This window comes from Telopea speciosissima, chromosome 1, assembly GCF_018873765.1.
Source record: "Telopea speciosissima isolate NSW1024214 ecotype Mountain lineage chromosome 1, Tspe_v1, whole genome shotgun sequence".
Classification (NCBI taxonomy): domain Eukaryota; kingdom Viridiplantae; phylum Streptophyta; class Magnoliopsida; order Proteales; family Proteaceae; genus Telopea; species Telopea speciosissima.
Window position 1 is genome coordinate 87224561 of NC_057916.1, and position 72089 is coordinate 87296649.

Consider the following 72089-nt stretch of genomic DNA (forward strand, 5'->3'; position numbering starts at 1 on the left):
TCAGCCTTATTCTGAAAATCGGAGATGTTACCTCTTTTGCCGGTTATAGACCAATAGCCCTTTGTAACCTATTTTATAAAATCATTACAAAAATTTTATCTAATAGGCTACAAGGGGTTGTTGGGAAGGTGGTCAGTGGCGCCCAGTCTGCTTTTATCAAAGGGCGATCCATTGTGGATAATATTCTTGTGTGTCATGATGTGGTGAGAGGCATTGATCAGAAAGGGACAACTCCAACGGCGGTGCTGAAAATTGACCTACATAAAGCCTATGATTCCCTAAGCAGGAAATTCCTCTTTGAGATCATGGAAAGGATGGGCTTCTCCCACAAATTCATCAATTGGGTGAAGGCTTGTGTTGACACCCCCTGCTACTTGATACTTCTTAATGGGAGCCCTACACGTTATTTTAAAGGAAGAAGAGGGATAAGACAGGGAGATCCCCTTTCCCCTTACTTTTTCACTATTGCCATGGAAGGCTTCTCTGCCTTGGTGAGGAAGTTGGAAGTTGAAGGCCGAATTAGTCTCCTCCCTAGATGCAAAAGCTCCCATCTTTCTCACCTCATTCTTGCAGATGATTTGATGATATTTGTGAAGGCTGCCTCAGATTCAATTTCAGCTTGTTTGGGGGCTCTAGATGAATTTCACACCTATTCTGGGTTGAAACTCAATAGAGCTAAGTCCTCTATTATCTTAGGGGGCCTTACCAAAATGGCTAGATTGCAACTTTTGGAATTAACGAATTTTGTGGATACTAAATTACCCATACGGTACCTTGGTGTCCCCCTAATTTCTCTCAAGCTTTCTTTGGTAGACTGTTCCGCTATCCTTGATCTGGTGAGGTGAAGAGTTGATGGTTGGAAAGCTCATTTTTTATCCTTTGCTAGCCGGTTGCAACTTCTCAGTTATATCCTTCAAGGATGCTACATTTATTGGTCGGGAATCTTTACCCTTCCTAGTGGAGTCAAACAGAAGCTGGAATCCATCTTTTCAAACTTCCTTTGGATCGGGCCTTCTCTGGAACGTAAGGTACACTATGTTTATTGGGATAATATTTGCAAACCTAAGGATGAAGGGGGGTTAGAAATCTGAAGAATCTCTAATATGAATATTGTAGGTATCCTTAAGCAAATTTGGTGGATCGCATCTAAAAAGGACACCCTTTGGATTAGATGGCTTAATACCTGTTATTTAAAGAATGGTTCCATTTGGACTGCTAAAACCCCCCAAAACTGCTCTTGGGTTTGGTGCAAGGTGCTAAAGTATAGAGATTTGGTTGAACCCCACATCCACCATATTATTGGGTTTGGTCAATTAACTAGACTCTGGCTTGATAAATGGCACCCCCAAGGGGTTTTGATCAAAAAATTTGGGGACTGGTCTCGGATATAATTAGCGAAGGTGATTGGCTTCCTAGATTCTTTGGTTCCTTCGACTTGATCAGTGCCTGGGGAGATCTCCCCGATGTTCTTCTTTTGAATGGTGGGGATGACCTCATTTTTTGGAAGAAAATTCCTAATGGATTATTTACCTACTGAACAGTCAGCTCGAGCAAAGAATAATTAATCCTTGCATGTGATGGCACTTTGATTCCTTCACAGATAAGGTGGCTTGTGGATGGATTTTGCAAGACAAAAGCTCTTTGTGGAAGCTGGAGGCAGGATCATCTACAGAGGGAGTGAGCATAGAGCAGATGCAAGCGCTTATCAGAGATGGCTTAATGTACTGCAAGAACTTGGGAATTACAAAGATAAGAGAGATCAGTGGGACTCTTCACTGTTCTAGTTGATATTATTTCTCCCCAAGTCTTTCCACATTTGTTTCATCATGCAAATCATCAGTCCCAAATGGGAAACAAAGAAGTGCTTCCTAGTCCTTGGGGAAATGGCCTTACAAAATTTGGTCTTCTGAACCTCCCCTTTGGTTACAGTCCAACTATATATCCAAATAGGAAAGAGTCATGCTTACTACTTTCTGAGTCAGTCCCAGCTATATTTTGTCTCAATCAAGTGTAAGTTGTTCTGTACTTCACTGCACTGCACTGACAGTCATGTCTACGTAAGCTCTTCTTTTAGCATTAGAGGAAGAAAAAAATGTAATGAATCTATCAGCCAAAATCGAATTTGCACAAATAAGAATCAAGGCAGTTTATGGTCAGGCAATGGTAAAGTGAATTAGTATTTGACAGTTCAGAATATGATCCTATTTTTCAATTATTATTTGTGTTGAAAATAGGCAATAAAGTAACAAGGCAAAGCCCAAATGACCACTAGAAAATAACCCATCTACATGGTGATAGTTTCTTAGCATTAGTGACCATAGCTTCCCACTACCCAAACCAGAAGAGAATTATACAATAAAATATACAGGCTTTATTTTTCATATTCATGCGTTTTCAAGATAAAGTTTGTTTCGCATTGCCAGCTTTGATGCTCTCAAGGGGAGTGTTCCGCCTTAGAGGGAAGCACCTGCGTGAGCAGGTGTGGACGAAGTGGAAGGGAGAATGTCGGCTTGAGTAACGTTCAGATTATCTGGTCCCTCCAACCATTCCTTTAGTTTGACTTCTCTTATAGCTCTGAAATGATCATACTTTTCCATAACTGATGATAAATCATGACCTGCCAAGCTTCCAGTAACCATTGCAGCTTTATCAAGCTGCTCATCTACAATCCGACTAGACAGTGGCAGCTCGTCAGTTTCTTGACCTAGCTAGATCAAAATAGCCTGGTTACCTACAAACAAAGCAAAAGAATCAAGAAAGAATACAAGTTTCTCACCATCAGGTCCTCTTTGCTGTTTGGAATTAAGTTCGGGCCATCTAAGACCCATAGCTCTCTGCTTTGCCAACTTCAATACTGCAGAGAGATAATTGCCATGACTCCCTTCATCTTGCTGAACACCTAATGCATTACGATCATAAGAAACTGCACCCCAAGAGCTACTTTTACCAATCTCAAAACCTGATTTTTGGTTATGGATTAACCTGATTCACAAACCATAGTTTCAGATTGGCAACTTCATAGCATTCAGAAAGTCACTTTTAAGAAATTTTACTTGGAAAACAAAAGGAGGTGAGTGGATACATCAGTATTAGTAGCCGACATTTAAAAATTTCTAGCATTTTGGCATAGATCAGATGCACTGAAAACCAGCTCCAATGCACCGGTAAAGAGGACAAGGCCAAAGATGATGGGTTGAAGTGATGTGAAAGTTAATTGTTATCAATATGGGTATCTATGGAATTTGTTTTCTTTGTAAGGTTAGTTTTGTCTATGGTGTATGGTGATACTATTTGTGGGAGTAGTATTGTAATATTTTTATGACTTAAACTCTTGCTAATTAAAGGCCATACTACTACTGTGAGGTGTTCTATTCATTCTTTCTCACGGTACTTTTGTTTTCTCCTTATTCCTCCTCCTTCTCATGCATTGGTACTGATCTAACCTTGATTAATACTGTCACATGGTATCAGAGCAAGGTTGATCATTACTTTGCAACCGCATTCCCTTTGAAGGGTTCTTCAGTTTTTTTTTCTTTCCCTGGTGGGCAGCAACCTATGCTGCACCTTTCTTCTTAAACCCTAGTGAAGCTTCATGAAGGAATAGGGTTTTACATGATGCTGATCGATTGAAGTAACTTCAAACAGTTCCATTTACTGCTTGTGGAGACTGTGGTACCCTGTTTTTGGGTACTTTTTCTGCACCTATTAATGTTAAATATCTCGCCATCCAGCCATTGATTGCAAGTAAGATTTTGGAGTTATAATCCAGTAGCTGGACCTATCTTTCTGTACCCAGTGCATGAGGCTCCCGCCACTGCAGGGTTTGGGGAGGGTCATAATGTACGCAGCCTTACCCCTGCATAGCGGAGAGGCTGTTTCCAGAGAGTCAAACCCTTGGTCACAATCCTTGACCAGAATTTGGCCCTAATCAGATCTGTGAACGAGCAGTTCTTGATTGTTTAAATTCTGGATTTTTTTGTGTTACCTTTTCTGAAGTTGCTTCTACAGTAACCCTGTCCAACCTGACCAATTGATTGATGTCATACTTTGGGGTTTTTATTCATTAAGCACACAAGACACCTTTCTTCACAGATGAACTGCTCATTCTAGTGGAAACCAAGGTCTCCAAAAGACATAGCTGATCGGTTTGCTAAGCAAGGGGCTGGGATAAATCAATGGTGATCAAGGATCTACTTTAACTGTGGCAGTATAGTTCAGTTCATGTCAAGTCTTTCTATTTTGTGCTTTATGTATGTTGTCTATGTCCAGAGGCCTAAGGTCTCTGGGTTGTGGTTGTACATTATCTTTCTAATGCAGTGCTAATCCCAAACCAGATAATTCCGATCGAAGATTATCTTACGATTTTACAACAGCATCAAAGATAAGGACTAACAACAAGAAGAGAAAGTTGAGTAACTCAACCAAAACAAATCTGATATGCATAAAATTGTGGTTGATTGCTCTAATCAGACAGCATAAAATGTCTGCAAAAAATTTAACAGATTTAGAATAATGAAACAAACCTAATGGAGATGGGAAACCTAGAAAGCTACAGAATCAATGGACAGATCCAGAGCAGAAAGCATAAGAACAGAAAAGAAGAAGTGAAATGAAAGATCGCACCAGTAAAAAGCAGACTAGAAGAAGAAAGGAAATCAGTTATGGGATGCTAATCCTGTAGGCATTGCTCGACAGCACCAAAACTCGGGGAAAAAAAAACTCAAATTTCTTTACTTAAAACATCCTTAATTGATGGAGGGTGTACAACAGATATAAAGACCATCCGAAATTCTTAAAAGACTCCCAATCATTCTCAGACACTCAATTAAGTAAATAACCTCAAAACATAACTATTAAAAGTTATCAAGAATCCTAATCTATCTCAAACATAGTACTATATCTCGCGATATATCGGTATCTCGGGCCTACCGAGATATCCGAAATATCCGAGATATCGCGAAATATGACCGAAATATTGCATTTTTTCTGCAATATTTCGGGGGTCTATCTCGGGGGGTTTTTGGCCATATCTAGGCCTGAAACTTCATGGACAGCCTTATTTAAGCTTAATAAACACATTTAAACCATAAAATTGTAAAAATGTGAATTCAAATTGGTGTTTTGGGCTTGCACCCTTGATTGACATACGGTCGCCGGCCCTAATGTATAAATAGTTAAATACACATAGATTAGGCAGTTAATATTTAATAATAGTATTTAACTTCATCACATATCAAGTTAAAGCCAATACACATTGATGAGTGCCATGATTCTCATAAACTCCATAATATTCAATAACTCGCTTAAAGCCTTAAAGGCAATACACTAAGTGTCAAAGTTAGTAAGTCACAAGACTCGCAACTCACAAGTCACAACTCACAAGTTCATAGATCAATGAAATCACAACTTAAGTTACAAATTACAAGTGCTAAACTGCTAATAGTAGTTGCTGTGGCTCCCCTGGATCAATCCCACTCATGCCTCGCTGGAGTCGACGTCCATTGCTCTCTGTTTGAAGGACATATGTGGACCACGGTATAGAATCGGAGAAGAAACGAGTGTAGTCATCCACAAGTGTCACGTAAATGGAATCATCAACATATCGTAGGTAACCTATCCTAGGATATAAACTAGGGTTACCAATCGATCCAGTCGTGAAGAAGATGATCCACCTGTGATATGATGTTGGCGCGCGCAAGAGGCGATGGCATTGGCTGCATGTATGGCTGGTGAGGTTGGTAGTTAGGTCCGCTAGGGTATGCAAAGATGTTATTTACAAAAAGATGATCCAGAGATGTCCCGGGACTGACGTAGTCATAGTCCCCTACCCCACTAAACTGCCCATATGATGATGATCCATATCTATATCCATCGTAAGGTTGTGATGCACCATAATCCGATGCCAATGGAGTGGTATGTGAGAAAATTAAAATAATTATTTAAGAGCAGAAAAATAAATCCGACACCGTGAAGCCGTAGATCGGCCATTGGTGTCTAACATATATTTAATTCATTACCATCTAAGTCATGTTACCCCTAATTATTTCCTATTTTAATTGTAGGAAAATGAATTTTTAAAACCAGAAAAAAAAAAAAAACATATGGAAAAAAATTTCGACACTTTGTGAGGCTATAGATCGGCCTCGGTGTCTAACATATATTAATATCATCACCATCCAACAAAATTTGTACATAGTCTTTTCAAAAAATAGTTTTAGAGGAATAGAATTTACCTTAAATAGTGGAAAAAAGCTTGGATGATGAGCTTAGATGACCCTCCGATGAGTTTACCGCGAAAATCCGACAACAATGTGCTTCAACAATGGCTAGAGTGTTGGATGAGAGCTTGGAAGAGTGGAAGAATAGGCAAAAGACTGAAATTCCTTAGCAAATGCAGCTCTCGTCGAAATATGGACCGAAATTTGCGAAATATTGTATTAAAGCCCCCTTCACGTGACACTTTAAGCCAAAATACCATATTTTGTCGATATCTCACGAGATATCGAGATATTGTCGATATCTCACGAGATATCGTCGATATCTCACGATATCTCACGAGATATCGACGAAATATGGTATTTTTTCATTTCGACCTGATTTCGCATCTCGGTAAGCTCGAGATATACGAAATTAAGCGATATTTCGGCGAAATATCGCGAGATTTTGAACCATGATCTCAAACACGTATAACTTAAGCCCATTACAATGAAAACCAAAAAATTGAAAGGCTCAACTTATAATATAACTACCCAAAGGTCAATTTCAGCCCATTAGACCAGCCCCTTGTGGGCCTCCATACAGGGTTAATGTCTAATGCAAGTGCATCACCTATATTAATAAAGTTTATGTTATTTATTAAGAAAAAGGAAGCATCATTTGCGTAAAATGATGTCAGAGGAAATTTTCAAGAATGCATCATACTATAATTATTTTCTTAATTAGATGTCTTTACTCCATAGACTTCCTCATTTTTTTCATTGAACATTGTCCCACTACATGTAACTTTCTAATGAAAGAGTATTTAAAAAAAAAAAAAAAGTTCTACAACTATCACTTACAAATAAATACTGTTTTATAACAGTATAAAAAATCTTCCCACCATGCTTATCAGTTAAAAGAGAGGCCACTGTAATGCATAACTAAAGATGGATAAGCAACTTCTCAAGAGAGCAATGCAATTACACAAATCATGATGAGCAGATCTCACATAAAGTTCACAAGTTGGGAATACCCTCTTTGTGGTTGTACTGATGACATAATAAGTACAGATTTTTTAATGTCTTTAATCATCTCATCAGTGAGAGGCAGACCGCATTCTTTCATCGACTTCAACATGGTAAGAGAGTCCTCCAAATCATCAGTGTGAAGGGTTGTTTCATGACACTTCTCCCCAACTTTATCCTACAAACATATAACCAAATAATCATCACATATCCACCTTTTGCAACCAGTGTACAGCTACTTTCTGTGATAGATAACCTTCACCTTCAGCACAGCAGTCAATTATAATCAGGCTCAAGGTTTAAAATGTTGGTAAAATTTTAAGTTATAGGCTTACAGCCATAGTTAATTTTTTTTTTGGTAAATAAATATATTACCGAACCCCAGGAGGGGGCAGGGAGCAAAGGAGGGGGGGGGAATACAAGGGGAAACAAAAGAAAGGGGGAAAGGAGAGAGAGGGGGGGGGGGGGAAGAGCAATCAACCCGACCTACGCAGAGGAGGGAGACTGCAAAAGAGACGAATCAAGACCCCAGGATACAACAATATGCCTGTTCCTTGGGGTATCCAAAAAATGCCTATGATAAATGCAATTGAGCTTGGAGGATATGTCAAAGGAGATGGCTTTCCAAATCAGATCAAAAGATCGAGAGTTGGAAGTCCATCTCCTGAGGTTCCTTTCCATCCAGATATGATTAATAGCGGCGCCAAACACAAGCTTCCCAATAGTGTCACAGATAGAGGTCCCAGAGAAAGTCATGCCCAGCCATAGCCATTCTCGCTCAAAGACAGGGATCCTCCTGCTACGAGGCCAGATCGAGGAAAGGGCTTTTTTCCAGATGGGGGAGGTGAAAGGGCAAGCAAAGAAGAGGTGGGGGATGTCTTCATGGCCACTCCAACAAAGGGTACAAGAAGGGGAGACAGGGATATTGCGGTGTATGAGGAAAGCTTGGGTGGGCAGGCAAGATCTAAGGGTTCTCTAGATAGTGAAGCTATGGTGAGAGATATGACCTTTGAACCAAATTAACTTGTGCCAGGGGACGATGGGGCTAGGGTCTCGAACAAAATTTCAGGCTGAGCTGGAGATGAAGAGGCCGTTGGGGGAAGGGAGCTTTAACCTTATCCGCATGAGGGGGGGAAGGAGGGATGACCAGATTTGGGAGAGGATGGCGGGATTGAGAGAAGGGGGAGGGGTCTAAGAGCCTAGAGAAATAAGGGAGGAGAGTGGGGAGGCTTTTGGGAGACCAGAGGAATAGATCGATCTAGGACCGAAGGTATTGAAGAGGACCCCTAAAGGGTGCCAAGGGTCAAGCCAGAGGGAGGTGGTGAAGCCATCAGCAATGGAGGTTGAGATACCACGGAGGGAGAGGACAGAGTAAGAGAATCTTACGCCATATCCAAGAGGAGTCAAATGGGATAGAGACTGACCAAATGGACTCCGCCTTGAGGAGGTGGGAGTAAACACAATTGACCCAGATGGAGTCCTGGCGAGAGGAGATTTTCCAAATAAGTTTGAAAATGCCCGCAATATTGGAGTCGCGAATGCGACGAATGCTAAGACCTCCCTCAGATTTGGGGAGACAGATGGACTTCCAACTGGTAGGGTGGAGGAATTTAGAGGTGTCAGTCCCTTTCCAGAGGAAAACGCAGAAGGTGCAGTCCATAGCCTTTATGGTGGCTTTTGGGATGCTGAAGATACCACTCCAATAGATGTAGGAAGCTTGAAGGACCGAACGAATGCACTCAAGTCTGCCAGCATAGGATTGGAGTTTGGCATTCCAAAGCTGAAGACACTTACGGATATTATCAAGCATGGGATTGCAGTGATGGCTAGACAGCCTGGCAGGAATTAAGGGGAAACCAAGATATTTAACAGGGAAAGAACCAATAGAGAAGCCAGTCAGACGCAGGAGGGTCTCTTTGTCAGAGTCAGGAATGCCAGAGAGAAAGATTTTGGATATGAAGATATTGATACGGAGACCTGAGAGAGATTCAAAGAGGCGGAGGGAGTCCATGATGGTGGAGATAGAGGAGGAGGAGGCCTTTGAGAAAATCATCAGGTCATTTACACAGGCCAGATGGGTGAGATTGATGTGCTTGCATTTTGGAATAGGGGAAATGAGATGAATGTCAGTTTTGGATTGGAGGCTCCTAGAGAGGACCTCCAAAGCCAGGGAGAAAAGAAAAGGGGAGAGAGGGCAGCCTTGGCGGATGCCAACTTTAGAATGAAAAAAGCCAGCGGGGGAGCCATTGACAAGAACAGAGAAGGTGGGGGAAGAGATACAGGCATAAGTCCAATGACCAAAAGCGGGGGGGAAGCCCATTTGGGAAAGCACATCATAAATGAAGTCCCAGCGGAGGGAGTCGAAAGCTTTATGAAGGTCTATTTTCATAAGGGCCGCAGGAGAGTGAGATTTGCGATCAAAACCCCACACAATCTCAGAGCAGAGAATAATGTTGTCCGTTATGCTTCTGCCAGAGATAAAGGCGGGTTGGTTGGCGCTGACCAGGGATGGAATGACCACCTAGATTCTATTGGCGAGGATCTTGGCAATGAACTTGTAGAGAAGATTGCAGAGGGATATGGATAAAGAGGTCGCTCCATCTTTTTTAGGGATGAGGCAGATGAAAGTCTGATTGACCTGAGCAAGTTGGTTGGGCTTGAAGAAGAAGCTGCGAAAGGCTTTGAAAAGGTCACCTTTGATTGAATCCCAACAGCTAAGAAAGAAACCCATGCTGAAACCGTCAGGGCCATGGGCTTTGTTGGATTTATGGGAGAGAATAGCCTTAGAGATTTCCCCATCAAAGGGGATGGCAAGGAGCTAATCAGCTAAGAGAGGAGGGATGAACTTATAAATAAGGCCAGAGGGAAGGGGGAGGGGGAGGGGGTGGGGGAGAGGGGGGATTGAAGAGAGAAGAGAAAAAGGAGATGGTTTCTGACTTAATATCAGGGATAGAGGAGAGAGGAGTCCCATCAAGAGCATGTAGTAAGGTGATGGAGTTGGAGTTCTGCCTAGTTCTTAAGGAACGATGGAAGTAAGCGGAATTGGAGTCTCTGAGATCCAACCACTTAATGCGGGATTTTTTGTGCAAGAAACTTTCCTCGAGGGAGGAGAGAGAGGAGAGTTCTTCGGAGAGCCTTTTCTCCTCAATGGCAAGATCAGGGTTGAGGGAGTCTGACTGAAGCCTGGATTGGACAAGGGAAAGGTCGGAACGACAGGAAGAAAGGCACGAAGGGATGTTGCCAAAAGTGGATAGATTCCAACTTTCAAGGGCGAACTTGGTGTAGCGAAGTTTCCTAGCTAAGGCTATGAGAGGGAAGGAGGGGGAGGAGACAGGGATGCGCCAAGCTTTCAGGATGGTGGGAAGGTAGAGGGGATGGGAGGTCCACATGTCAAAGAATTTGAAAGGTTTGGTACCAATAGAGGAATAGGGATGAATAATGAAGTGGCAGGGACAGTGGTTAGACAGACCTTGGAGAAGGAAAGAGGCATGGGAATGGGGAAAAGAGGAGAGCTAAGCTTCGTTGGTGAGGAATCTATCAAGTTTGCAACCAATGCGATCAGTTCCCACTCGGCGATTGTGCCAAGTGAGGGGGGAACCTGACCATCTGAGATCCTCAATACCAAGATCCTCAATGCAGTCGTTAAAGAAGTTGACAGAAGAAGGATCAATGGGTCTACCCCCAATTTTCTCCGACTGGGACCTCACAACATTGAAATCACCACCCACTCCCCAAGGGAGGGAATCCATCCCAGATTTGAGGAGAGAGAGAGAGAGAGAGATCAGTCCAAAGGGACACACGATTGGCAGCCTGGTTGCAAGCATAGATCATAAAAATAAAGGAGGCGGGGGAGTTAGGAATGGAGAAACGGAGATGGAGAAGTTGGGAAGAGGAGTAAGAGATGGTAATGTGAATTTTAGAGGGGTTCCAGAGGATCCAGATACGACCATTAGTTTGTAGTTGGACAGAAGAGACTAAACAGGGGCGATGGAAGCAGCAATACGGGCCGCATTCTCATGAAGAACACGAGTTTCAAGGAGCGCAGAAAGAGGAGTGGGTAGACTTAATGAAGGATCTAATATCCTGATGCTTAGCCAAGGAGTTAAGACCCCTGACATTCTAAATAAACCCAGCCGACATGGGAAACTAGAGGGAGAGGGGTATGGATTACCAAGGGGGGTACTCCTGTACCATCTACGGGAGTAGGGAATGGCCGAGCTGCTAACAAATGGCCAACGAGGGGGGAGGGTCAGAACCGCACCATGAAGAAATGGGTGGAACTCAGCAGATAAGGTAGGGCAACCAAGAGGGGAGGGGGAGGGGGGATGGGGACACAGGGGAATCAAAGGGGAGAACAGGGGGTAGGCAAGAGGGAAGGGAGAAGAGGGACAGAAGTGGATCGGGTCAGGGTGGGAGTGGTAATGACTATAGGAGGGTTGGGGTAGTGTTTTTGGTAAAGATGGACTGGGGGTTGAAAGAGGGGTAGGTTGTAAGTGAAGAAGGATTGGATTTGGGCAGGGGAATGGGCCAAGTTTGGACGTGGGTAAGGCTGAAGAGAGGGCCCGGCAAAGGGAGAGGGGTTAATAGACAGGGAATGAGGAGAAGAGGTTTGGTGGGCTAAGTGAGAAGGCCCCAAGGGTGGGTGAGTATGAAGGGGTTTGAAGCGTGAATGAGTCCACGTGGTAAGAGGGGGGTAAAATGGGAAGGGGAGAGGATAAAAGGGATTGGGGGGGGAGAAAAATCTGAAATAAGAAAAGGGGAAGCAAACCTTCTCACAGGAAGCGATGTCTTAGCACGGGAATGGCAAAAGCTAGCCAGACTAGCCTGGACGTCGACGGTGACTACGACTGGAGGAGCTAGTAAGCTGAGCAACCTGCAAATCGACACAACAGGGGATGGGGAAGGCGAATCAGGTCTTCCAAGCACAGAGCAAACGACGTCGGTCGTTTGTAAGGGCATTAGCTGAGCCTGTTCAGAGGCTTCAGGCAAATCTGTACTATCATTAAAAGGATCTTCCAACAGATGATTGCTTCGGCCAATAGGGTCTTCGAGGCTTAAAAGGTGTTGCTCAGATGTCAGTGGAGCTGACGGAGAGGAAGTCAGAGCAACAGGGGCTACGTTGTCCAAGGGAACAGAGTTCGAGGTCTCAATCGTGCACGGAGGAGGGCTAGCGGCGAAACGATCTCCACGGCGGCAACTGTGATGGTGGAGACGATTGTGATGGCAGCGAGCAGTGGATCTTCCTCGTCAAGGGGAAGTAGATGGACCAGAAAGAACTGATGAAGACCTGGTGCGGGATTCTTTTCTGGTAATAGACCTCGTTCCAGGAGCAACGAGAGAGGGGGGATCTTGAACCAGCGTAGGAGGAGCCATAGTCGTTGAAGGAGATACTGCAATCGAGGGCTGTGCGAGGCCAACCGAAGAAGCCAGAGAAGCTCCAATAGCAGCAAAGGACAGAGGAGCAGAGGCAGCACAAGCCTTAGAGTAGTGTCTGAAGGTTTTACAATGATTGCAGTAAGGGGGGATCCACTCAAACTTGACAGGTTGTACAAAGCTGAAACCATCATCCTCTGAAATGGTAATGGAAGAGGGAGGAGGATCCTCAGCAGAGACATCAACGCAGATACGAGCAAAGGAGAGACAATCCATCTTGAGAGTTCTAGCGTCAGTGTGCAATGGGTAACCGATGACCGAGCCTATGCGGCTAAGGCATTCTTGAGTCCAATAATGTAGAGGTAGGCCAAGGAGGGTGATCCACAAGGGAATAGTGCTGAGGTCGATCTTGTGGAGCAAGAGATGAGGGGACCATTGGCGGAGGAAGATTGGTTTGGGGCCAACCATCCAGGGAACACCATCAAGGGCTCGGGCTTTGGCCTCATCAGAGAAAAATCTGAAGATAAACACTCCGTTATCGAGAAGGAAAGCGTCCAGTGAACCAAAAGATTTCTATTGCTTGGAGAGTGAAGCTTTAACGATGATGAACAAGGGTCTAGGACCAAGGAAATGACCCACCAAACAAGACTGCCATTTAGAGATTTCAAGAGATAAGAGGGAGTTGGGGCAGTGCGCGAAGGGTAAACTATTCTCAGAGGGTGGTTTGACATAGTGGAGATTGGTGTCGGAGTGGGGCGAAGGAGATTGCTGTGGAAAGAGAGAGGACCATGGTTTAGGTCCAACGGAGGTGGGGAGGGTGGAGGGTGGAGGTGGAGGAGGGGGAAGGGTGGAGGTGTTGGCGATGTTGGCGGTGGAAGTGGAGGATGACGGATTGATAATGGTGGAGGAGCGGGAGAAGGGTGTGGTGAAGGTGGGAACAAGGGAGGTTACCGGAGGTAAGGAAGGAGGAGGAGGGGGGTGGGGGGGGAGTATCCATCTTTGGTTCAGCAATAGTTAACTTGTCTTAGTGAAAAGAAATGATCCTAATCCCAGCTTGGCTTTGCGCTTCGGGGCGAGACCTCTTTGGAGTGAAATTCCCGACTTTGAAATGCTTTTTTAGGGGCTGCTGGACTTGGGCCCTGCCTTAGCTCTACTTTGACTCAGATGTTTATGGATTGGGACCTGTTTCCCTTTGAAGCTCTTGCTTCTGTTTCTATGCCTACCATTTATGGAAAAATTGACTATCTATGCCAGCAGCCCAGCTCCGACTAATACCAACACATCTCCTTCGAGCTATTCTCTAGTCACGTCTGGGAATGCCCTTCTTTTTCGATAATTCGTGAGTTCGAAGTAGAATCCGAAATAATAGCTAATTGTTTGCACAGAAGACGAGGGTGGGCCTCAACACAACAGTAGGGTTGCTCCATGGCAATCTGGTGGTTGCAGGTTCGAATTGGGAAAAAGCATCTCCGCGAAGCGGGGGTAAGGCTGCGTACATATCTGCCCCTCCCCAGACCTTGTAGCGGTGGAAACCTCATGCATTGGGTACGCCCTTTTTTTTTGTACAGAAGATCAGAAGAAGAAATGAAATAAGCCATAGAGAGAGGTCTCTGCACTTTGTTATGCATGCTATAAATTCGGTAATGCTGATGGCATTTACTTTTGACTTGTAAGCCCCAAAAAATAGAACAATGGTAAGAGTACCCTTTACAAAAAAGTGTTTTTCTTTTTCAGACCCTGAAGCTCCAGGACCACAGGCATCCCAAGAAATTTTACGTGAAAGTAATGAAGCAACAATTACAAGGGAAGACAACCGCCATACCCCCCTAAAATACAACACTCCACTCCAAGGAAAACCCACCCATGATATAGATCGAAATATGAAGAAAATCGACCAAATACTGTTCACGTGAACAGTGCCACAGTCCATATTTGCCTTGTGTGAGGATGCTTTTTAGAATATCTTGTGGGCCCATCAAGTGAAGAAAGATCCTATCTTTTTTTTGGATGAATAAAAATTTAATTACAAAGAAAAAGAGGGAATATACAAGCCCAAGGGCAGCAAGCTGAAACTAGGGGCTAGTTAGGGTGCAAAATGGATGTAGTGAGGCCCCAGGAGACAACAATGAGCTTGTTCCTTGGGGAATCCTTCACATCACAGAGGGGGAGGGATCTAGCTTTAGATGAAACATAAAAAAAGATGGCCTTCCAAATCATGTCGAAAGAGCGGGAGTTGGATGTCCATCTTCTAAGTTGCGCTCCATCCAAATGTGAGAGATAGTGGCACAAAAGGCAATCTTGCCAACCGAGTCGCAGATCGACTTCCCTCCGAATGTCATGTCAATCCAAATCCATTCCCTACTGAGAGGAAGAGGAGTGCGACGACCGGGCCAACAATGGCGGAGAACACAGGTCCAAATGGAGGCAGCAAAGGGGCCAGAAAAGAAAAGGTGATCGACATCTTCAGTCCCATTCCAACAGAGACAGCAGTTGGGAGGGACCTGAATATGTCGATAAATAAGGAAGGCTTGTGTAGGAAGGCAGCTAGCAAGGGCGTGCCAAGCAGGTGAAGCTATGACGAGGTATGTGACCACGGAACCAAACAACTCTATACCAAGGACAAGGGGTCCCTCTGTGTCTAACCAAATCCCAAGCGGAGTGAGAGCTGAATCTGCCCGATTGGGAGGGGAGCCATAAGATGGTGTCACCTCTACCTCGATGCCCTGGGGGGATGGGGGGAAGGGATCTCCAAAGGTCAGCGAGAGGGGGAGGGGAGGTGGGAGGGGACCAAGAGCCTCTGGAGATGATAGCAGCAACATGGGCAAATCTGTCCAATCCGGAGGAGTAGATATCTCTGGGGCTCACAATAGAAGAGAGTACACCAGAAGGGTGCCACTTGTCCAGCCAAAGAAAGGTGGACGTACCATCATCTATTGAGCACGAAATGGCGTCCCTGGCTAAATGTCTCATCTGCAGAATTTTGCGCCAAACCTAGGAGGAGTCAGCCCTCGGACTAACGGTCCAGATGGAATCTCTACGGAGGGGCCCAGCATACAACCAAGAAGTCCAGATGGAGGTTTTGTTGGTGAGGATCTTCCAAATAAGTTTGATGGACCCAACAATGTTGACATCTTTTATTCTCCTTAGCCCCAGGCCTCCTTCAGATTTGGGAACACAGAGGGAGGCCCAGCTCAAAGGATGAAGGAATCTAGCAGAGTCCACACCTTTCCAAAGGAAGGCACACATAATAGATTCAGTTGCCTTGATGGTAGCCTTTGGGAGGCCAAAAACTCCACTCCAATAAATGTAGCAAGACTGGAGCACCGATCTGATAAGCTCGAGGCGACCTACATAAGATAAAAGCTTGGCTTTCCAAAGCTGCAACCTCTTGCGAAGAAGATCCAGGATGGGGGAGCAATGGTGGGCTGAAAGCCTGGCAGGGATGAGGGGGAGGCCTAGGTAGCGGATAGGGAGGGTGCCAATGGTAAAACCGGTGAGGGAGGAGAGGGAGGCTTTGGTGGTGTCCGAGACTCCGGCCAGGAAAATCTGGGACTTTAAAAGGTTAATGCGAAGACCTGAGAGGCCCTGAAAAAGGTTGAGGGAGGACATGATGGAAGCAATGGAGAGAGGGTCAGCCTTAGAGAAGATCATGAGATCATTAGCGAAGGCAAGGTGGGTCAGGTTGGTAGGCTTACACTTAGGGATAGGGGAGATGAGGTGGAGGTCAGTTTTGGACTGGATACTTCGAGAGAGAACCTCAAGGGACAGGCAAAAGAGAAAAGGAGAGGGGCAACCTTGGCGAATACCAACTGAGGAGGGGAAAAAACCAGCAGGACTACCATTCAGGAGAACAGAGAAGCGAGGAGTGGAGATGCAGGAGTGGATCCAGTTGACAAAAATGGGGGGGAAGGACATCCTGAGAAGGACTTGGGAGATGAAATCCCAACGGATGGAGTCAAAAGCCTTGTGGATGTCGATCTTTAAGAGAGCGGCAGGAGAGTGGGACTTGCGGTCAAAGCCTCGGACAATTTCCTGGTAGAGGATGATGTTGTCCGAGATGCTTCTCCCAGCAATGAAGGCAGATTGGTTCGGGCTAACAAGGGAATCAATGACAAGGCTTAGCCGGTTGGCAAGGATTTTAGCAATGAAGTTGTAGAGGAGATCACAAAGGGAGATGGGTCTGAAGTCAGACATGGAAGAAGCTCCAGAGGATTTAGGGATGAGACAAAGGAAGGTATGGTTGATATTTTAGATCTGCTGAGGGTTGAAGAAGAAGCTCTTAATGGCACTGATAAGCTCAACACCGATGATGTCCCAGCAAGTGGTGAAAAATCCCATGCTGAATCCATCGGGGCCAGGAGCTTTACTAGCTTTGTGGAAGCGAACAGCGGAGGTGATCTCAGAGTTGGAGGGGATGGAGCTGAGGGAGTTGAGGAGGTGGGGGGGGGGATGAATTTGTTGATAAGGTCTGCAGGGAGGGGGGAATGGGAGGAGGGGGTGCAAAAGATATCAGTGAAGTAGCTCACAGCTTCGGCTTTGATGGCATCCACAGAGGAGAGGACAGTGCCATTAGAGGAAGTAAGAGAGAGGATGGAGTTGGAGTTGGAGCGGGCTTTGAGAGAGCGGTGGAAGAAGGCGGTGTTAGAGTCGCCGAGGTCAAGCCATTTGATTCTGGATTTCTGTTTAAGGAAGCTTTCCTCAAGGGAGATAGAAGAGGAAAGGTCAGAAGCAGCAAGGATCTCCTCTTCTGCAAGGGAGGAGTTGAGGGGGTCAGCCTGAAGGCGGAGCTGGATGGGGGAGAGGGTGTCTCGACAAGACGAGACATGAGAAGAAATGTTGCCGAAAGTGGAGGAATTCCAGACTTTGAGAGCCACCTTGACATTCTTGAGCTTTTTGGAGAAGGCAAGAAGAGGGGAGGAGAAGGAATGCACAGGGATGTTCCAAGCCATTTGGACAATGTCCAAAAAACCCTTTGGGAGCACCACATGTCAAAGTACTTGAAAGGTTTGGGGCCAAAAGAGAAAGATCCTATCTTAATGCTGCCAAAGTTTAGTTTTTAGGTAGGTTCTAATTTTAGTTAGTTTCAATTTTTGTTCCTTGTTGTTTAGAAGGCTGGATCCTATAAAGCCTTAGTGATTTCTATTTTTCATTAGTTTCCATTTTTCGTACTTTCTATTTTATTTTAGGAATTTTCAATTTTCTTACTTTCTATTTTGTAAGCTTGCCTAAGCTATAAAATTGGCACCCATGGTAAGAAAGAACCACCAATTGATTAATGAAATTTACAAACAATGCTTGCCTCCAATTCCGAGAAAGAATTTGCCTTTCAACAGCTGAGATAGCTGTGGGTGAGAGACCCAAGGCTGAGATAGCCTACCCCCCCCCCCCCACTCCTATCCCTATCCCCCTTTCTATCTATCCTTCTATTTACTTTTTTCTTTTTGTTGTTCTTCCAATCGACCCCTACTGTTGCTGCCATCTTGGGACTGCAATAAACTGCTGCTGGAGAACTCTTTGAAGATTTGAATCAATCCACAATCATCACCAAGTACTGCTGCTGCTGTTTACACAATCAAGTAAAGGACTGCTGCACCTGCGATCTCAGTTCTGCACAGAATCTGCTGCAAACTTCAGACTTCAATAACTTCACAACCAGCAATTAGAATTGAATGATATTTGGAGCAGAAACCACGCATGCCTAGGCCTTCACTCAATCCTACTTTGGAGCCATTCCTGCTGCTGGTTTGGTCCTTGTTCACTAAGTTACTAATTCTGATTTAGGTTCTATTTTGGTGTCCTGCTGCAACTATTATCGATCCTACTGTAGAATGTTCGTAGTTGAACACCTTCTACATTAACCCAATTCAATCATTTGAAACTGACGCAGATAGGTCACTTAGAGGGCTTATTTTAGTGGAAAAGTTGTTAGAATTTATGTAATAAGGGTATTTTAGGAACTAGTCTTTTGACTAGTTGCCTTAGAATCTATTTTCTCCTTTTTCTATATCTTTTTTACCTTTTACCTCCCCAGGGAGGTGGACGTAATATTTCTCTTGTTATCAATGAAGTGATATAGCTGAGTGGAGAATACTCTCCAACACAACACATTACAACCGAACCTTCTTCTCTTCTATTCTCTTGTCTTCTTCTTCTCCTTCCCTCTTCCTCCTTCAACTTCCTCTCCTTCTCTTACTTACATTCATAACCTAAAATCCAACTTAGTATCAGAGCTCTCAGGTTTGAGAGTTGTATTCATCTTCTTGCTTCTATTTTTTTCCTCTCTTTGGAATCCCTTGTACCCTAGGATTCCAAAGAGGAGGCTTCTATGTGAAACACTTGCTGAAGAAGTATGAAATAGGCTCTATACAACCTATTTAGATGTTTGAAGTTGATCCTTGAGCTTTGTTGAAGCTCTCTTGAAGATTTGAAGCTCACCAACCTGCTCCTAGGGTTACCGCCAGCTCCCTATTGCAGGCTCTGTTTCTCTCTCTCTCTCTCTCTCAGCGTGTGTTTGGACTTGGGTCTGGACCACTAGAATCGCCCAAGCGTGCTTGTTATGCCCCATATGTTCCTTTTGGTTGATTGAAGAAGCCTTTTGAACATTGCTCATTTTCGTGCGGTCTGCCAAGGTAAAACTGATACTGTGTTACAACCGCACCCAAAACCTTAATGTAATATTGTACTGTTGTGCCACGTAGGCGAAGCAGCAGCATACGCCGGGGAATTATTTGCAATGGCCGTCTAGCCAACTCATTAGATCATCGACCGCAACACCGGACTTCCGGTTGAAGAAAGGTTCCTTAACTGAGATTGGGGGAGGTTCGTGGACGGTGATTTCCTTGATTTCCCTCCTAGCACATGTCCCAAGAGCGAAGAGGATCACAAGGAGAACCCAGTGGCCACGTGCATCAACAAGTGGTGCCTCTGTGCCGTGTGCATCGAAAAGAGACGGCTGTTCGGGATTCGGGAACTGAGCTTAGATGAAAGGTGAGCAAATACCTTGAACATAGCCCCCCAACACTCACAGGGTTGGACCCTCCTCGAAGCTCTTGATGTGTGGGTCAAAGCCCACAACAATTCTTGGCTCATCCAGCCTTGACAGCAGGAACGGAACCACTGCTGGTGATTCCGTTCGAGCTGTCAAGGGTATTATGGTAATTTGGTACGTGGGACCCACAGCCTCGCACTCCGGACTTAGGATCCTTATCCCCAAGTGTAGTAGGCCCCACCCTTGGCCTTCTCCTACCTATTAGGCCACATAGGTGGGCCCACAAGGCTCAACTTAGGTAAATGAGTGTCTTGACTTAGGGGTAAACCAACAAGGCCTTAGGGCCACTTGGCTTAGTAATAAGAGCCAGCCTTTATGGCTCATTCATTCCACACCAACCAAAAACGTGGGAGCTAGGGCTGGAGCATTGAAGGAAGCTTGAGAAGAGGAAGAAGGGGCAAGATCAAAGATTGATTGGTGGTGGCTGCCCTAATCCCTATAATGATTGAGGTAAGCCCTCATTCCACCCTCCTCTCTCTCCCTTTCAATCTATTTTGGTATGGGTTTCACACTTTCACCTATGGTTCCACTTGGAACCCAAGGTTATGAACTAATGTTCTATGGTACTCTACAATTGGGTTCCACACCCATCTAAGCCTAAAGGAACCCTATTCATCAAGCTAATGTTGACCAAAGGTTTGCCAAACCCTAAAACCCTAAATGGGGTCAAATGGAAGCCATGTATAGTGAACCCTAGGATCAGGGATGGCTGGGTTCATGGTGACCCTATGAGGGCTTAGGACACCCCCTCTTAGCCTTTGGACCAATGGATCCCAAGGAAAAAGGCTGGGAGAAGAAAGCTCCTGGAATGACTGTTTTCCCGTGCGCAGAACCAGGCATCGGGCCTCCGCCCGTAGTTCCGTCCCATTTAAAATGAACATCGATTAGGTGGAACAACGGACGGAACCACCCTGGTTGCTTCCGTCCGATGTTCCAAACCCCTCGGGGATGTCTCAGGACACTGGTGGAACAACGGACGAAACCATGACTGAGATTCCGCCCGATGTTCCGTCGCATGTATTTTGACCCAGGGCCTAGATGGAACCAGTGGCACTACCTCTGTCCCTGCTTCCGTCCCTGCTGTCTTCTGTATTAAGTTACAATAATTCTTGGGGCTCCTCATGGGACCCACCTACACCTTCTAACACATTACTTCATGCATCCCTAGGCAATCAAAGTAGCGCAGGAGAGCATGCACCGGTGCAACCCTTAACAACCACACCAAGCGATACAACAACGACAAGTGAGTGGGTTTGGGTCTTATTGGGTTTGCCTATATGCATCTATTCATATATATAAACATAATGCTAATCTCGTCATCATAACCACGCTTGCATTATTGCATATATTGTTATTGGATACTTGTGATATGGATTATGATGTGGACTGTGTTTGGTTTCGGTGCCAGGAAGTGCCGGTACCGGGATCCCGGATTATCTGAACTGATGACATGCACGATATTTTGCCTGTATGCGTCGTGTTGTGCTGGTACCCGGGTGTTAGATGAATGGGACGTTGATACACCCGGATTACCTCTCGACACGATGAACTCATGTAGTATAACTATGGTTAGGATCAGTCCCCTATGCTATGACCCTTACCAACAGGGGTTTAGGTGTTGGATAACCAGAGCGTCGGATTCTGTGGAGAGGTAGAGAGGCTAGTCATTGTAGCAATGGTTATCGGGGTCTGCCTCTGGGTGGTGATGACTGCGGCCGACACGGGTTCCCGTGTGGTAATTGAGGTTGCATCTGTAGCATCGAAAGGAAGGGACCATATTGTATTCCCGAATTATCATTGTAGCACTTACCTACCGACTTAGCATTGTGTGTTAGGTGGAAAATGAATTAATAACATCATTCATCATGGACTATTTGTGCCTTGTGTGTATGTGCATTCCCATCCCCTCACTGACTCAGTGGAGCTAACCCCCGTGTACACAACCTTTTTAGATGCTGATACAGGTACTAACTGTCTTGCGGGTCTCGAGGTAGAGCCCTCAGGGTATGATGCTATTGGATCCGAGGATCCGGAGTATGAGGTCAAGGAGCACGGAGACGGATGTCCGTGTGATGATTGCTCTTATGGAGCACAGTGACTGCTTGGGACTTGGTCCCCTCTTTTGATTCTTTTGGGGCTTGTAAGCCTTTGTACAAACATTTTCATGTTATACTATTATTTTGTATAGTTATGTCATTGTCAGTCTAAACACTGTGTTATTATACTGTATCACATAGAGGTTGAATATGATGTAACTATTAATCTTAACGCTTCCACATTGATGCTTACTCTTGGAAATGTAATTATTTTACCTTCTGCTGCACTCTGATATGGATGTGACATTTATGTTAGTTTAAGACTGTGGATTGGGACACTGTATCTATGATCCTGGTAGTGTTGGGCTGACGTGTGTCATCCCAGTCACCCCTTTTATTACTATTATATTCTTTATTGGAATGAGGGCGTGACATACTGTCTCTTTCATTTTTTATGCATTTGAAATGAAATGTGTGATTTCCTTGGTTGAGAAATGGTTACGGACAGCTTTGTTTGGAGTTTTTGAGTTTGTTTAAGTTGGTGTTGCTCCTTGGAGAGTGTTAAGGTGGAGTATATCAAAGTTTGTATTTATTTTTTCCTTGGCTGGGACTATTTCTTGTGTTGGATTTCATATTTGGGTTGAGTGTGTACTCCCCACTTGGTTTGGATACCTTGGTTTATGGTCAAGTTGTTTTCTACAATATGGTTGATTCAGATGTCTCCGGGCTTGGTTCGGCTGATTCACAACCTACTCTGGCAGCCCCTCAGTTTGTTTTTGAGAACCCACATCCACAGATCTCCATTATGAAGCTCGATAAAACCAACTATTTGGACTGGTCTCATTCCGTGAAGCTTTCCCTTATGAGCAAAGGGAAACTCGGGTATATTATAGGTGCTATTACAGCCCCAGAGCCTGGCTCTCCTGCCTATAAGAAATGGGAGACCGAAAATTCCACAATCATGACTTGGCTGATTTTCTCCATGAAGCCGGAGATTGGGAGAAAGTTTATGCGAAAGGAAATTGCCAAGGCAATTTGGGATAGTGTCTCCCAGACCTTTGACAGGTTGGGTGACTCTGTCAAGGTCTACCAGCTTCTCCAAATAATTATTACAATGAGGCTGGGTGATAGGACCATTTCTGAATATTATAATACCTTTGTTGGTCTTTGGAAGGAGTATGACCACTACAGGGACCTTCAATTGACCAACCTAGAGGATGAAGCGAAGGTGTATCGCACTCTTGAGAAGGAGCGTGTCCTCATTTTACTTGGTGGCCTGAACCCTGATTATGAACCAATCAGGATCCAAATTTTAGGCCGGTCCCACTTCCCACTCTTGATGAGGTCTGTAGCTACTTACAAAGTGAGGAGACTAGGCGTGTTCCCATGGAACCAGCATCATCTCTTGAGAGGTCTGCTCTCACTTCTAGTTCTCACAGAGATGCCCGAGGAGGTGGTAGAGGCCAAGGGCCTAACCGTGGGGAAGACAAAGACAGAATTCGATGTGATTATTGTGGCCGATCTGGACATACTAAGGATAGGTGCTGGACTCTTCATGGCCATCCTCCTGGTACACGAGGTGGTGCTATTGGTACCTGTGGTAGTCGTAAAGGGGGAGCTCGAGCACACTCTGTGATGACTGAGGCAGATGCTAGGGAGTACCTACCTAGCACACAGGATGATTCAACCTTGGCGGATGCAGTGTTTCGTAGGGTCATGTTAAATCTAAGAATGGCCAGGTCTCCACATCAGCTTCTACCGCAGCCCAGTCTTGGGTTATTGGTTCTGGTGCTAATGACCACATGACTGGTACGTCTCATTATTATGATTCCTACACCATTTGTTCTGGTAAGGATAAGGTTAGGGTAGCTAATGGCTCCCTTTCCTCCATTTCTGGTAAGGGCAGCATTCATGTTACATCATCCATTTCTCTTGCTTCTGTCCTTTACGCCCCTAACCTTACTGCTAATCTTTTATTTGCGAGTCATTTGCCTAAATCCCTGAACTGTTGTCACTTTTTTTTCCTTCTCATTGTCTATTTCAGGATTTGGTGACGAAGAGGATTATTGACAGTGGACATGAGGAAAAAGGCCTTTACCTTTTTGAACATTTTTTGCCAAAAGCTCGGTCCTATGTGTTGGACTTAATGATAGTAGTTCTGTGGATTATGTTATATTATGGCACTGTCATCTTCGACATCCATCTTTTGTTGTTATGAGGAAACAATTACCTCATTTATTTTCTTCTTTTGCTTCTTCTCATGTTTTTCAATGTGAACCATGTATGTTTGTCAAACATTGTCGGTCATCATATCCATATCATGGCAATAGATCTACTGATCCTTTCATATTGTGCATACAGATGTTCGTGGACCCTCTCCTACTGCCTCTTTATTTGGCTATCGTTACTTCTTTTTTTGTCGATAAATAAATATATTACCAAAACGGGGAGAAGAGGGGGGGAATATACAAGGGGAAAGCTGAAGGGGGGTTGGAGAAAAGGCCCAAACCAAACTAAGAATGGGAATGAGGCCGTAAAAGAGCACTATCTAATCCCCAGGAAACAACAACATGCATGTTTTCTGAGGGAATCACAAAAGGGCTTTTTGGGGAGAACAAACAACTTAGAGGAAACATCGAAAGAGATGGCTTTCCAAATCTGATCAAAGGATCGGGAATTAGAGGTCCATCTACTAAAGTTCCTCTCCATCCAGATGTGGTATAGGGTTGTGCCAAACACCAGCTTATCGACAGTGTCGCAGGTAGAACATCCATGGAAGGTCATATCCATCCAGAGCCATTCTCTAGCAAAGGGGAGAGGTCTCCTACAGCGAGGCCAAATAGAAGAAAGGGCTTTCTGCCAGATAGTAGAGGAGAAAGGGCAAGCGAAGAAGGGGTGGTCAGTGTCTTCAGTACCATTCCGACAGAAGATGCAAGAAGGGGAGACAGGGATTCTACGGTGAAGGAGGAAGGCTTGGGTGGGGAGGCAAAGGCTGCGGGTTCTCCAGGCTAAGAAGCTGTGGCGAGGGGTGTGACCTTTGAACCAGACTAGCTTGTGCCAAAGAACAGGAGGGGCTTGGGTTCTAATAAAGTTCTAAGCAGATCTAAAGCTAAAGAGACTGTTGGGGGAGGGGAGCCAAATAACCATGTCCGAGCGAGAGAGGGGATGAGGGGGAAGGGGGGGGAAGGGCCAGATCAGGGATAGAGGGGGGAGGGGGGGACCAGGAACCATGAGAGATAATGGATGAGAGGGGAGCGGTCTTGGGGATGCCGGAGGAGTAGATTGATCTAGCCCCAAAGAAGTTGTAGAGGATCCCATTAGGGTGCCAGGGGTCCAGCCAAAGAGAGATGGAGGATCCATCAGCAATATGGGAGGAGGTGGCTCTAAGAGCCAAAGGGCGGAGGAGGAGGATCTTGCGCCAAATCCAGGAACAATCAAAAGGGGTGGGGACGGTCCAAATTGAGTCTCTTGAGGAGATGGGAATAGACCCAATGAACCCAAATGGAATCATGTTTGGAGGAAATCTTCCAAATAAGCTTAAGAATTCCAGCCGTATTGGAGTCGCGGATACGGCGGATGCCAAGGCCTCCTTCAGATTTGGGGAGGCAGATGGACTTCCAGCTAATTAGATGGAGGAATTTGGATGTTTCTTTCTCTATCCATAAGAAAGCACAAAAAAGGTTCTCCATGAATTTGATGGTGGATTTAGGGAGGCCAAAGATACCACACCAATAAATGTAGGAAGATTGGAGGACCGATCTAATGCATTCAAGCCTACCCGCATAGGAGAGAAGTCTGGCCTTCCAAAGTTGGAGGCGCTTGCGGATATTGTCAAGCATGGGGGTGCAGTAGTGACTGGAGAGCCTAGCAGGGATGAGGAGGAGGCCTAGGTATTTCACTGGGAGGGAGCCCAAGGAAAAACCCGTTAGGCGCAGAAGGAGGTCTTTATCGGAATTCGAGATTCGAGATTCCAGAGAGAAAGAGCTTGGATTTGAGGAGGTTGATTCGGAGGCTAGATAGACTCTCGAAGAGACGAAGGGAAGACATGATGACAGAAATAGAAGAGGGGGAGGCCTTGGAAAAAAATCATTAAGTCATCCGCAGAGGCCAAATAGGTTAGGTTGAGATGTTTGCACTTGGGAATGGAGGAGATGAGGTGGAGATCAGTTTTGGCTTGGATGCTCCTCGAGAGGACTTCCAAGGCCAAAGAGAAGAGAAAGGGAGAGAGGGGGCAGCCTTGACGGATCCCCACAAGAGAGTGAAAGAAACCCGCAGGAGAGCCATTGACAATGACAAAGAAGGAGGGGGAGGAGATGTAGGCATAGATCCACCTAATGAAAGCTGGAGGGAAGCCCATTTGGGCAAGCACATCGCAGATGAAGTCCCATCTGAGGGAGTCAAAAGCTTTGTGGAGGTCAATCTTCATGAGGGCCGCCGGCGCATGGGATTTTCGATCAAATCCGCGTACAATTTCGGAGCAGAGAATGATATTGTCTGCAATGCTCCTACCAGAGATGAAAGCAGATTAGTTAGGGCTAACTAAGGATGGGATGACAAGTTGGATTCTGATAGCCAAGATCTTTGCAATGAACTTGTAGAGAAGGTTGTAAAGAGAGAGAGGCCGAAAATCAGACAGAGATGAGGTTCCATCTTTTTTAGGTATGAGGCAAAGGAAAGTCTGATTGACCTGGGCGAGATGGCTGGGGTTAAAGAAGAAGCAGCGGACGGCTTTGAAAAAGGTCCTCTGTGAAATGATCCCAGCAGGAGAGGAAAAACCCCATGCTGAATCCATCAGGGCCAGGGGCCTTATTGGATTTATGGGAGAGGATGGCCTTGGAGATCTCATCGTCCGAAGGGATGGAAAAGAGAGAGTTAACTAAGCAGGAGGGAACAAATTTGTTAATCAAACCAGGGGGGAGGGGGGAGGGGGTTAAACAAAGAGGTGAAAAAGGAGACAGCCTCAGACTTGATGTCAAGGACAGAGGAAAGTTGCGATCCATCGCGAGCAGTGAGAGAAGTGATGGAATTGGAGCTCAATCTAGCTTTTAAAAATCGGTGAAAGAAAGCCACGTTTGAGTCTCCAAGCTCCAGCCATTTGACGTGGGATTTTTGGTGGAGAAAACTTTCCTCAGAAGAGGCCAGAGAAGAGAGCTCTTTTGAGAGCTTTTTCTCCTCAGCAGTGAGCAAGGGATTGAGCGGATCCGATTAAAGGCGGGATTGTACACTAGCCAGGTCAGATCAGCAAGAGGAGACCCGGGAGGGGATATTGCCAAACGTTGAATAGTTCCAGGATTTGAGGGCAGATTTGGTAAGACAGAGCTTTTTGGCGAAAGCAATGAGAGGGAGGGAGGGACAGGAACCGGGAGAGTTCCAAGCATTGATGATGGTTGAGAGGTAGAGGGGATGAGTCCACAAGTCGAAAAACTTAAAAGGCTTTGGGCCAAAGGAAGAGTATTGGTGAATAAGGAGATGACAAGGGCTGTGGTCGCACAGACCTTGAGGGAGGAAGTTGGCAAGGGAATAAGGGAAGGAGGAGAGCCAAACATCGTTGATAAGGAAACGGTCGAGCTTACAAGCAATTTGGTCCCCCCCCTCTGCGGTTGGACCAAGTCAGGGGGACCCCGGACCATCTAAGATCGGCAAAACCAATTTCCTCGATGCAATCATTGAAAGCACTGACTGAGTGGGAATCAAGGGTGCGACTTCCAATTTTCTCAGATTGGAATCTGACGACATTAAAGTCACCCCCAATACCCCACGGAAGGGAGTTCGATCTGGCTTTAAGGAGAACCAAATCATCCAAAAGGGACGAGCGGTCGGAAGCCCGGTTGAAAGCATAAACCACAGTGAGGAAGAAGGAGAGGGAGGAGTTAGGGATGGAGCAAGAGAAATGGATAAACTGAGGGGAAGAGTGAGAGATGGAGATGTGGATCTTGGAGGGGTCCCAAAGAATCCAAATGCGACCATTAGGAGAATGGTTGTAGTTGGAGACAAAGGACCAGGAGGGGGCTATGGAAGAGGCAATGCGAGGGGCATTAGCTTGGAGAACACAAGTTTCAAGAAGGGCACAGAAGGAGAACTGAGAAGACTTAATAAGGGCTTTAATCTCATGATGCTTGGCCAAGGAATTAAGGCCTCTGACATTCCAAAAGAATCCAACAGACATGGAAAACTAAAGGAAGGGGGGCACCGAAGTCCTAGGAGGGACACTTCTATACCTCCTGTGAAAGTACGCAAGGGTAGGGCGATGACGGAGGCATCCAAGGAGCTGACCAACACACAAAGGGAAGGCCAAGGGGGGGAGGGGGAGATCTGACCAGAATTAGGGGGGAGGGAGCTCGCAATGGACAAGTGGCAGGGGAGGGGGTGGAGAGGTCAACGGGTAGGTTAAGGTTAAGGTTGTGGGGAGAGAGACGGGATGGGAGTTGGGACTCAGTGCTGGTTAAGGTGGAAGAGGGTCGATTATGGGTAAGGTTGGGGTAAAGGTGTTTTGGGGGGTAAAATGGGTAAATTATAAGTGAAAAAGGAGGAGGCCGGCTTGGGTAAAGGTTGGGCCAGGATAGTAGGGGTATGGTTTAGAGGAGTAGCGTGGTCAAGGTGAGTTGTGGGGCCAGGGTTAGGATGGGACCCGAGGTTAAATGGAGGATTAGGTAGGAGAGGGGGTAGGTGAGATTTGGGGAAATGGGAAGGGGAGGCGTGACTTTCAGAAAAAGAGGGCCTTACTTCTATCAGGCTTCGCGTTGTCTTGAGGCTCCCAGCTAGAGAGGAGCAACTGGGGGTAAGACAAGATTGGACATTTTTAGGGTCTACGACAAAGGAAGCCGGGGTTGGTAGAGCTCTAATCATCGGAGTATCCCGGCATGGAGAGGGCATCTCGCAAGCGTCGGGTATAGCAGCGAAGTACTCAGAACTGCGACAAGTCGAACTAATCAGCCGAGAATCAAGTTCTGCCTACAGATAGCTTGACCGAAGGCTGGGAGCAATCGATTCTGAAGATCTTGGAGCAGCTGGAGAAGCCAGCCCATGGGGACCAAGGATCGAGGCTTCATCGCGTACCGAGAAAAAAGGAGCATCGCAGGTTGTCGCGTGAAGGATCAAGCACAGTATCGAAACCTCCTGCGCAGTGGTGATTCGAGAGATGGGAGCTCGTTGGCGGTGGCGGCGACGATGGCGAAGGTGTACCTTTGCTCTTCCTCCGGAAGGGGTTACGGAAAGACTAGAAGGTGGAGGAGGAGCAGGGTAACAAGCGGCAGGGGCGACCTGGGAGGTGTAGCAGCGAGGGTCTTGATGATGAAGGAGCTTGAACAAGAAAGCTTGAATCGAAGGCCGAGAGCACTTGCGGGCTTCACATCGAGAGAAGATCGAGCACTTGGAGGTGGGTTAGCGAAGGCCTGCGATTGAAGTAGCTTGAACCATTGAGACATGAACTAAAGGGGTCATAGCACTTGCGAGGGCTTTGCACGGAGCAATCGCAAGAGTAGTGTCCAAACACTTTGCAGTGGAGGCAGTGAGGAGGGAGCCAATCAAACTTGATAGGCTGTTCAAAACTAAACCCATCTTCTTCTACAATAGTGATGGAGGAAAGCGGTGGGCTAGCTGCAGAGACATCAACACAGATTCTTGCGAAAGAGACTATCCATTTTGAGGGTGCGCATGTCAGAGTAGAGGAGGTTGCCCAAGATAGAGCCAATTCTACTGAGGTATGCTTGACTCCAGTACAGAAATGGTAGACCAGGCAGGGCAATCCACAAGGGAATGGAGCTAAGGTCGACCTTGTGGAGCTGAATATAGCGGTCCCATTGGCGGAGGAAGATAGGCATTGAACCAACGGACCACGGAGCGTCGTCCAGAGCTCGAGCTTTTGATTCGTCAAAGAAGAATCTGAAAACAAAGACACCATTGTCGAGAAGGAAGATATCAATGGAGCCTTGAGCTTTCCACTGTTTGGAGAGAGAGGCCTTAGCAGTGTTGAAAGAAGGCTGAGAGCCAAGGAAGTGTCCCACGAGGCAAGATTGCCATTTGGAAATTTTAGGGGTGAGCAGGTTACGAGGACAAAGAGCAAAGGAAGCACCATCTTCCACAGAGGGCTTGACACAATGCAGGGTGAGTCCAGAGCTCGAGGTTGAAGGTGATTGAGAGATTATGGATGACCAGGTTTTAGGAGTACTGGTGGCAGGGGGGATTGTAGTGCTGGAGATGGTGGTGGTGGAGGCGGAATCAATGGTAGGGGGTGACGGCGAGGGGTTGGCAGAGGTAAGAGAGGAAGGTGCGATAATGGTGGAGGGGGTGGTGATGGCCGAAGGGGGAGGAGATGGTGGGGAGCTCATGTCTGCATCCTCCTGCTAAAATGGAGATTCTCTTCAACCAAATGATGTTATGTTTATTAGTGTGGCTATTGTTACTTTGTTTCATTTGTTGATGATTTTTCTCGTACTAATTGGACTCTTCTTATGAAACATAAAAGTGATGTATGTTATGCATTTAAAAATTTTTATCAGATGATTCTTACTCAGTTTGATACTCGGACTAAAAATTTTCATTTTGATAAAAGGGGGGGGGGGGGATACATGTTTAGTGGCCTCCAAACCTTCTTTGCCCATAATGGTATTATCCATCAACTAGTGTGTGTTGACACAGCCCCAACAAAATGGGGTTGCTGAGAGGAAAAATCGCCATTTGTCATGCATGTTCATAAACCGCATGCCTACCAAACTCCTTGGTTCCAAATCTCCCTTAGAGACCGTATCTCCACAGATTTATGCTTTCTCCCTTCCTCCCAAAGTCTTTGGATGTGTTTGTTATGTACATGTTAATAAGCCCTCTCGCACTAAACTTGATCCCAAAGCTCTTCAGAGTCTCCTTCTTAGATATTCTTCTACTACCAAAGGCTACAAGTGTTATCACCCTTCTTCTCGTCGGTGTCTCCTCTCCAAAGATCTCATCTTCCTTGAATCTGTCCCCTTCTTTGCCCCTTCTCAACATCCTCTTCAGGGGGAGAAATGTGGGAATAAACAGGCTGTTGATATTCCCTTTCTTTCTCCTCTACCTATCTCTCCTTTTATGATTGACATTGGAAAACACAGAGCTGTGGATGTGGTTGATACTGATGATCAATCAGGTGTGGATGATAGCAATGAAAAAGAAGTGGTTGTGTACAAAAAGAGGTGAATGCTTGAAGGGAAAGAAGACCTGCAAAGAGACCTCTTTGGATCCACATCCTGAGACCCATTCTCCTTAGTCAAGTGACATCCCTTCCCTTCATTCTGATTTAGACCTTCCTATTGCTGTTAGAAAAGGAAAAACAGCTTGTACTAATCCTATAGCCCAGTTTGTTTCCTATGATGCTCTTTCTCCTACAGGTCTTGCCTTTAATGTTGCTCTCTCTTCTATTTCTATTCCCAAGAATGTCACTGAGGCTATGTCTGACCCAAAATGGAGACAAGCTATATCAGAGGAGATGATGGCACTTGAGAAGAATGGTACTTGGCAATTGGTGGATCTTCCCAGGGGACGAGTCCTAGTTGGATGCAGATGGCTCTACACAATCAAGTATCAATCTGAAGGTATAGTTTAAAGATACAAGGCAAGGTTGGTGGCCAAGGGGTACAATCAGGTCTATGGAATTGTTATCAGGGGACATTTGCTCATGTAGCTAAGCATCACTCTATAAGAGTTCAATTATCATTGGCAGCCAATAAAGATTGACCATTATATCAGTTGGATGTGAAGAATGCCTTCCTTCAAGGCGACTTGGAAGAGAAAGTGTACATGCAAACTCCTCTAGGCTTCAAAATACCTTCAGCTAAGGGGAAAGTGTGTCGCCTCAAGAAGGCAGTATATGGTCTCAAACAAACACCAAAGGCATAGTTTGAACGATTCCGACAGGCTATTATGAAGAATGGATATTCCCAAAGTCAAGCTGACCACACTTTCTTTACCAAGGGGGGTAATGGTACCATCACAGCCCTAATTGTCTATGTTGATGATATTGTAGTCACTAGGGATGACAAAGCTGAGATAAATAGGCTGAAGACCTACTTGGCTAAACAGTTTGAAATCAAAGATCTAGGTCCCTTAAAGTATTTCTTCGGAACTGAAGTATCAAGGTCCAAGCGAGGAATCAACATATGTCAACAAAAGTTTGTTCTTGATTTATTGACAGAGACAAGGATGTTAGGCTACAAACCAGCAAATTCTCCTATTAAGCAGAATCACAAACTAGGAGAAGACTGTAGTCCCTCTCTTGTTGATGCGGGAAAGTACCAGAGGCTAGTGGGGCAGCTTATTTATCTTTCTAGGACACGCTCAGATATATCTTATGCAGTGGGAGTGGTGAGCCAATTTATGCATTCGCCCAAGAGTGGGATGTTGTGTATCGCATTCTTAGATATTTGAAGTCTTCTCCAGGGAAAGGACTGATGTATGCCAGGCACAATCACTTGAGAGTGAAAGGTTTCACTGATGCCGATTGGGCTAGACCCATCACAGACAGGAGATCTACCTCCGGTTACTTGACATTTGTGGGAGGTAACTTAGTTACATGGAGAAGCAAAAAACAGCCTATTGTAGCTAGATCTAGTGTAAAGGCAGAATTTAGGGCTATGGATCATGGAGTGTGTGCACTCATATGGTTGAAAAGATGGGTTCAGGAATTGGGGTTTGACACTAAAGGTCCTATAAGGCTCTACTATGATAACAAGGCAGCTATCAACATTGCTCACAATCCAGTGCAACATAACCAAGGTTCTAAGACTCGGGTCTCGGTGGCATCTCGGCCAAGCCTGAAACCGAATCGAGCCGAGATCTCGGCGAGTTGGTGCAATTTTTATTTTTTTTTTACTCGGACCCCCAACTCGGTGGGTTTTACACATATTTTGGGTCTGAAACTTGGTATCCAGCCTATTTCAGGCCATGTAAACACAATGGCATGCCCAGATTTGCCAAAAAACAAGTCCAAATATGAGTTTTACTATGGACCATAGGTTGGTAGGCGACAAGTTGTACTAAAAGTCTAAAACAACCTACTCTACATATAATTTAATAAAACTTAGCAAATTTAGCAATCAAAACATTCTAATTAGTACATATCAAATTATCAACCAAAACATTCAAATAAGAAGTACATTACATCAATGTTCACTGAATTTGTTACATAAAATATGATCGAGTAATAAAGTCACCCCCGCATTGATCCACAAAAAATTCCCATGTCATAGAATTGCTATAATGTTGCACATAGTGTGACACAGCTGCCATATAAGTCTTCTGATCAACATATACCAATCTCCTTAGCTTAGGGTACATGGGAGGCTGTTGGTATGAAGTGTAATATCCACTACTACTGTCATATTGAGTTTGAGGCATATATGGCTGGTTTGGGACTGGGAATATGTACCCAAAACCTGACCTAAAGCTTTGCTCTGTCATACTCAACACTGACGCCCATACCGACCATAGGCACTATAATCGAACCGGTGCTCTCCTGGCCATAGTCATAGCCATGATGATGCTGAGATGATTGCCATGACTGATGCTCACTAGTAGTATCTATACTCATGCTTCCGAAACTTGCAAGCATGGTGTTCATACTGCTATCATCATCTTGAGCATCTGACTGATGTGAGTGTTGGCGACCCTTCTTTCTTTTGTATGTTTTAGGGTGGCAACCATGGTCTTGATCTTAAGTGGCATGCGTAAACTGAGACTCACCTGTGAAACACACAGGGTCCCCCTGCGTTCCCACCTCATGCTAGTACTGCTCGCGCATCCCCTCATGACGATCATTATAATAACCGCCACTCGGCATGCCACAACCACCACCACCACCATCACCATCACCACTGTCATCACCACTACCATCATCATCATCAGCAGGACTTCCTACAGCAGGCTCAAAAGGTTTCAGTGACTCTGCATGTGCACGCCCCTCTTGCGATGACATATAATCCTCAACATCAGTGCCGGTTACAAACGCAATGGTAGGGTCGGGCCTACCCCCAAGCTGATCCATATCAGGTGTACCACGATCCCTCACCCACTGGAATAGGGGATCCTCATCGTCATCAGAGTCCTCTTGGAAAATGTTGGACCAATTCAATGGGTTCTTTATCATTAGCCTCAATTCCTTCACTTATGTGCCTCATCCTTAATCTCATATCAGAGCGCACATACACAAGTCGCTCCACTGCTCGCTACCCAACCTGTTCGCCTCTTTAAATGTATCAATGAGAATGTACTCCATTGCGTTCACATCCAGAGGATGAACAAGTTTGTGAGAGCACTCTCCCTGCTACCTTCCTCAGGTTGGGTGAACTTGTACCATAAAGCACCCACCAGTCGGTTGCATTACATATATAGAATAGTAAGAATATGTACATTTTAAAGAGATAAAATTATAATTCATAAATGTAAATATGTAATATCATACCACCTACCAGGGTCTGACTTTTGTCTACCCTCCACTGCAGCTTTTCGACCGAAACTTGCTGAGGCCTCTCTAAAGTATTTGATCTATTTTCAATTTGAGAAATTAGAATTTCCTAATTAGTAATTACATTCATAAACTAACAACCAAAGTACCAAAGTCCCATACTCTCACCTCATCATTGCAAGCAAATTGTGTCTTTGGATTGAGCTCTAACTTCGCAATAACAGTTTGAACTGCCTCTAACAATTCTATGTCTAGCCCAAGATCATGGGAGTAGTGATACTTTGGATTCAAATAGTATGCTGGTAAAGTAGACACCACAAATATGATTTGTTAGTGACTTTACTGACTTAATGCCTTTGGGTTTTGAATATGTAAATGTAAAAAAGTTATAACATTTAAAGTGTAAAGTATGTTGAACTCACCAGCTTTATGCAACGGATGACTCAAGTGCTTCTCCCACCGCTCATCAATGATGTTAGTGTAGGACTTTACACTTCGAGGTATAGCAGCTCTAACCATTTCCTTCATTTTTTGGATGGCAGCATAAATGTGGGCCAAGGTAGGCTTCTTCTCTGTATCAACCATCCTCAGTACTGCCACCACTGGCTCTAATATGGCAACCACTTTCCCCAAGTCCTTCCAAAATCCATCACTTGCAATGGTCTGTTGTGCTGCCTTTGCATCTTCTGACTTAGAACCTTGCCAACCAAACCATTTATTACTTGCAAACATAGACCTCAGACCTATCGCCTTAGTCTGAAAGCTCTTCAATGCAATGTAATTGGTAGCAAATCGAGTGACACCAGGCCTCACTAAACCTCCATTGCATTTCTCCCTTAACAAGGCTAAAGCATAAGAATGGTTGTACACAAAAGTTGTCACTTGTCTTGCCCTATTTACCACATCCGCCACCAAAGTCTTTTTCCCCATGTCCTTCAGCATTAAATCAATAGAATGGGCTGCACATGGGGTCCAAAAGAGCTGGATCCTCTTACTCTTCTTACTCATCAACTTCTCTCCAGCCTTTTTAAAGTTGGAACCGTTATCCATCACAATTTGGATAACATTCCTTGGTCCTACCTCCTCCACCACTTGCTTCAACTCCTCATACAAGTATGATGCATCCTTTACATTATTTGATGCAACGATGGACTTCAAGAATACAGTCTTTCCATTGCAACTCACCATGAAATTTATGATGGATAGTCTAGTAGGTCCAGTCCATCCATCAGCCATAAGAGTAACCCCATATGTCTCCCACATTGGCTTCAAACCATCAATGTAATCTTTCAACTCCTGTACCTCCTGAGGCAAATATACATTGTATAATTCATATGGTGAAGGTCCCTTCCATCCTACACTAGCCCTCCCTGCAGTATCAAGGAATGCATTATAGGATGTTCCTTGTGCTACATTGGCTGGAATGCCATGGTAAAGCATGAACTTGCTGAAGGCTTTTCGTGCTTCCTCTTGTTTACCACCAAATATTTGCGGGATGGTTGGCTGGTAGGCATCTTGTTGCCTAAAAATGTGGGATCCTACTAAAAAATGGGCTCTAGAGCTTGTACTCGTGGTCGGGTTTGGGGTCGTGGTATATTTCTTATCCCAGTGCTTTTCCTCCTCTCATCTTCGATCGTGCACTGAGCCAGATCCACCAGCTCCTCTTGCTTGCTCATATGTTCTTATATTCTCAAAATAAAAACTTTGTCTACTCTCGCCAAAGTCTACGGTAAATTCTCCATTAGACTCTGATTGAAACTCACCAGGTGGAGGCCCAATGTCAGTATCATCTCCGCCACGGACCTCTACACCAGTCCTCTCTAGTACTGGCTCATCAAACTCTTGTTGCATTCTTTCCCTCTCAGCTTTTTTTAATCTTCCTCCTTTCAAGTGTTGTGCCATTGCCACTTTCACTTGGACAGGAACATTTGGGCATGAGACAACATCCTCGCTCGTGCACTGACATAAGTGTTGCTTTAACCTAGTGGCTCCTCCAGATAGCATCTTCCCACAATAATTGCATTTGGACTTCTTTTTTGCTGCGGACATGGGGACTCCATGTTGCCAAGCTATATCAGACATTGTGTACAAAATGTCTTATATTGTACACTGTTACATAAAAAAACATGTATTAATAAGCATGGATCACTTAAAGTAAGGTATTCAAGACTTAAAGTATGTTATTCATAACTCTTAAACGTAATGTCAAGCAACTAGAACTATGAAATAACTATCTCTTATTTATCCCCTAACCCTAGTATTTATTTCTTAATTAAAAATAATATTTTGAATTTTTTTTAAAATATTTATACCTTAAAGTATAAGAAAAATATAATGTAATGACGTATTTGACACCATTTCAAGTTGAATATTATGTATATATGTTGTACATAATTTTTCATAAGCAACAAGTATTTTTCCTTAATATTTTATATATTTTTTAAATTTTTATAATATATTTATTAAATCTGAAAAATAAAATAATTTTTTTAATGAGTCAAAATAAAAAATTAATCCATGGGGCTGTAGAGCATCCCAAGTTGTTTAACATATATCAAATTCATTTTCAAACAATCACTATTCATCCTATTTTTTTTCATTTTCTTTTTTCAAATAAATCATTTATTTTTTCAGAAATTATAATAAAAAATTTAATAACTGAAAAATAAATCCGACTCCATCAAGTGATAGATCGGGCAAAGATGTTTAACATATATCAAAACCACATGAATCTAACAAGTATTACACAAATTTTTTTGAAAAAAATAGATTTGGGAAAAATTAGAAAATACCATTGAAATCCTACAAATAGATGATGATTTGGAGTTGAATCTTCACTTTACCACTTGAATCTCACTTCAAACATCATAATCCACCAAAGATTTGAGAGAAATAGGAAGAAATTTGAGAGAGAGAGCTCTTGGAGTTTTTTTCTCTAAACTTTAGAGAGCTTTGGACAGAACTCGAGATTTCCGAGTTCTGTCCATTGCTCTCTTCTAAAAAAATGGGCATATGGGTCATGAAAACTGGGTAAAAAACCATATAACCCGATACCGAGATCTCAAGATCTCGGCGAGATATTGAAATTTTACAACTAAAAAAAAACAGAGAAATGTGTATCGAGACTTGGCCGAGATCTCGAGATCTCGCCAAGAAATTGTAGTTTTAGGAACCGTAGGTCATCTCGACTCGCTATCTCACGAAACCAAGAAACTCGGCGGGATCTCGCGAGTTCTCAAACCATGAACATAACAGAACAAAGCACATTAAAGTGGATCGACACTTCATCAAGGAGAAGATAGACTCTGGCTGCATTTGTATCCCTTTCGTGAAGACTGGTGATCAACTGGCGGACATCTTTACCAAAGAGCTTACCTCTCTTCAGTTTGGTACCCCTCTTATGCAAGCTAGGAATGCATGACATTTATCCTTAAGCTTGAGGGGTATTGAGAGTATCTCGCCCTTCCTTTCTTGGCCTCTCTCCACCGTCACATGTGATATAGAATTATCACATGTGATATGGATTTGCATGATCGAAGATTGTATCCCATCATAATGTAAACTCTATATTTTCTTATTCTCTTACCTAGTTTAGATTGACTAGGTCTCTCAAGATTGTACATTGTATATATACTCCTCTTGGAGAATTCATAATTTAAGGAAATACAATACAATTTAATATGGTATCTAGAGCCGGTTAGCACTCCACTGAGTCTCTCCCTCTCTTTTTTTCTTTCTCTTCTTTCTCTCTCTCTCATTCATTCTTTCTTGTTTACAAATTATTTTCTTGGTCAACCATGGGTGATGAAAATACTGATCTTGCCGCCATCTCCACTGCTGCAACAGTCACACCGCCCCTGCTATCTCTCCCATCTCATCTCCATCTCTTTCCTTTAATCACACTCATCACTACATCCCATTAAACTTACATCAAAGAATTTTCTTTTTTAGCAGACGCAAATTTAACCCTTTCTTGATGGCCAAAATCCTTTTGGTCACCTTAATGGCACAACACCCTGTCCCACTGACCCTGCCTCTGCTGCTCTTTGGCGTCGTCAAGACTCACTGATTCAAAGCCTTTTAATCGCATCTCTCACTGAAAAAGTTTTTCCCTTGGTGCTTGGGAAACACCAGTCGTGATATCTGGCTATCTCTCTCCACGGCATTCTCCTCCCCTTCTGAGAGCCATCTTATGTCCCTTACAATGACTCTTCAGGATCTTCAACAAAAACCGAAGGAATCTGTTTCTCAATTCTTGCAGCACACTAAATCCATTGCTGCTGAACTAGGTGTTGCTGGCCAACCTCTTCGTCCAAGCGCGTTCAATCTCCACATTTACAGGGGCTTGAAACCAGAATTTCATGTGGTGTCCTCTCTTCTAACAAGGATTGATTCCATCTCCTATGATGATCTACATGCTATGTTACTAAGTCATGAATTTCTTCATGGCAGTACTTTACACAAGCTTGCTCTTACTGACTCTACTACAGCTACTGTCTCCCCTACTGCTACTGCCCAACGCTCCTCTTCCACTTCACCCGCCGATTCTCTTCCCTCTAACCGTGGTGGTCGGGGCCGTGGCGGACATGATCTTGGTGGTCATCCTGGCCAGAATTATGGCTGCTTTTGGTGTGCTATCTGCCGTCGCACAAACCATTCTGCTGACTGATGCTTTCTTCGCTTTCAAAGTGGTTACCCTACCAACTCTTATACCCAATTCCCCACTACTGCACCCTCCCCCACGATTCATTATACCTACCCGATGCTTGCCCCTACCTATGGTCATCCCAACCCTCCATTACTACCCACACCTCACCCCTCTACTGCCCTCCCCAGACACCGGCGCAACTCACCATGTCACTCTTGATATCCAATCTCTTTCACAGTATGATGAGTACACTGGTCCGGATCAGCTTCATGCTGGCAATGGTAAGGGCTTACCAATTTCTCATATAGGTTATTCCATTCTACCTTGTCTTTCTTCCTGTTCTTTTCATTTAAATATTGTGCTTCATGTCCCGTCTATTTCTAACGTCTTCTTTCTGTTCAAAAATTTTCCCGTGATAATAATGTTTTCTTTAAATATCACCCCTCTCATTTTTTTGTGAAGGATCAGGCAACTAGATCAAAACTCCTGTCCGGTCTGAGTGAAGGGGGACTCTATGAACTTTCTTCTTCATCTCCCCCATCCGTTAATGCAGTTGTTCGTACGTCCCTCGATGTTTGGCATCGTCGTCTAGGCTACCCACATGAGCGTCTTCTCCGTCATATGCTTAAATTAAATTCTCTTCCTTGTTTATCGTCCCGTCTTAGTAATATTTGTCCTGCTTGTCAGTTTGGCAAGCACATCGTCTCTCTTTACCTGAGACTCATAGCAGAAGTCAATTTCCTTTGGATCTTATTCACAGTGATGTATGGGGACCTTCTCCCACCCCGTCTTTGTCCAGTCATCGTTATTATGTAATCTTCGTTGATGATAATACAAAATTTATTTGGTTTTATCCTATGGTGCGAAAATCCGATGCGTTTACTATTTTTCCCAATTTTCATGTGCGTGTAGAATGATTTTTTAGTTGTAAAATTAAATTCATTCAGACTGATTGGGTGGCAAATTTCACTCTCTTCCCCAATATTTTACAAAAATTGGAATTTCCCATCGCCTGTCTGCTCTTCATACCCATGAACAGCAGGGAGCCATCGAACGTCGTCATCGACACATCGTTGACACTGGGCTCTACCTCCTTGCTCATGGGTTTGTTCCTCGTATTTAATGGCACTTTGCCTTTGAGACAGCCGTATACTTAATTAATCGAATGCCCTCTTCTGTCTCTCTAGGCGTTTCCCTTTTTCAGCTTGTTTACCATATGCTGCCTAACTCTTCTTTTCTCAAGGTTTTTGGTTGTTTCTGTTTTCCTTACCTGCATCCCTACAATAAGCATAAGATGAATTTTCGCTCATCGCGGTGAGCTTTTCTAGGCTACAACCCATCTCACACTGGTGTTAAATTGTATGGTGTGTACCGTGGGGGTATATGGGTACTTTTCTATGTTTTTTTTCTTTTTAGGCATAGTAAGGGTACTTGTGTAATTTGCCTCTTTGAGGCTTCTACAGAAGCTTGGGTTGTCTAATAAAGAACTCAAGCATTTCAGCTCTAAACTATTTCTCTCATCTTCCAACATGGTATCAGAGCAGAACTTCTGATTTACAAAGTAATTTTTTCAGTTTTTTTGTTTTTCTCTTCTTCCCTTTCCTCCACGATTTGATTCTACCCCCTCCACCATTCTTGGTTCTTCTCACTCCTTCTGGGCAGCAACTATGAGGTCATCTACTACAGATTTGGATGCTGCCCTCAATCCTACCTCATTGAAGATTGAAGACTACATGTGTGACCTAATTCTGCAGGCAGGTTTCCTCCATCTTTGGAGATCGAGTTTTCCTATACTTGAAGATCGATTTCTGGTTTTTTTGGAGATTGGTTCCTGCTCTTATTGGTACACACCCCTTCCTGTTTAAAGGCTGCAGCTTTGGATCAAGTTCAAGTCAGATTCAGCCCTGCGATTTCTCCAAAAACAGGTTTTGACCTAATTTTTTGACAAAATTAGGGCTTTTTATTGGCTTGCCAGAAAGAGCTAAATTTTAGAGGACTTCTTCCCCACCACTAGAGGGAAACTCGGTTCCAGTTTCAGCTCATTCTGATGGCTGAAAGTGTTGCAACTTCAAAACCAGATTCAGAAAATTTTTCTGTGTTGCTGCTGATTCTGAAGACTTTTTCTGATCATCATGACTGGCTCAGACCTTACTTCTGCTTCCTCTAGAACTGATGGTCAACCTAGGAGTGATTATCTCCCTTATGCTGCTGCGATTAAGCTCAACAGTACCAACTACTTGATGTGGTCCAGATCTACCTACTTGACTATAGCAGGTCGAGATCTTACTGGACATATCATTGGTACTACTGAGAAACCTACTGCGGAAGGTCCTACTAAGAACAGATGGATTGCAAATGACTCCATGGTGATGTCCTTCTTACTCAACTCTATGCAGTCTGATCTCTCTAGTGGGTACTTGTTACTTAATAGTTAATACTGCTGCCCAGATCTGGGCTGGTGCAAAGGAGACATATGATCAGGTTTGGAATGATGCCTAATTATATGAGCTTCGTAAGAAGGTCCATGACACCATCCAGAAGGAATTATTTCTCTCTCAATACTAGGCTGTCCTTCGAAGCTTATGGCAGAAACTTGATCATTATACCAACTACCAGCCTACCACTGCAGCAGACATTGCTTCATACCGCAAACATGTGGACAAGATTTGAATGTATGATTTCCTTGCTGGTTTCAATGTCAAGTATGATCAGATTCGGGTTCAAGTTTTGAGCAGATCTCCGTTTCCTTCCTTGGAGCAGTCGTATGCATTGGTCCATAAAGAGGAGAGTCGCCGAGCTGCTATGTTGCACACTCCTACTATTGATCAATCAGCCCTCCAAGTTGGGGCCAGCCCTAACCCCACTACTGATAGTTTCTCTCATTTGGGTGCCTCTTCGAAAGAGGTTGTTCGATGTGAGCATTACAACAAGCCATTTCATGCAAAGGCTACTTGCTGGAAGCTCCATAGGAAGCCTGCTGACTTTGAAGCTAAATGTGCAGCCAAGGGTAAACCCAAGACCAAGGCTCATCACACAGAGACAGTTGCCACTTCACCTCCTACCGAATTGGGTCTTTCTCCGGAGGAGCTCCAGGCCTTCTGTCGCATGCTGAGGGCCTCATCTGCTTCCGCTGCATCCTCCACTGCCTCTACACCGGTCTCTTCAGGTTCCCATTTTGCTCAGTCAGGTATTCCTTTCAGTGGTAATTGTGCATCGGCTGTTTCCACTCCGTGGATCATTGACTCCGGTGCCATTGACCAAATGACAAGTTCCTCCAACTTATTTCACAAATATAAACCCTCATCTGGAAAAGACAAAGTTCGAGTAGCAGATGGATCTCTCTCCTCTGTATCTGGGAAGGGTTCCATACGCTGCTCTCCTTCTCTTACATTGTCTTATGTACTACATATTCCTTATTTTACTACTAATCTTCTCTCCATTAGTAGTTTGACTCGAGATTTGAATTGTAAAGTAACCTTTTTCCCTGACCATTGTATTTTCCAGGATCTGGAGCATGGGAGGACACGATTGGATGGGGTAGGGTGCATGGTCGTCTCTACTTGCTTGAGGGCGCTTCTACATCAACAACCTTGCTTTCTCAGCTTCATTTAGCTTCTTCTGTTACTTTGTATCAATGGCATTGCCGCTTAGGCCATCCCCCCTTGGGATCTTGTCCTTTTTATTCCTTAAACTTGTTAAAGAATGTAATCAAACTGAGTTTTTTTGTGAGGCATATGTTATGGCCAAACAAACTCGGTCTACCTAATCTCCAGTTAATCAAAGAAGCAGTGTCATTTTTCATTTGGTTCATATTAATGTGTGGGGTCCCTCTCATCGAACTTCCATTTCTGGTCACCGTTGGTTTGTTGCTTTCATAAATTGCCATTCTCGTATCACTTGGGTTTATATGATACAACATAAGAGTGAAGTAATTCATTGTTTCCAACTATTTCATAAAATGGTTCAAACCCAGTATCAAGCTACCATTAAAATTCTTAGGAGTGATAATGGCATTGAATACACTGAGGGCCAGTTTAAGAAATATCTAGCTGATCATGGAATCATTCATCAAACCAGCTGTACTAACACTCCTGCCCAAAATGGGGTGGCCAAAAGAAAGAACCGCCATCTTTTGGAAGTCGCCCGTGCACTCATGTTTGCTCGTCATGTTCCTTCCCAATACTAGAGTAATGTTGTCCTCACAGCTTTTTATCTAATAAACTGAATGCCTACTCGGGTTTTGAGTACTAGCTCTCCTATTGAGGTTTTCGAGGGGTCCTTCTCTTTTGTTGTCCCTCCCCGCACTTTTGGTTGTGTGTGTAATGTCCGTGACACACATTCCCCTAACAAATTCGAACCTCGTGGTCTACGGTGTATATTCCTTGGGTATTCTCTCACACAGAAGGGTTATAAGTGTTACTTTCCTCCTGCTCGTCGTACTGTGGTGAGTATGGATGTTGTCTTTCATGAGTCAGTTCCCTATAATTCCTCACCAACTCTTCAAGAGGTGTAATAGCGAAGATGTGGCTGTCCAGGAACCTCTTCTCCCTATTTGTGTTCCTTCACCCTTGTCTGTCACTGACATTTCAACACAAGGGGAGCCTACTTCTCAGGTACAAAAGCTGAGGCTGATTGATGTTCCCAACCTCAAAGTCTTTCACAGAAAGCAGTCAAAGAAAAATCAAGGTGAGATCTCCACCACAACAGCACCTGAACCTGTTCAATTGGGATCCCCTCAGCCAGATCGAGCTCCACTGGTAATCTCTCTTCTCCTCAACCTTCCCTTGATCTTGATTTACCTATTGCCCACTGTAAGGGAATTAGGTCTTGCACTCAGCACCCATATCTCATGTTGTCTCTAATGATGCATTATCTACTTCCTATCGTACCTTTGTTTCTTCCCTCTCCTCTATTTGTATTCCACACAATTGGCAGGAGGCTCTTGCAGATGCAAAGTGGAAAGCAGCCATAGTAGAAGAAATGAAGGCTTTAAAAAAAAATAAAGCATGGGATATTATAGCTCTTCCTCCAGGAAAGAAACCAGTTGAGTGCAAGTGGGTGTTTGTGGTCATACAGAAAGTTGATGGCAGCATTGACAGATATAAGGCAAGACTTGTGGCTAAAGGGTTCACTCAAACCTATAGGATTGATTACCAGGAAACCTTTGCCCCAGTTGCCAAGCTAAATACAATGAGAGTTCTATTGTCTTGTGCAGTGAATCTAGGGTGGGATCTATAGCAACTTGATGTAAAAAATGCTTTCCTTCATGGAGAGCTTGATGAAGAGGAGTACAAGGAAGTTCCTCCTAGGTTCTCATCTGACACAACCAGTGGCAAAGTATATAAGTTGAAGCGTGCTCTACATGATCTCAAACAGTCCCCTAGAGCTTGCTTTGGCAAATTTCATAAGGCTATGACCTCTATGGGCTTCAAAGAGAGTAATGATGATCATACTTTGTTCATCAAGCACCATGGCAACAAGGTTACAATTCTTATTGTATATGTTGATGATATAGTTTTGATTGGGAATGACAAGGAAGAAATGAATCATCTCAAGGAGTTTCTAGGACGTGAGTTTGAGATCAAGGATCCAAGACAGCTAAGGTATTTTCTCGGGATTGAAGCTGCCAAATCATCAAAAGGCATATATCTTTCCCAGAGAAAATACATCCTGGATCTTCTATCAGAGACAGGGTTGCTGGGTTGTCAGCCTAGTGAAATCCCTTTAGAGGCTAACACCAAGCTGAAGTAATATGATGGAGAACCAGTTGACAAAGGTCGTTATCAGAGGTTGGTAGGTAAGCTGATCTACCTATCTCACACACGACCAGACATTGCCTTTGCTGTGAGCCTGGTAAGCCAGTTCATGCATGATCCCTATTCCACTCATATGGAGGCTATTCTTAGCATTGGAATTCTCCTATCTCCACAAGATCACTTTCGAGTTGAAGCCTATACAGATTCTGATTGGGCTGGCTCCTCTGATTGCAAGTCTGTGGCAGGGTATTGTACTTTTGTTGGTGGCATCCTAGTCATATGACGCAGCAAGAAGGAAAATGTGGTGCCTAGATCAAGCGTCGAGGCTGAATTTTGTGCAATGGCCCAAGGTATTTGTGAGTTGTTATGGTTTCGGAGGCTGCTTCAAGATATTGGTGTCCCTATTCTCTTCCCATGATGCTATACTATAACAACAAGGCTGCAACAGCATAGCCCACAACCCAGTCCAGCATTATCGTAATAAACATGTAGAGATTGACCGATATTTTATCAAAGAAAAGCTTGAGAGTGGCCTTGTTTGTATTCCCTCTGTGAAGTCTGAAGATCAGCTCGCTGATGTGTTCTTTTGTATCCAAGTTGGCCTTGATAGATATCTATGCTCCAACTTGATGGGGAGTGTTGACTTGTATGGTGTGTACCGTGGGGGTATATGGGTACTTTTCTATGTATTTTTTCTTTTTCTTCATAGTAAGGGTACTTGTGTAATTTGCCTCTTTAGGGCTTCTATTATAAATAGAAGCTTGGGTTGTTTAATAGAGAACTTAAGCATTTCAGCTCTAAATTATTTCTCTCATCTTTCAACAATTGGTTATCGCTGCCTTGACCTATCCACTCACAGATTTATTGTTGTTTGTCATGTTCGATTTGATGAGGATTCTTTTCCTCTCTCCACCTCCATTTTGGGACCACCACCCTCGCTATGCCTTCCCTGCCTATACCATGGACTTCTGCTCCTCTTAGTCCGCCTTCACCATCACCGCCAGCTCCCTACGGTCTGCCCTTACCTGCCTCTCTGGAATACTCGCCTGCCCCAAATCCCTCACCCATGTCACCTGTCCCCTCACCCTCACCCTTGCCGATTACCTCTCCTCTTAGGGTCTCCCCTACCCCCACACCCTCCTATGTTTCTAGTTCTCCACTACGTACCCGCTCTTTGGCCGAACTCTATGCTCCTACTCCTAGCATTACCATAACGACCCAAGTGCCCAACCGTGTACCTTCTCACTCTAGGCCACACCCTAACCCTCCCCATGCATTAAATACTAACACCACTTTGTCTGAGCCTACTTGTTTTTCACAAGCATCTAAGGTTCCCGAATGGCGCACAGCGATGGCAAAAGAATTCAATGCATTGTAAGAAATGGCACATGGTCCCTTATTCCACGGTCTCCTCATATGAACTTGATTGGGTGTAAGTGGGTGTCTCGCATCAAACGTAAGGCTGACGGTACTCTTAAGCGCTACAAAGCGCGTCTTGTGGTAAAGGGCTTCCATGAACAACATGGAATTGATTATGGTGAAAACAGCAACCAAACTCAAACCAGATTCAGATCAGAACCCTCTTCCAGATTCGATCTTGGCTTGCTTAGGTTGAGTTTGGTTGCGTAAATCAACAGAACGCTATTCTATTGGATCGCAATTCTAAAAAATTTAAACTGTTTGGTTGCCTAATTCCATTGGATTACCAAAATTACATAATTCTGATTTTATAACTAAATACAATCCATATCTGAGTTCACCTCTATAGGTAAACTCAGATATGGATGATGATTCAAAACTTAAAAATAAATAGTGTGGTCCAACTTTGAACAGCCATATGGGCTCCCTAATTCGAAAAATGCGAAGAACACTCGAGCCATATTCGAAAAACGCAAAGAATACTTGTCCGACGAAGAAGACTGCAAATCGTTGAAGATGGTATGGCGTCTTCTCTGTCTCTCTATCTCCCTCTCTATCTGATCTCTCTCCCTCACTCTACATTAAGATGGTAGGGTTTTCTTCAAGATTTCAATTTTTGGATTTCAGGGCTGCCCTAATTCGAAATCGTGAGAAGAGATTTCTGGGAAAAACACTCGATCCTTCAGCCGTCGTCGCTCCTTGGAAACCGGCAAATCATTGAACAAGGTATGGCTTCTTCTCTGTCCCTCTATCTCTCTCGTTATCTGGTCTCTCTTCCTCTCTCTACGATTTAGGGTTTTTGTTTTTTAGGTTTTCAATTTTTGGATTGCAAGGTTTTTTGGAGCAGAGATTTGTGGGTGTAGGGCTTTGTCGATCAAGTCACAGGTATGGCTCTATGTCAACATGCTGTTTCAAAAAGCCCTTCCTCTGGAGCTTACTAGGGGGTAATTACCAATACAATTTCTATTTTATTGATGAGAGATTCCTTGGATATGGAAACGATCTGGAAACCTATGTGAACTGCATCATTCAATTTGAGTTTCTTGGGGAACCTAGAATGCAACTTGCATCTTTTGTGTTCATGTTATCTGGATTCCAAGGCTTTTGGGGCTATGGCTTGATAGGATGGAGATGAGTATTTATTTACAATTTGAATTCTTCTGCTTCCCCTTGTTTCCTTATCTTTTTAATTGAATATATTGTGAGTTTTTCATCTCCCCTTTCAATGTGAAAACTGAATTATTTTTCTCAAATGTAGTAACAAGAAATGAATTCAACAATGCGAAAATTGCTTCAAATATGGTTTCTTGGGAATCAAGCATGATTCCAACTTGTTCCGGCTTATTCACAAACTATCAACCAAATGCAGTTGTGGCATATTGCTTCTTAATTTATATGATGTGTATTTTAAGGCTTTTCGGCTATGGATTGGTAGGATGGAAATGGGCATGTATTTAGAATTTGAGTTCTGGTGCTTGCTCTGTTTCTTTACCATTAGAATTGCAACCATACGGAGACTACCTTGATCTGTTGGCTAAAGATCAAGCACAGCAAGGGCACTTCAAATTCACAAGTTTGTATATCTAAGTCTATTAATGCAACAATGTCAACTTCTACTCCATCTTTTCCACTTAAGAATGCTGTGATTTCGATATCTGCAGAGCTCATCACCAGATACGTTTTAATTTGCAAAACCTCTAGTCAATATTTAAGGCCACTCTTTAAAAGGTCATAATGTCAATGGTTCTCTATGTTCTTTTCATCTTTACTTTCTGATCATTTTTTTTTTTTTCAGCCTTTACCTATGATACTTCAATATGCTTAACTCCTTCCAATTATTCTGAATATTTTGTCCTATTATTCTCAACTCTCAAGGGCCTTTCTTGGTTATTTGTTAGTAGCTGAAGATGGGTTTTGAAGACTGTTCTCATACTTCTATAAAACCAGAAATCCCACCCAAAACCCAAATAATAGGATGTTGACAGTAGATTTTCCATTACACCGGTGGCTTCACCATCTGAGGAATTGGCTGATTCATAGCAGCAGCAATGTCAATCCTTCAGATTGGACTATTCCTGCTCCCATTTATGAACAGTCATTTTCTTGAACTCAGCTTCCCCCCCCCCTCCTCTCTTTATCTTGCCTTTTCTTTCTGCTATTCTTTGTAAGCCATCTTGTTTCTGTCATAACCTTGCTTGTTTCCAGTTAGTAGTAGGTCAGAGCTTACAGCATGGATTAAGGATTAGAGCTTGCAGCATGGATTAATTGGACCATCTTTAAGCTTAGAATCCATATTAAATTAGAGTGTATTCCTAGCTGAAAAATTCTCTTCTTTTCTAATGCAAGTTCAAGTGATGTTGCTAGAAAATTCCCTTCTTTTAGTTGATTGCTTTTAATAGTTCCCCAGTGGGTTAGCTTCAAATGTTTTTTTTCGTTCTTGTTCAATTGCTATATGTTATTGTGACATGGTTTATGTAGGTAGGTGAGTCTTTAGCTCAAAAGGAAGAGCACCTGGGTTTGTTCCCAGGAGATGATGGTTCGACTCCATCACCACTGTCATGTAGCAGTAGCTTCTTATTTAATTTATTATCAGAATAGGGTGAGACTTGGGGGAATCTGAACTTTTGTTTTACTGTTATTGGAAGTGTTGTGTTTCAGCCTAAGTTCAACTTCAAATTTTGGTTAATTGAAAATCTCTTATTTCTGAATTTTAAGTTTCAGATGTGGAAGACAAATTGAGGAGGATTCATTAACATAACAGAAATACTTATGCAAACGTATGAATGTGATATCACATAAAGGCAGAATAATTGTGTCCCCACCAATGACTCACTTTTCAGTTTGCTCTACATCGGGTAGTGAAAATTGAAAATGTAAACTTTTAACACATCTCTTATTTTCCACTTATTACAGTTTAGGGAAGGGAATTATGCATGGGAGATTCCTTCAATCGACTTAAATGAAAGCTATAGAGACATACTAAGTCATACCTTCTATGTTATCATACCTAAGCACAAATTCACCCCCACCCCTTGCTATCCCTACACCTTAACACAACACTCACACAGTCACCCTCACTCCTTGCTGCCCCTACACCTGAGCACACACTCACCCCCGCCCTTTGCTGCCCCTACACCAAAGCACACACTCACACATAGCAATGGTATATTAGTAATTTTTTTAGGTTATATAAGGTTGGGTGGTAATTGGATTTAATTAATTATTTGGGAACATTAATATGGTAACTGTATTATTATTTTTTATTTTTTTTTAATGTGTCTTTTACTTTTAAATGTAAGGTTTAGTAACTGACAGACTCAAGGTAACCAAACAGTTATTCAGATAGATTCAGGATAAATCCAATTGACAGACTCAGGGTAACCAAACAGTTTTTCAGGAAGAATCACGTCACAGAATCATGATAACCAAACAGTTTATTTTCTAGAATTACGATTCAACTGATGGTAACTCAAGTGGATGACCATCCACAATCAGACCACATCCAAAAGATTTACGCAACCAAACTCAACCTTACCCTCTCGGGTTTGCATCAGAATGAGTTGTTGCACCCAGCTCAGTATTGCATTATATTGCATATCACATTAAGGCTCTATTTGGTTAGAAACGCAATGTTTATCATTAGTAAAGTGAAGTGAAATGAAGCTCAAAGTGAATTTCCGATGGGATGAACGGTTGGAAGTAAAGTTAAAACAGTCATCTTGATATAATGAAAAGCACTTTTAAGATTAAAAATTTATATTTTCAGAAGTATTTTGACGGAAAAACATAAAACAACATTTCAGGCAAGAAAAAACACACGGTGTACACAAAAAAGCGCATTACATCCAGCCCTGAAGAAAACTATTTTGGATATAAATTCGTTGATTTTACTTTATGTTTGGCTATGTCACTCACCAAACTTCTCAGTTCTCACCAAATAGACTGTAAATATTTCATGTTCAAGTTTTAATTCATTCAGTAATTACTTTTCTTACTCAAGGATAAATCATTCGGTAATTAAAATACTTAAAACATCACTATACCAATAGCAGGGGGATTCAGATGAACGGGGAGGAAGAGACCTTGACATTGAGAAGGCTGGGAACCGCATTCTGAGTGTGCTGTTGTACATAGAAAAGCCCCACCGAGGGTTCATTCGCCACATACTTTATCATCTCTGCTAAGCTTTCGTTCACTACTTTTCAAAATATAAAGGTGAAATTGCATGGCGTAAGTAAATATAAGGGAACTTAATGAAACTTTTTCTATCAAAGAACAAACTCATATTTTCATTCAATTGAAAATGTATTACAAGGTGTTGAACTTCCTTCCAGGTAGAAGCAGAGAATACAACAATAAGGGGGAAGGGAGGAAATCCAAACAGAATAAAATGTAATATGTAAGAAACAAAAAAATCTGTCAAAAGTAGATTAGGGAATTAATGAAATATAAGAATTGGCAAATATCAAATCCTGAAACCGTTGCCCTCATTTCCCGCCAGGAAAATCGAGTCTTAAATACTCTAAACGTATGAGACAGGTAACGAAATCAAACTCCTTTTTCTTTTTCTTTTTTGTTTTAAAAACGTATCAAACTAAAATTATCTGGCTATTGATGAGAAATACCGTTCATGAAACCATCCACAATCGAAAATCCATGCATTTTCCTGTAAACCCAAAAAGGTAACGAGGAGAGGGGAAAGAAGGGGAAAGAAGGAGAAATATTCGATTTCAGTGTCATGTGCTTGGACAGAAACACCCTTTTCATTCTTTTCTTTTCTTTTTTTCATTTCGAAATCCTGATGAGATTCGTCGAATCGTGATCCCTAGTCTCAACTTTATAAAAACGCAAGCAATTCTTCTTTTTTCTAATATTTTTTTTTTTGGGTATCAAATTCAAGCAATTTTTTTTTTTTTTTTTTTATAATAGAAATGCATTCAATTCTTTGAAAGTACTAAAAGGCAGAATAATCAAAATTTGTAAATTACCTACAAATTATTGGCATGTTAGGGCTCTCTATGTTATGAATTCAAAGGTAAAAGGGTTTCTGGGCCCAAACGTAGAGGGGCAAAATGACCATCCCACCCACATGAAAGGTAGAAATGCCCACCTTGTTGATGTTTTTGCATGTGCGCACACTCCCATAGAGAACTTTTCCCTTGATTTCAATCATGAAATTTCGTTTATCAAAAAAGGAGAATTATTAATGTAACAAGGGTCTGTTTACAGGGATAATAAATAGTGAAATCACATTCGCCGTCAAAAGTTGAAAAAAAAAAAAAGAATTTAAACGACATTTCGCATTAAAGGGTTAAATCGTAATGAAGCACAACTCTTCTTCTCAAAATCGGCTACCCAATCTATCTCTCTCGTTTTCGACTTGTCTCCGGCAGAGCTCAAGGTCTCCTTGAAGTTGCCGGCGAATATTGTGAAGAATGCCTTAACGGTATTGTTGGTCGTTGTGTAGTTGTTATTGCAACAAGGAAGGTGTGTGGATGGATTTAGGGTTTTAATATTTCAAAAGCGTCATTGTCGTCGTGGTTCACTTTATAATCTTCTTATATCCAATGGTGAAATCGAGAGCGCAGACGAGGAATTGCCCTCGCAAAGCATATGAAAATACAGGCCAGATGTCACTCGTGAATCATGATTGAACTGTTCTCCAGATGTCTTAAATGGACCCCGAATCTTCTTCTTCTCAATTTTTCCTATCGTGATGGTCCCTTAAACTAAGCTCCCTTATTATTTTTTTCTTGGTTGAATTGAAATATCGTAGCTCTGGTGGTTCAAACTGTGAAATTTTCTATTGTTATAAATGATATGAATGAATTTTCTATTTCCTCTTCTTTAAGCCTTTAAGGTTTTAAATCGTTTCCAGTATTTCTGTATCTATTACCATTTAATTAGGCTTATGTTTTCGATTACAAAGTATTTATCTGTATTAATGCAACAGTTTGGTTACATGTGTATGTGTAGTTAACAAAGTACACCCATTTACCGATTCTTAGTAATTGCTTGGAATTTTCCTTTAAAGCAAGCTTGCAATCAAACATAGGTTTTGATACGAAACAAGAAATATCTCAATCACATACCTGCGGAGAATTCAAATTGGAATTGTTTGGTTTTTACAATGCTGAGTGGATGTTCCTGTTCCTTTTGGTGTTTGCAGAAATTGTTGAACAAGTGATTGTATCTTGGTTGGATATGCTATTCCAGTAGTATGATAGGAGAACGAATTCCAGCACCTTGCAATCCTAGAGAAAGGAAGGATGTATCTATCACTCTTGGACAGCCAAAGGTATGTCAATTCTCTTTAGCATGTTTCCAAGGGTGTGAATTTGTAGAAATGATAACAAAGATGAATTTATGGTTGTTATATTTGTTGTCTGGATTGTTTTAAATCCACAGACTGAGCTGACTTTGCACACTTTTGCTTCAATGATGTAGGTCATTACTGAGCTAACTTTGTTAAGATGGATGTGTGGAAAAATAATGAAGGATAAAGTACGGAATGAACATTTAAAAAATGACTTAGGAGTTGCTCCTATCCATGACAAGCTCCGAGAGAGTCGTTTGAGGTGGTATGGTCATATTCAACCGAGACCTAGGGACGCCCCAGTTAGGAGTGATATGATCCCGATTGAAGGAGCTAAAGGACCTAGGGGCAGACCTAAAATGACCATAGGAGAAGTAGTGAGGAAGAACATGCATGGTCTAGTTTGGTCCCAAGTATGACCTCGGACAGAACCTATCGGAGGGCAAGGATCCATGTCGCAGACCCCATCTAGTTGAGATTAGACTACGTGTTGGGTTGTGCCTTTTTCCTCTTGCAACCTTCCATCTCTCTTTTATTTCCCATCTCCCATTTGTCCTTTTTCCTTGTCATTTATCATCTCTTTCCCCATCCCTCTTCTCCTATCTTTTATTCACCTTCTATTTTTTAGTATAACTATGGTTTCTCTATTTTGTTTTGTTTTGGATCCAAGTAGCTAATCCCAATAAGTTGGGATAAGGTTGAGTTTGTTGTTGTTGTTGTATTTCTCACCTTGTGAATTATTTATTAGGAATCCTGACATCCAACTGGATGTTATTCATAATCTTTCTAATAGCTCTAGCCATTCGATGAAACAAGTGAAGGCTTGGAAACTTTAAGCTTTGTAACACTAAAAAGAAAACCTCGAACCTAAAAGTGGGAGAAACTTGGCCAAATAGTTCACTTTAAAAATTATCTTTTGCAATTATGTTATTTTTTAAGAATTAAAATTAAAATTTTAGTAGTTATTTCACCATTCTAAAAGAGTCATAACCCTCTCTATGTCACACCCCGCTCCCAAAAGAGCCACATGGTATGACGAGGATGCCAATTGTCATCCCACTCTTTCTACTAGGATCTCAGGTGCAGTACTTTCACCATCACGATATACCACAATTATCTCGAATCACAAGGGCAGAAGTAAAAATAAATAGATATCTTAATAAAGGTGACTAATGTAATAATTAAATATGTAATTGTGAATAATTCCCTGGTAAGTACGGTATCCAAAACTCAAAAATATATATAGTTGTTTAAATTACATCATTTATATACAATTTTGTATCCCTGAAGTCCTAAAGAAGGACAACAACAACATGTTTTCATATCCTTGTCCTTTACAGGTATAGTAATCACTAGTACGACCCGAATCATGTACCAGCACAAGCCCTGGGTTCTATTGTTTCAGTTCGCCAGCATCAACACAGAATAAAGTCCGTACTTGTTACCACCACAAACCTGCATTCACAGCTAAAAGAGTGTGTACATGAGGGTTAAGTTTCACTAAGCTCAATAAGGGATGAGGACATACAAGCATACACAAACATAATGATGTGGTTCATGAATTCAGTTCCTTTAATTATCCTACACAATACAACTAAGTCATGGTTTAGGTTCTACTGCAATACATTAGATTGTATCCTTGGTCCCCGAATGCGACCTTGGGTCACCCAACGATTACAACCCTCGCTGCGAAGGGAGCTTGTCGGTCCCCGAATGCGACCTTGGGTCACCCAGCATACCCCGAATAAACCCCGCCGATCCCGAAAATAACCTTGGTCACACGGCTCGGAACCGCCTCTGGCAATAATCACATCGTACATCGGATGTGGCATTCAGGAAAATCATCATCTAACCTACCACGAAGGGCCAACCAACACGTAACCCCTGGTTGGTTAGGGTTGTAGTAACCAGGGTAGTTATCCTAACCAGCATCCATCGATATGTATAGGGGTGTCAACCGGTCGGGCTTGGTCTGGCTTCATCAATTTTACAGGCTGCACCATGTCTGACTGTTTAGGCATTCGGGTTTACCTTTGGTGGGCATGGTACGGTTTCATTTCGGTCGGTCGATGTTCGGTCTTTAATCGGGGCAGCCTTATTCAGGCTAAACGGGCCTAAATCGGGTCCAAAACGGGCTAATGAGCCGCTTAACTGTAAATAGTCTCTAAATGGTGTGGGCTTACTAATTGACATGCAACCAGAATTTTAAGTTCAAACCATCACATCGTTGGGCAGTCACGATACACCTCAACTCAAAGTCAAATAAAGCTTATCCACTACAAGAAATTGGGTCTACGACGGCGTTTTTAAACGCCGCTATAGATCCCAAAAACGCCGCTGTATCATTCAACGACGTTTCTACTTTGTGCCGTAGAAACGTCGGCGAAGGTACCGCCGTTTTTGTACAACGGCGTTTTTTGAGAGTGACTGTGTAAGTGCCTTTACCGCGGCGTTTTCTAATAAACGTCGTGGAAAATGTCCTACAACGACGTTTTTAAAAGTGCCGAGGTAGGCATTGAATTTCTAATTGTTGCGACGTTTGTAGCAAATGCCGGGCTTAGTACACTAAAACGACATTTATAAAAGCGCACGTAGGCAATAATATTGAGGCATTTGTTAATAAACGCCGGTAAATGAGGCCTGGCTTTTTGTTTTTGCCGACGTTTTTAAAAACGCCGCTATAGGTGCTATTTTTTTTTTTTAAATTTAAGAATAGCTTCGTATCTATTCCATTAACCCGTTTCAAATATAATAGATTCATTTCGCCACCTATTTCATATATAATGCATTCATCCATATTAATCTTTTCGACCACTTGTTTCATATAGAACACATAAATCCCACAAAATAATGATTTTACTAATGCCAAGATATATTGAACTATGTAAAATATCCATTAAACATAAAATAAAAACGAGTCTAAAGTACTACGGTTCCGACATCGCAAAAGACAAGATCCCCTCCTACACGTAATCCATAGTTCTAAGGTTCCAATACTACAAAAAGATAAAAGATCCCTCCTACACAAAATCCATAGTACTAAGGTTCGCATCGCAAAAAGACCACAAAGAGACCCCTTCTATACAAAATTCATAACCCAATTAGCAAGTAAAATAATATTAGTTCATGGATCTGAAGCCACCAAAGTTATACTCCCAAGGAGGAAACCAAGCCCAAAAGTGAAATTCCAAGACCTGAACACCATCTCCATCCTACACAAAACCATCAAATAGCAATATAAACTAATTAGTAAGACGAAGGTGACAAGAGGTATGCACAAGTACCAATAACAAAGTAAACAAAAAATTATAGGGACAGATAAACAATCCAATCAACCATCCTTCACTGGCTTGTATAAATAAAACCTCTTCACGATCTTCACACTCAAAGCCTTGAATTGTGCAACTTTCCTAGATGTTCTTAATGGATAATTAAAGCTTGTCTCAAGGAGAAGTAAGCATTAAAAAGTAGCATTACTTCCTCTGAAACCTTGGAATTGCTTACATAGAGACAAGAATCATGCTTCAATCGGAAAATGCCGAGAATACCCAAATGCCTAGCGATTTTAGATTCAATGAAAATCAAGGAAATAAATGCATTTACATACACATGCACACACATGCACACAAATTGAAATACACGAGAAAGATGAACCGGAGGTCCAAAAAACAAATCTAACACGGATCATACAATTTCAACCATCTTCTATCTTCTCGATCCTCTAATGCTATCAAGATCTGGATTTTACAACACAACAATTACCTAATTCCAACACGTCTATGGTCTCTTCGTCGTGCGGTTTATATTACTTCCCAAGAATGTCAAAATTGTGTTAACATAGCAAGTAAAGATATCACACAACGTTGTCCCAATCAAACAGGTGCAATAGTATGGTATGATTTATGCATGTTAAGGTACTCCGATCAGTTCATCTTCTCAACTATGCAAGAAAATCCAACAAAGTAAGTAGAGGGAAAAATAATAGCAGCACAATACCGAATAGAAACACATCTAACAAAGTAAGTAGAAGGGAATAAAAAAATAGCAGCACAACAACGAATAGAAGCACATCTAAAAACTAAAACTAAGCCTCATCTCACCTATGTTAAGTGTATCTAACCAATAAATGTCAAAGACCAACAAAGAAACAAACATAAAAAAGGAAATATGGAGGGAAGGGGAGGGGAAGTTTATAAGTTAAAGGGTCGGAGTGGGGTCGGGCTGTAACCGGGCGGTCTAGGTCGGGCGCCCAACGGACTAGGACCCCACACCGGGACTGCCCGATTACTAAATATGTCAGGCTTAAGCCCGACACATTTAGTAATCGAGCCGGGCTTTAACCGGGCAGGCTCGGTGGGGCTGGGCTTGGAATTGACACCCCTAGATATGTACAGTATGCGGTGTATATATATGTATGCAAAGAGACTGGGGCCACAGTATCGGAATCATCCATCAGCCACGCTGTCCTCCTGTCTCCTCTAACATACACACGTGCATACTATATAGTATGGCATATAGCCATGTCCACTTTCGAACTTGTTGGATTTGCATCGTTCCGAACTTATCTCTCATGTTGATTGTCATTGTGAGGTGTTGTTCCTTCCAAATGAACTACCCCCTAGGGGTAGAAAAGCAACGTTGTTAATTGTCTCCGTTATTGTTTATCTAGTTGTAGAGTTGAATTTTCTTGGATAGAAAGTAAGAAGTTAAGAAGAAATGAACGATACTACAAGATGTAGTGGTGGGGTGAACAGTAGGAAGTTGGTTGGAAAATGCAAATCAATACAACTTTTGTCCTTGATTATGCAAAGATGTACCCATAATATATGAACTTTAGTATGACCATGCTAATTTGTTTACAGAAACATGTTCAACTGCGTAACTCTCATTCAAAAGATAACTGGGCTAATCACACCTTTAAACCCCAGTTGAGCATTTTGTTTTAATGCTCTACAAGTAGGATGAATTCTTCATATTGCATGCTTTGAATGATCTTGATGGTAAATGGAAATAAAGAAATAACAGTTTTTTTGTTTTTAAATGCAAATGCAACTTGATTGATGGTGTACTTGTTGCTCATCAATGACTTGTTATCTAATGAAGAAACAATTGATTTTGATCTTCCTGGTCAAATTTTTTTTCTTCTTTTGTTCAATACATGTGAGAACATTAGGAAGGGTTATGGAAAGGTCCCCATTGGGTATTATCATTGAAGCATGATTTGTAGCTTGGTCTCATGGTTACTTGTAAATTTCAAACTTTACTTGTTGGGTCTTTAACTCAAATTGGTAGAGCACTTGGAACATGAGCATGTCTCAAGCATGTTCTAAGGGAATTGTGGTTTGAATCCACCAAAACCCTTTTTAGTCAACTGTTCATAGCATAGTCAGTTAAGAGTTAAGACAATCATGAGCATAATATAGTGTCTGTTTCTCTGTGTTTTTTCCCTTATTTTTTGTTGATAGTTTGAATGAATTCTGTTGCATGTAGAGATGTGGTAAATGATTAATTTTGATTTATTCGGAGTCTGCAGCTACGCTTCTGTTCGTTAGTGTTCATCCTCTCATGCAGCATATTCCTCTGTGGGTATTTAAATGGAAAGGCCTTCAGAAGAAAGTGATATTCGTCGTTACAGTGGTTACAAACCTTAATACTTGTCATCCCACTTGTCAATTACCCAAACCTTATGCCTCTAATATACATACTGGCTTTTATATAAATATTGGAATTTTTCTCCTCTCGGGTTCCTTGCCCATTCAAGTTCGTAGGTTCCTCTCATAGGGAGGGCGGAAATGACGACCTCACCCCACCAAGGCAGTGTGTTCGGGCAAGGGGTGAGATCGTCATTTCTGGCCACCTATGAGAGGAACCTACGAACCTGACCGGACAGGGAACCTGAGAGGAATTAGATTTTAAATATTGACAATAATATTAAATTTCTGTTCAGACCATGTTTTACCAAACACCATTTGGTTTAAGAACGATCAAGAGAACAGTTTCAGAATAGGTTTACCAAATGCCTAACAGTTGGTTAAAAATGATCTTTCAATTAAGAAACAGTAATAGATCATTTTGTCGAAGAACAATAGTCCTAGAATGGAATCGTCACCAAACAGGCTCCAAAAAATCATTTTGTCGAAGAACAACGTTCTCAAAACGGAATCGTTATCAAATGCGACCTAAGTGAGCAGACCGGATTCCCACCATGGTTTGAGGAATCAGTATTGGATCCGTTGATTCGTATCGATATTGATGGAGATCAATACCGATTCCGATTCTTATGTGATCCCATATCGATGGATCGATACGGATAAGAGCAAAAATCTAAGGAAAATTTAATTTTTTTGTTTGAAGAAAGCATGGGTAAACTTGACCGATCCAGACCGATACAGACTGATTGGATCGATTTGCTCCGGATTGACATCGGCAGAGATCAATATCGATACCGATTACAAAAGCCTGATTCCAACCGTATGGGGATCGTGATCCGGCCCAATGGCCCATTGACCACCCTCGATAAAAGCTATTTATGGGGTTTATAGGGCAAATGCACACCTATAAAAAGTGAAAGATTCGTTTTAGGGTTTCTATCACCCCTCAGCGTTCAGCCGCCCGTTAAAGCGTAGAGAAGGGAAGAGAAGCACAGAGGGGACTTGTCGAGGGGTGAAAATGAAGACAATCCTGTCATCGGAAACCATGGATATTCCGGAGGGGGTGAAGATCAAGGTGAAGGCCAAGATGATCGAGGTGGAAGGCCCTCGAGGAAAGCTTACCAGGAACTTCAAGCATCTCAACTTGGATTTCCAACTCATCAAGGATGAATCAGGCAAGAAGAAGCTTAAGATTGACGCTTGGTTCGGATCAAGGAAGACTACTGCTGCCATCCGCACGGCCATTAGCCATGTCGAGAACCTAATCAAGGGTGTCACCAAGGGCTACCGCTACAAGATGAGGTTCGTATATGCTCACTTCCCCATCAACGCTAGCATCACCAACGGAAGCAAGAGCATCGAGATTCGTAACTTTCTTGGTGAGAAGAAGGTATACTCTCGTAACTTCCAGCTTCTCGTACAGAATTTTCCTCATCTTTGTTCCAACGTTAATTTTGTTAATATTTGGAGGAGTTTAAGGTTTGCTTCTGTTGGTTAATGTACTGATATGAGTGTCGAGCGTAATGAGATGCTCCCCCTCCACTCTTTTTTTTCCTGGCTTTAGAGCTCAGTGGAGCCCGGTCTTTGGGATTATTTTATACGTGATTTCGTTGTATATGTTTATCTTTTAAGGAATTGAATTGAATTGCACGATTTTAGTTTCCCCGTTGTTCATAGTGCATTGATCTTTTTAGAAGTTGATGAAAATAAACTAGACTCATCTTTGGCAAGGAATTGTGTCTTGATTTCATGATTTGACTTCTCAAGTGATGTTTTGCGCTGTTTTCCGGCATTCTAATTGATAATTGTGAAGTAGGAATAACTTTATAAAGACTAATCTCTCTGGAACTATGAATTATGAATTAATCCTAATATCTTACAATAAAAGATATAACTAGATGAATGAAATAATGAATTTGCATTTTAGACTACAGAAAATGATGATGAAGATAGCAGCCTTACAGCTAGTGGTGTAGATGGTGCACTGTACAAGGTGGTAAACTTTTTAGGATTTTCTCCTGGTATGATTGTACTAGTACGCTATGTACTTGAGTACGTATCGTTACCCAAACACATCTCACTGAATACCGGACCCTGACTTCTATTGAGTGAATCACCAAGCAAGCCAAAAATGGACTGCTTACCATGTAAAGTCTGTTGGTAGTCCCTTTTTTTGTTTTTTGCTTTCTTTTAATCAATTTATTTGTTCTGGCTTCATTTATTAAAATTGCAAGATGTGACTTAGCAAAGCTGAGGGCAATGCATACAAGTATGCATAGTCAGGCATACTGTACTGCATCTTACTGAAGCAAGTTGAAGGAGACAATCAACCTACAATTTATGATAAAAAGGAAACACCCTAGCATGGCTCAAGATTTCTTGTGAAACGGCCAAAATCTCTTGAATTATTAAAGTTTTGACTTGGAGCCCAACTGAATCACAAGGTGACTGACTAGGTATGTAGAGTTTCAATCGAAATTTTGGTATTTCAGTTGAAATTTTGATTAAATTTTGGTTTTGGATACTATTTTGGTCAAAACGATAAAGATCAGTGCATATTATAGTGCTATTTCGATCGATTCGACCCATTTCGTTCATTTCCTAAGTTTTAAATAGTAAAGGGGAAAAGGTCCAAAAAACCCTAGAATAGTCAATTTTTTTTGCCAGATCACCTACATTTCTTTGTGAAACAAGGTGTTGGACACTACTGCAGGGTATCTACAGTGATAATTTGCCCGATTTGAGTAAGATTTATGCAAGATTCAAAGTTGGTGGTGTACATTTTTCCTTCAAATTTATTGTTGCAAAAAACAGGGCAAATATTTAGTGCTTGGTTTCAAGCCTTCAACTTAAAAAATTTAATTGAATTTTCTTTTTAAAATTTTCATGATCAGAAATTAATTATCTTCGAAACAAAGTTTCTCAAAAGCCCAAACTGTAGTTATCTATGTTTCGAGAGAATCAAATTTTCTGTTATCATCTGGATTATAATTTATGTTTCACAGTGGATTCGTGAGAACGGAAAACATTGATTCTTCCAGCATCATCAGATGGAGGTTATTTTCCATTGAGAATTCTCATCTTAGACAAGCTTGATATTTGAATCCCTGCCACATCCAAGACTTTTACCAAGCTGCTACCACCCTACTTTGTCAACTTTACAAGGTAATCAGGGCAGGGCCCCACGGGTTGAGGCAGGCCTCCTTATATTTGGTAAAACCCTAAACCATCCTAAACCAGATCTGGGCATACCAAACCTTTACCATAGGGGGTTTGGTTTAGGGAATTGATGCAGATTCATGGCTGGCAGGCTTGACCAGTTTGGCTGTCCAGATCGAGAACTATGCCCAGATGGGGACTTGCGTCTAGTAGGATAGATTAGGATTTTATTAATTTTTATTTTTGGGGTTCTTTGTAATTTTTTATTATGGAGTTGTAGTTAGCGTTAGATGCTAGGAGATAATTTACTATTTCAAGTTTCCTGTTCAGTTAGTTTCCAAGTTGAGACTTAGTTTCTATTTGTAGGGGGTCTCTTATTTTTCTTTATATATGTTTGTAACTTCCGTTGTTAGAGTAGATTGAAAAGAATGAATTTTGTTTTTGGTTGAAGCCTGCGTTGTGTGCTTGTGCGATTCTCCTCTCTCTCTCTCTCTCTCTCAGTGAGACCAGTGGTTTCTTCACTAAGTGAATCCCTCTTGTTCCTCCCTTCCAGGTTTGATTCCTTTGTGTACCTCCTCCTTGTTTCTCTCTCCTTGGTAAGAGTGAACACTGTGTTTTTCTTCTAACTTTCAGCCTATCTAATTTCACCATTGCTAATGATCTACTTGGTGTTTTGATCTGAGATTACATATTCAGGTTTTTACTTGGTTATTATTATTTCAGTTCATCAAACTCTAATTTATCACGCCACATCATCCATTGCACCTTCCCTACCCTGTTCTCTGCATTTATCCTGCAAGTCTGCAACAGCCCATTACACCGTGCCAACCTCTATTGAAATGTTAATTTCTGGGTTAGTTCCACTTACCAGGACTGGACGACTCCTCTCCTAAAATCTCAGCTCGATTGGAACCCATATGTGTCTCTTTACCTAACAGTAAGTGAGGTTACCGCTGGAAGATGAGTTTGGAGGTTAAAGGCAACCTCTTGTTTTCCCTCTGCTCTTTGGTATGGTGTTTTTTTGAATAGGGAAAAAGAACTCTATCCGGGAGCGTGGCCTACGCCATTGCTCCCGTGTGTCTATCTCTCCTCCCTGTGGAAAGACACTTGCGCCCCTGTTTTGTGGAGGATAGAGATAGACACAGGTATGCCATGCTCTCAGACAGAGAACTTCCCCCCCAAAGATTTGTTTTTTCAAAATAACCCCTCTTTATTCCTTTTATCTAGTTATCCTTTCATTACAAGTCTGCCCTTATTCAATAAATTATAATTCCTCTTTTGTCCATTCCTCTTTATTTACCTAGCTACCCTTCAAAAATTTTATTACATGACTGTCAACTCCCCATTTGCAACTTTGAGATATTTATGATTCTGCCATTATCCTCATACTGTTGGCTATTGTGTACTTGTGTGGGCCTATAGCGAACTCAAGTAGGGTATTGTGACCCTGAATCTGCATCAGAGTCTCCTGTTAACCCACCCCATTGCTATTCCTACTTCTGAGTACCACATTCTCCTTGTGTTCTTTTATTAGACAAGGAGGAAATTAATGATCTTAGGAAGGCAAGTGGTAGTTTTTTTTTGTTTTTTTTTTGTTTTGTTTTGTTTGGGGTGGGGGCTTGGATCGGTAGCAGTAATCTTGGGCCTACAACTCTATTATAACTGTCTTGGTTGATTTTACATGTACTGTTCTTTTTTCTCTCAGATGCTTGCCTTAGTTGGACAGGCTTTATACATTTCGTTTCCTTTTCCTTTGCCTTAAATTATTGTGTTGATTTGCTGTTGTTTTTCCACTCTCTTTTTATTGTCCAGATAAATTCCAAACTAGATTCTGCTAGTCGAGCTCATTCATAGAAATTTATCCACCAGGAGTCGTTAAGTCCATGGTTTTTATCAGTTTCTATGATGCTCTAGGCATGTCTTTGCCTATTATTACAAAGTATGTCTTTCTTGATGTTGCCTTGTAAACAAAAAGAGATTTACTGTTGTTAAGATTCTGCCAGCATATTGTTTTGCTTATGTTTTTAGGATGTTCTTTTTTGTCAAATATATTACATGGGTGAGAGTTTTCCTTACCTCACCTAGATGGTGCCAATCTTTTTTTTGGTTTTTCTTCTATAGGCTTTTTCCTTAACCCCATGATTGGACTCTTTGGTCATCATTACACTCCCACTTGCTGTTGACGAAGTTGAAACTATCCTCCCCTTTGGCAATCTGACGGACTGATACCCATGGGGAAGGAAAACTCGTGCCTAGAATCATGACAGTTGAAAAATTATACGTCTTGATTTTTTTTGAGATGCCTGATGTGAAGATTGATGGGAAAATGTTGGTTTAACTAAGATTTCTGAGTTGAAACACTATATTCAGCCCACTAGAGGGTTTTTTACTCTATGCTTGTTTAAATTGGTTGGTCACTTGGTTGTATCAGGTGCGTAAGGTGGATATGCTTGAAGGTGTGTCCATTATCCGTTCTGAGAAGGTCAAGGATGAACTTGTTTTGGATGGGAATGATGTTGAACTTGTCTCCCGTTCGGCTGCTTTAATAAATCAGGTACTGCCCCCACCCTTCTCTCTCTCTCACACACAGACACACTCTCTCTCTCTCACTCACGCCTTTTACTTACCAAATATTTCTGGTTTTGTGCTACAGAAATGCCATGTCAAGAACAAAGATATAAGAAAGTTCCTGGATGGTATTTATGTCAGCGAGAAGGGTACAATGGCTGATGATGAGTAATTTAGGAATAGGCTTACCTCTGTTTTGTTTTCTTCACCCGTCTTGCTCCTACTTCTTTTCTCAGTTGGTTTTTGGAGACATGTTATAATAGATTGTTTTCGGTTAGAGTTGGCAATTTTGTGGTTTTAAACCTAACGATATTGTGATTACTGTTGTGGTAAACGCTAGCCACAAGCTTTTTTTTTTGGTTTAAAAGAAACATCAACTCTAGGTAAATTGTTGGAATCGTACGGGTCTCAGGAATGCTCAACATGCTGGGACTTTTTCGGTTTCGTTTTCCATTCCATGAATGATTATGTAGGTTTGCTATTTGCGTTTAAGCATTCGTCTTGTTGCTCATTAATCATTGAAACTGGATTTTGTATAATCTGAAAGTGCTAGTTGTGAAACACACTGTTTGGTAAGAGGATGGATATCTCGATCTTGTGCAATTGAATGTGTCTGCATGGCATTGCACACATTCTGGCGCTGCGCTACTAAAATGCTAATGACTAGTTTGAACATTGGCGGTACGTTTATCTCCACAAAATCATAACGATACCTGCTTGCCCTCAACTTTGTCTTAAACAATAGAAGAAAGAGGAACTATGGTTTGAGGAATCGGAATGGGTTATGAAACGATTGACCTAATTTGATCCTGGCTTTAAAACACTTCAAGATGCTCTCTTGGTTGTAGAAATTTTAAAGCTTCCTATCGTTTCATCCCAAGTCCTTAGACTTATTCCTTCTCAGCGTCTGGTTTACCCTCACCTTAGGCTCGATTCAGTCTACGGCTGCGGATATTGATTCGAGCTTCCTCAGAAAATCTGAGTAGGTCTCTTCCTCTATTCATCCATAGTCCAAGTTTTTGCGGAAACATAAGGTTTGGTAAAAATCTAACAATCATTCTTACCTTTTTTGGTTTGAAATCTCTCATCTAGGCAGCATTATTTTCTTTAAGCAACTAATATCATCTCAGATCATCTTTGTAGCCTTTTATCATCAACCAATCATTATTGTTTCTCTCCTTCAAATTTTATCCTCTATCAATCTTCTTCAAATCTTCAACCAAAAAAAAAAAAAAAAATCTTCTTCAAATCCTACCTGAAACCACATCCTCTGTAAATCTGGGTTTTTGTCAACCCCTTTTCTCTTCCATAATTTGATCTACCTTGCATAAGCTTTAATAAAGTAAAACCCTAACGAATCCTCTTTCCTCTTTGAAAGCTCTGCGACATCTTCCCCATCAATCATAATCATCTTTAATCAATCATTTTCACCACTATTGCTCCTAGCATCTTATTTTTCTATTCCATCAACATCTTTCTCTTTCTAACCGTTCCCCTCTTTTTCCTTCAATTCTATTGTTTGTTTCTCCATTAGCCCTTATTAATCTTCTAGTCATTATCTACCGACCCTTATCACTTCTTTTTCTCCCTCTTCATTATGTCTTCTAATGGAATGAACATCACCAGACATTCCAATAATACCTACATCACTAGGCACAGGAGATTCAATGAGTGCTTTTGTTACGATCACATTTGTCCCACATCGATTGTATGGGAAACCTAATGTGGGTTGATAAGTTCTTGGGTTCCTTCACCTTGTTAGTCGATTTATTAGGTTGAGTTCTTTCAAGCTTGTATCAGTGGTATCAGAGCTAGCACTACGTCTCTCAGGTGGAATTGTGCAAGGCAGGTGGTGACGTTGGTATTGCAATGTTCGTCTGGGACTAGTAACTAGTGTAAAGCCAACCTGCGTATTCTTGGGTTCCCTCACCTTATAAGTCGGTTTATAGGGTTGAATTCTCCCAAGCTTGTATCAGCTTTATAGTCAATTAATGTGGTTCCAGAAATTAAAGAAGAAGCTTTAGATTTGCATCTTTGATTTCACATTGAGGATGAATCTCAAGATCAAAAGGAAAAGTGCTCATGCAGTTCAAAGGTGTCCACACCATCATTGAGATAAGCATTATTTGGCCTGCTTCAGTACTCTCGGAGACAAACCATAGTCCAAGCCAGTTAGGACGGTACACGTCAGCCTTTCTGATCAAACCACAGTCCAAGGTGCCAATCTCATATTTTCACATGATGTCGCTCTCTATTCACTCTGATTTCTGTTTTCACTCAAACTTATATGGTGTGTTTTATTCCCCCCCCCCCTCCTTTTTTATGGTGTGTTTTATTCCTTTTACTTGAAATGCTTTACTTTTGGATATTATATTGGCACCATTTTCTTCAATTCTGGGAAAAAATTTTGCATGGTCCTGCAACAAAACCAGCAGCCAAGGAAATAGAGTAATGCACTTCCCCTTTAGGTTCATAAATACCCTCCTAGGTTTTAGTATTTTCTAAAATACCCCTTAACATCCCATTTCCTTGGCTGCCAGCCTTATTCCCTAGCAAAATTTCGTCCGATTCAATCAGGTTTTTCTACCACCTTATCAATCCTTTCATCTTGGTAATTTGTGGGTTCCCGTTTCTGTCCGTTGCTGTCCCTTCGTTTCCATGTAGGTTTTCTTCAACGTCTTAATTCCCTTATGAAGTGTATCAGTTGGAATATTAAAGGTTTAAGATCCCGCTTGACCATTCGTCATCTTAGAGACCCAGTTCGGTCTGAAAATCCAGATTGATTTTTTGTTATGGAAACTAAAAACTTAAACGATTACTTAATTAAACATCTTCCTTTTTTCAGATCCTGGCATTATATCACTGTTTAGCCCAATGGATTGTCAAGGGGTTTGGCCCTCTTTTAGAAACCTCTTTTGGGAAGATCTTAGAGCCCTTTCTGCATCAATTTCGGGACCTTGGGCTTGTCTAGGAGACTTTAATAATATTCTCTCTCTTGAAGAGAAATTTGGTGGGTGTCCCATTTCCTCTAGAGATTGTAGGGATTTCAAGGACACTTTAGACTATTGCAATCTTCTTGATCTGGGATTCAAAGGCCCTCCTTTCACTTGGTCAAATAAAAGAGCTTACGATTCTCTATTCTCTAGTTATGGAAGCTCGATAGAGTTGTGGCTAACCCAGATTGGAGAATCCTCTTCGAGGACGCCATAGTTAGAAACTTATTTATCAGAGCTTCTAATCACAACACGATTGTTCTTGATACATTTCCTCCAAAATCCAGGGCTTCCCGTCCATTCAGATTTCAAATTATGTGGGTGATTCATCCCAACTGCAATAAGGTTATCGAAAAAGCTTGGCAAGGCATTCAGTCCGATTCTGTCATGTTTGAGATTTATCGAAAGCTTAAGGCTGTTCAATATAACCTGCAATCTAGGAATAAAATAGATTTCGGTTATGTTGATGACCACATTAGGAGGCTCAAACCTGAACTAGAACTCCTCCAAAGCAAGCCTCATGATCCCTCTTTTTTTAAGAAAGAATTTTAATTGTTAAATGAGTTAGATTTGAATCTTAAGAGGGGGAAAATAAATGGATGGCTCAAAGACCCTTGGTCCTGATGGAATTTCTCCAATTTTCTTTCACAATTCTTTCAGAAATATTGGGACTTAGTTGACGAAGAAGTCATTGTAGGTGTCCTTAGGTTCTTTAATAATGGGTAAATTCTCAAAGAACTAAAGAATTCATATCCTTAGTTCCAAGAGTCGAGGAACCAAAATCTCTTTCCCAATATAGACCGATTAGTTTATGCAACATATTTTATAAGATCATCTCTAACGTCTTGGTTAATCGGCTTAAGTAAGTGATGCATGAGATCATTTCCCCCTTTCAAGGAGCATTCATTCCTGCGAGGCAAATTTCAGAAAATATTCTTGTGGTTCATGATATTCTTGACATCATGAAAAAGTTGGAAAAGTAAAACTCATTACATGGCCATCAAAGCTGATATGCATAAATCCGACGGAGATAGGCTTCTAAGTATTGCCAATATTACTCCATATTTCATCTGGCAAAGCAGAAGCGGGGTCCTTTTCCAAGGCTTAAAATTCTGCCCCAACCGTGTTATGGCCAATATTTGCAAGTGGATTGAGGATAACAAACTGTTATTTGGTGAAAAAGAGACTATTGGGGATGGCCATAAGGAGGAACATGATCGTATTGATACCAACCCGGGCCTTGGCTTTTACCTTAATTGGTGTACGATAGACCATGCCCCTACTCATTAGTGATGGTAGCTTTGATACAACCACTAAAAAAGGAGGATGGGGGTACTTTATTTTTCACAAAAATGAAATCCTTGTCTCTTGTATGAACTCTGGTTATGCAGGGACAGCCCAAGAAACGGAACTCAGAGGAGTCAAAGAAGGCGACGAAAGGATCCTACTGACAGAGTGCAGGCACATAACAATTTGGACTGATTCGGAAGAGGTAAAAAACTAGTTGACAGATCGGGAGTTACACTCTTGGCCTTGGGAGCTGTTTTATTTGCTTTTTGATATTTATTCTCTTCTATTGTCTTTGGGGGAATGTAACTATTATCAAACAACCTAGAAGTTTAGTTCTACCTGCGCATAGGTTAGCTACGCAGGCGAGGCTCCCTAATCCGGAAAAACATTGTCTGTCGTACTTTTTTCAGTAATACTAATCCTTTATTTTTCATCAAAAAAATAAAAAAGAAGCTGATATGCATAAGGCTTTTGATAGTCTCGAATGGAATTTCCTCCATAGTTTGAAATGTCTGGGTTGCTGTGACAATTGGAGAAAATGGATTAAGAAATGCATTTCAACGGTTAAATATAGAATTCTCATCAATGGCTCTCCTTCTACCACCATCTCCCTTGGCCGTGGACTTCGTCAGGGGGGTCCCATTAGTCCATATCTTTTTCTCTTCTACTCTGAACTACTGTCTTGCATCATCAACAATAGGGTCGACAAAAAATCTCTTTCTTTTAGAGTTGGCAGATTAGGCCCAAGGGTTTCCCCCATGTTCTTTGTTGATGATAGTTACTTCATGCGGGCTACTACTAGAGATGCTCGGAAATTTTGTGACATCATCTCTCTCTATGGGGGTGTCTCTGGTCAGATGGTTATAAAAGATATTTTCTTCCGCAAGAATACTCCTGGCCAAACCAGAGTTGTCATCTTAGAAATCATCAATATGAAACATGTCTCTTGCCCTAGCATTTACGTTGGCCTTCCTTCTAACATTGGTAGCTCAAAATCAAAGAAATTTTTTTTCATTGTAGACATAGTTAGGAATAGAATGCATGGTTGGAAGGAAAGATTCCTCTCCTATGTAGGGAGAGAGACCCTTATCAAATATGTTGTCTTTTTCATTCCTAGTCATTTGATGTCTTGCTTTCTTCTTTTAAAATGCATCACAAATGAAATCGACTGCATTCAAAGGCAATTTTGGTGGGGGCAAATCAAAGATGAAAAGTGAATTTGTTGGGTTAGTTGGGATTTCATGACTAAGAGCAAGAGCGAAGGAGGATTAGAAACCTTCTTCATTTCAACCTGGCCTTTCTTGCGAAGCAAGCTTGGAATTTACTTACAAATCTTTCTTCCATTTGGGCCAAATGTATGAAAGCTCATTATTTTCCTAATTCCTATTTTGAACATGCCAAAATTCCAAGAAAAACCTCATATGGTTGGAAAAGTGTCATGGCTGGAAGAGATATCCTCCTCAAGGATATTAGAAAGATCATTGGTAGTGGTACAACGGTTAATATATGGTCTGATCCCTGGGCTCCCTTTACCCATGGTTTTAGAGTTCCCCATCCTAAGCCTAAAAGTTGTAGCTTGGAGTTTATTGCTGACCTTATTGATCCTATCACTAGGGTTTTGGAAGTTGACCTCCTGTTATCAATTTTCCCATTTGATTTTGTTGATGAGATGGTAAAAATTCTATTGAGTTCCACTATTTTTTATGATTGTTCGGTTTGGATTCGTGGCAGGAAGGGTATTTTTTCAGTTAAATCAGCTTACCACGTTTCCAAATCATCTTCCCCTCCTTATCAGCCATCTAGATCAAACCCCATACCTTCTTCTACTTGGAAAGCTCTTTGGAAATTGGACATCCTCCCCCCCCCCCCCCCCAAAAAAAAAAAAAAATCAAGTCCTTTGTTTGGAGGGCTTGCCATGATTCGTTCGCTCTCAAAACCACTTTGGTTGAGAGAAATCTGACCACAAACCCATCTTGTCCTTGTTCTAATGCAACAGTTGAAACTGTTACTCATGTCCTTTTATCCTGCAACCATGCTAAGTTGACCTGGTTTGGTTCCTCTTTCTGCCTTCATCCTTCTGAGACTAACCTTTCCTTTGCTGAGTGGGTTAAAAGCTTGGTTTGAGGTCCTTGGTTCCTCTTTTTGCCTTTGTCCCAATCCAATGCTATTCTCTCATGGGAGGTATGGCTTACAAGAAATAGGAAAATACTTAAAAGGGATTTCATCAAATCTTTATAATACATTGAGTTTGGTTAATAGGATGATACAAGATTTGGCAGCTATCTCCATCGACAACCCTTCGTATACCAACGATCCCTCTACGGGAATTTTGTTTTGGTCTCCTCCTATACAAGGTTATGTAAAGGTCAATTCTGATGGTGTTATTCTGAAAGACACCTCTGTAGGTTTTGGTGCTTATCCTAGATGATCGAGGATATTTTTTAGTGGGTGTTGCTTCAAGAGATATCTCCAGATCAACACTTTTTGCGGAATGTGCTGCTTTGAGAATGGATCTTCAATTAACTTTGGAATTCGATATTCAAAACATAGTGGTGAAATCTGATTGTGCAAATCTTGTGGAATGCATCAAACGGGCATCTGTACCTCCATGGGAGATTTTAGCTTATGTTCATGACATTTGGAGTTTACTGTCTAAATTCCAGTCTTCTATTGTTAAGCATGCTCTGAGATGTTCTTGAACTTAATCGTTGCAATTGGGCTTAATGCATAATTCATTTTCGACCAAAAAAAAAAAAAAAGTCCTCATTCAAATTCTGTGCACCTTTTTTATTTTTCAAGAGCTTTCAATCATGAGTGACCAGTCTCGGTTTTGGACAGGCTGCAAAATCATCTTAAATCTCAATGATTTTTAGGTTAAAAAACTTCAAAATTTCTACATTTTTCTGCTGTTTTTTTAGTTTGATTTCATGCTACATTGTTGTGAAAGCTTACTTTGTGATGTTCTATGAGTTTTCATAGATCTAAATATTTTCGTTTTTTAAAAAAAAAAACGAATGTAGCAAGCGGTTATTGAATTTTGTACTTTTTTTTGAAATAATAAAAATCTATTCAAATTTTGATTTTTAATCTTTGAGTATGATGTTATATCATATTTCGATTTACATTTTTGTATTCTCTGAGCTGTTTTTTTGTGGATTTTATTGCAACTTAATAGGCGGTGATTTGGGTTTTGTGGAATTAAATTGATTAATTAAAAAAGCGAGCCAAATTGATGAAAACCCAAAGTTGAGGGTCATGCTGTGAGCATATAGACATTTGGACTGACAATCAGACTTTAGGGGAGTGGATGGAATATAATAAACAGCAATGGCCCTGGTAACTCTTTACGGTTCTTTTTTATATTTTCTCTTTCTCAAATGTTTTGTGAAAGTTTGCACCATTAAGATGCCTAGAGAGTGTTTGCTTAGCTAAAAATCTTTGCTACTAATGTTAGAATATTTAAAAGCTGTAGCATTCTCTGGGGAGGCTGGAATTTCCATTTTTTATGGAGGGTAGGATGGTCATTTTATCTCCCGTTATGTCTGCGAGTGACCCCTGTCCCCCATAAAGAAATTTTCTCGTATTTAAAAAATAAGTCTGATGTACAAGAAAATGTAAATAGTATAAGACAATGAAAATAATTTTCTTAATTTTTAAGGGTCCGTCTGTTTGTAACCATAGCAGGTTACAAACAGACTTCATAACCAGACTCTTTTACCCTTCATACAGTGATGTGGCATTACAATAGAGTTTCCATTAATGTAATTTCACAAAATAGTTAAACATTCTCTTTTTCTTTTTGTTTTTTTTTCTTCTCTCCAACGACAATCCTCTGGTGGGGTGGGAGAAGGATTTGGATTGTCTGGTGGGGTGGGAGAAGGATTTGGCTCCTGTCCTGCAGTGGCGGGAGCTGGAGCGTCCAGCTCAGCAAAAACCCCCCAAAAACAGGGGGTGGGGTGATCATTTCACATGTGGGGCCCAGGTGGGAGGATATTCTCTTCTCCAGCAGCAGCAGCTGCAACACGGACAATGTCGCCTTTCCGGAAGTCGTTGCAGCCATTATGGAGTAAGCCTTTGGTTGGTAGTGGTAGTCTACATTCTCACTTCGGCATGAAATTGGGTTTCAGTTACCCAAGTTTAATACAACAAAGTTTCAGTCCTAGAGGAGCAGAAATAATG

General features: G+C 42.1%; 2 protein-coding genes across 3 annotated transcripts; one reads left to right on the forward strand and one right to left on the reverse strand.

Annotated features, from left to right (window-relative positions):
- Window positions 1-2316: 2316 nt before the first annotated feature.
- On the reverse strand, window positions 2317-50686 carry LOC122657954. 2 transcript variants are annotated; one of them, XM_043852774.1, is made up of 5 exons: window positions 50419-50442; window positions 50016-50128; window positions 7232-7401; window positions 2777-2982; window positions 2317-2704 (listed from the first exon to the last, which is right to left on the reverse strand). In XM_043852774.1, exons 2-5 carry the CDS (start codon window positions 50106-50108, stop codon window positions 2454-2456), a joined length of 720 nt encoding a protein of 239 aa, XP_043708709.1. In that variant the 5' UTR covers window positions 50109-50128; window positions 50419-50442; the 3' UTR covers window positions 2317-2453. The 2 variants fall into 2 exon arrangements, with proteins under 2 accessions (XP_043708709.1, XP_043708702.1); XM_043852767.1 differs by lacking the exon at window positions 50419-50442 and adding an exon at window positions 50559-50686 and having other exon boundaries at window positions 2330-2704.
- Window positions 50687-58848: 8162 nt separating this feature from the next.
- LOC122649129 (60S ribosomal protein L9) lies at window positions 58849-63852 on the forward strand. The gene is made up of 3 exons (XM_043842500.1): window positions 58849-59290; window positions 63491-63613; window positions 63713-63852. The coding sequence occupies exons 1-3, from the start codon at window positions 58919-58921 to the stop codon at window positions 63797-63799; spliced, it is 582 nt and encodes a 193-aa protein (XP_043698435.1). The 5' UTR covers window positions 58849-58918; the 3' UTR covers window positions 63800-63852.
- The last annotated feature ends 8237 nt before the right edge of the window (window positions 63853-72089 follow it).

What these genes read in the sequence shown, in the direction of transcription:
- LOC122657954 (XM_043852767.1), bottom strand. Translation starts at nt 50,673, where the DNA reads ATGACACTGAAATCGAATATTTCTCCTTCTTTCCCCTTCTTTCCCCTC. An exon ending in TGTGGATGGTTTCATGAACG is followed by an intron (nt 50,129 to 50,558) that starts GTATTTCTCATC and finishes TTTGAAAAGTAG; the next exon opens with TGAACGAAAGCTTAGCAGAG. An exon ending in ACAGCAAAGAGGACCTGATG is followed by an intron (nt 2,705 to 2,776) that starts GTGAGAAACTTG and finishes TGATCTAGCTAG; the next exon opens with GTCAAGAAACTGACGAGCTG.
- LOC122649129 (XM_043842500.1), top strand. Translation starts at nt 58,919, where the DNA reads ATGAAGACAATCCTGTCATCGGAAACCATGGATATTCCGGAGGGGGTG. An exon ending in ACTTTCTTGGTGAGAAGAAG is followed by an intron (nt 59,291 to 63,490) that starts GTATACTCTCGT and finishes TGGTTGTATCAG; the next exon opens with GTGCGTAAGGTGGATATGCT. An exon ending in CGGCTGCTTTAATAAATCAG is followed by an intron (nt 63,614 to 63,712) that starts GTACTGCCCCCA and finishes TTTGTGCTACAG; the next exon opens with AAATGCCATGTCAAGAACAA.